Source organism: Wolffia australiana, chromosome 1 (genome assembly GCF_029677425.1).
Source record: "Wolffia australiana isolate 7733 chromosome 1, ASM2967742v1".
NCBI classification, from domain to species: domain Eukaryota; kingdom Viridiplantae; phylum Streptophyta; class Magnoliopsida; order Alismatales; family Araceae; genus Wolffia; species Wolffia australiana.
The window spans coordinates 11,204,105-11,276,193 of record NC_135835.1 but is presented as its reverse complement, the minus strand read 5'-3'; the positions used below and the strand labels follow the sequence as shown (position 1 = coordinate 11,276,193).

At 40.9% G+C, this 72,089-nt stretch overlaps 2 protein-coding genes across 5 annotated transcripts; one reads left to right on the top strand and one right to left on the bottom strand.

Annotated features, from left to right (window-relative positions):
* Window positions 1-27,050: 27,050 nt before the first annotated feature.
* On the bottom strand, window positions 27,051-30,889 carry BAG4 (BCL-2-associated athanogene 4). Of its 4 annotated transcripts, none has more exons than XM_078579371.1 (5): window positions 30,690-30,884; window positions 30,333-30,589; window positions 30,092-30,238; window positions 28,789-29,018; window positions 27,051-27,188 (listed from the first exon to the last, which is right to left on the bottom strand). In XM_078579371.1, exons 1-4 carry the CDS (start codon window positions 30,790-30,792, stop codon window positions 28,815-28,817), a joined length of 711 nt encoding a protein of 236 aa, XP_078435497.1. In that variant the 5' UTR covers window positions 30,793-30,884; the 3' UTR covers window positions 27,051-27,188; window positions 28,789-28,814. The 4 variants fall into 4 exon arrangements, with proteins under 4 accessions (XP_078435497.1, XP_078435504.1, XP_078435488.1 ...); XM_078579378.1 differs by lacking the exon at window positions 27,051-27,188 and adding an exon at window positions 28,648-28,712; XM_078579385.1 differs by lacking the exon at window positions 27,051-27,188 and adding an exon at window positions 29,701-29,773 and having other exon boundaries at window positions 28,745-29,018; window positions 30,690-30,889.
* Window positions 30,890-59,055: 28,166 nt separating this feature from the next.
* Window positions 59,056-60,844, top strand: ZIP6 (ZIP metal ion transporter family). The gene is made up of 2 exons (XM_078591512.1): window positions 59,056-59,749; window positions 60,385-60,844. Exons 1-2 carry the CDS (start codon window positions 59,063-59,065, stop codon window positions 60,697-60,699), a joined length of 1,002 nt encoding a protein of 333 aa, XP_078447638.1. The 5' UTR covers window positions 59,056-59,062; the 3' UTR covers window positions 60,700-60,844.
* The last annotated feature ends 11,245 nt before the right edge of the window (window positions 60,845-72,089 follow it).

Genomic DNA, 72,089 nt, shown 5'->3' with positions numbered 1-72,089 from the left:
AAACACCTTAGGGGCATCTGGTATTTTGCACAAATTTTCAAGATTTTACCTCATTAAAAAATACTTAAAAACTTAAACATTATACATATAAATCGTATTATGCTATTATATATCATACTCTCCTGCTATGTATTAATACACATCATTAATTCCAGAACTCTCTTACTAGTTCTTGTTGACGTGGGTCTCTCTCTCTCTCTCTCTCTCTCTCTCTCTCTCTCTCTCTCTTATATAAGACGTGGTCACATCGTGGAATAAATTAATTTGTGCCCTAGCCGTCGTTCTCTCCTCTCGTTCTCCCTGTTTCTCTCTCCTCGAGATCATCCTCTTCCTCTCAACTTGGTATCAGAGCAAGTTGAAGGTAGATCTCATCCAAGGGGAAGGTAGGCGGCTACCTTGGGCATCACCTGGCGTAGGCGCCCTCTCCTCCAACATCACCTGGCGGCGTTCTCTCTCTCCGGCATCACCTGACGGCGGCATTCTCTCTGACGGCGGCGTTCTCTCTGTCCGGCACTCTCTCCGGCGTTCTCTCTGTCCGGCGAGCCTCCCTTGTCTCCGTCCAGCGAGCGGCGGCGACGGTCATCTCTGGCGGCGAACCCTCGGTCGTCCTCCGCGCTGTCGTCATTTCCAGCGGTCGTCATTTCCTCCACATCTGAAGGGGCTTCACTCTCATGGCCGATTCGTCCTCTTCGATCTCCTCCGCACCTACTGTCGCGGCAGCTACGAGCACAACACACCCACCCCCTTCAAGCAGCAAGCACTCAATCGTTACTGCTCTCACGCGTAAGGCGTACACGTTCGATGGGACGAACTATGGTTCGTGGTCCACGGCGTTCCTCGAGTTCCTGAATGCACATGGACTTCGACATCACTTGACGGATCCTCCTCCGAAGGAGACTGATCCGAATTATGTAGGGTGGAGCTCGCTGGAGTCGGCCGTGTGCACCTGGCTCTGTCAAAGTGTCACAAACAACATCATGGAGCCGATCAGCCATACACGTCCTGCTCGCGCTTTATGGCAGAAACTAGCAACAATGTACGCCAACAAGAGCAATGTGAGTAAGACAGTGCGTCTATATGAGGCCTTGTTTGCGTGCAAGCAGGGCACCAGGACTCTCCAGGCTTATTATGGAGCGATCGAGGCTATATTTACTAACCTGGAGACTCATCAGCCCACCTCGACAGATCCCCTGACACTGGCCCGCTACAAAGACGAGCTTAGGGCAGGAGCCTTCCTCAGTGGGCTTCGCTCGGAGCTCGCCGACATGATACGAGGGCAGGTACTCGGGGGAACCTGAGTCATGCCCATCAAGGAGATCTTTGCTGCTGCACTTCGGGTCCAGGACAGTCTGCCGCAAGTACCCAGTGCCTCATCCACAGAGGTATCTGCCCTTGTTGTCTCGGGTGGGCCCCCAAAGCCCTCCGAGAAGCCGTCCTCATCCGGGAAGACCCGGAACTTCTTTCCTCCCTACAAGTACTGCGGGAAAAATTCTCATCCTACCGAGAAGTGTTGGAAGGAGTTCGGGAAACCAGCGTGGGCCCTAGCTGCATCGGGAGGGAAGCCACCATAGGGTACATCTGGATCCCCACTGACCGCACCATCATCGGGCGACACTGCATCGACAGCGGTCTCCTCTCCTGGCAGTTTTCAGCTCTCGGTTTCTCCAACAGAGCTGGCATATCTTCAGGCTGCTCGGGCTTCCTCCCTGCATGCTCCGCCATCGTCCTCGGCCAGTCTCGCCTCCCTAGCGAGCAGCCTGGCATCCTATGCCGGTGGACGTGGCTCCTCTCCAAGTATGCCCTCTATTCCTGCTCATCTAAATATTTCTTGGGTTATTGACTCCGGGGCATCTGCCCACATGACCGGTACCCCATCCCTCCTTACATCCTACCATCCCGACCCCTCCATCCCTGACGTACGTATTGCCGATGGTCGCGCTTGTCCTGTCCGTGGTTCTGGCCTTTACCATGCGTCTACTTCCTTACCTCTCCATAATGTTCTCTATGTTCCGGGGTTCCCTACCAACCTTCTGTCTATCAGTGCGATCACCAAGACGCTCAACTGTGGAGTCTTCTTTTATCCTTATCACTGCGTCTTCCAGGATCTCAGCTCGGGCCGGAGGATTGGACTAGGGCGTGAGAACGGGCGTGGCCTCTACGAGCTTGTGGTGGACGGTCCATCTTCAGGGATTCGTGCACTCTTCGCCTTATCTGCATCCTCTAGTACTCATGACACCTCTTTTTTGTGGCACTGCCGCTTGGGGCATCCAAGTGTTGGAAAACTTAGAGAAAGTTTACCCTGGTTGAATTTGTCAGATTTTACATGTGAGTCTTGTCAACTAGGGAAGCATCATCGCTCCTCGTATCCTCCGCGCATAGGACCCCCATCTCTACGACCATTTGATCTAGTTCATTGCGATGTATGGGGCCCGGCTCAGCACGTCTCACCTACTGGAGGGAAGTACTACATTGTCTTCGTGGACGACTATACGCGAGTAAGTTGGACCTATATCCTTAAGAGTCGTAAAGAAGTTCTTCCCCGAGTACAGCATTTTCTCGTAGAGATAGCTACCCAGTATGACACAAAGGTGAAGGTTCTGCGCACGGACAACGCACTTGAGTTTACTCAGAAAGTCGTTGAAGAACTGTGCACTGCCCATGGCATCATCCACCAAACGACGTGCCCCTACACATCCCAGCAGAATGGCGTAGCTGAACGGAAGCATCGCCACCTATTGGACATGGTTGGTACACTGCTGTTGGCGATGAAGGTTCCCAGTATCTATGGTCAGATGCGGTCTTGACGGCTACGTTCCTTGTGAACCGCCTACCGTCCGCTGCACTTGGAGGAGCAATTCCGGTTCAGAGACTCACCCCAGCGACTGACTTGTTCTCACTGCCCCCTCGGGTCTTCGGCTGTACAGCGTTCGTCCATGATCATACCCCCGGACTGTCCAAGCTAGCTCCTCGTGCCCAGAAAGGAGTCTTCGTGGGTTATGCCCAAACTCAGAAGGGATATCTGATCTACTTTCCTGATCGCCATCAGTACATCACTTCCGCTGATGTGTCGTTTCATGAGGCTACTCCGTATTTCTCCTCCAACGACCCACCATTACCCGATATTCCCTCTGACCCATCACCCTCTAATACTTCCCCTGATCCACCCGTTCTTCTCACTTCATCGACCTCTGAGTCTATCCCTACTGATATGTCTGTTTCCCCTGCTCCACCTGTACCTGATCCCCCGCTCTCTACTGACCGTTCTGTCCCTCTATCATGCACCCTTCCTGCTTCACCTACATCCTCTCCATCTTTGCCCGCCTCGGATCTTGATCTCCCCATTGCTCTCCGCAAAGGGTCTCGACAGTGCACGAAGCATCCGATTGCCCATCATGTCTCTTCCGCCCGTCTCTCTCCTTCCTATCATGCCTTTGCCCTCTCGGTCTTGTCTGAGTCGATACCCAAGACATATTTAGATGCGTTGCAGGTACCAGAGTGGAAGGGGGCGATGGATGTTGAGTATGCTGCCTTCCTCCAGCGGGAGACATGGACGCTGGTTCCTCGTCCATCGGAGGCCAACGTTGTCTCGTGCAAATGGGTGTACTCCCTCAAGTACAATCCTGATGGCTCCATTGCTCGCTACAAAGCACGACTGGTGGCACGTGGCTTCTCTCAAGCCTACGGCCTTGACTACACCGACACCTTCTCTCCCGTGGCACGCCTGAGCTCCATCTGTGTCCTCTTCTCCATTGCTCTCGATCAGGCCTGGCCCCTCCATCATCAGGATGTGTCGAATGCCTTTCTCTATGGAGACCTCGCCGAGACCGTGTATATGGAGAAACCTCCTGGGTATGTTGCTCAGGGGGAGTCCTCTCAGGTATGTCTCCTCAAGAAGGCAATTTATGGGTTGAAGCAGAGTCCGCGCGCATGGTTCCATAAGTTCTCCCAGCTGCTGTTCGCCTACGGTTTTGTCTCCACGGTCTCCGATCCTACAGTGATGCGCAAATGCACTCCTCGTGGGTGTGTTGTGCTCGCTGTGTATGTAGACGACATTATCCTCACTGGCAGTGATGAGGCTGAGGTGGCTGCGACCAAGGCCTATCTCTCCCAGCGCTTTGTGACGCGTGACCTTTCTCCACCCAGGTACTTTCTTGGCCTCGAAATTGCCTATCGCCAGGGTCAGATGGCTATCTGCCAAAGGAAGTACACACTCGACCTTCTAGACGAGACGGGGATGGTGGGATGCAAACCAGTGGCCTCGCCTATGGAGATGAATGTAGACTGGTGGGACAAGTCTACTGCATTGCTGGAGGATGCTGGCTTATATCGTCGTCTCATGGGGAAGTTGATATTCCTCACGGTGACTCGTCCCGACATCGCCTATGCAGTCAGTGTGTTGAGTCAGTTCATGCAGGCTCCGCGCGCTATCCACTTGGACGGAGTGTATCGAGTTCTGGCGTATCTAAAGAGGGCCCCGGGGAAAGGGCTACTGTATAGGCGCCAAGGGCATCTTCGAGTTGAAGCCTACTCTGACTCAGGCTATGCTGGTGATAAGGAGGACCGGAAGTCTCATGGTGGCTATGCCACCTACGTTGGAGGGAATCTTCTGACTTGGCGATCTCAGAAGCAGACGATAGTTTCTCGCTCCAGTGCGGAAGCCGAGTATCGAGCCATGGCAGATACCACAGCAGAGATGTTGTGGCTACGATCACTTCTCACGGAACGCGGTTTTCCACACAAGGAGCCCATGAATATGTACTGCGACAACGTGGCACCAACGTTTATCGCCAGCAACGATACCTTCCACAGGAGGACGAAGCATATTGAGATTGATTGCCACTTCATCCGCCAGTCCGTGCTAAATGGCACTATCTGCACTCCATATGTCCCTTCTGCTCATCAGCTGGCGGACATCTTCACGAAGGCTCTACCAGGACCTGCGTATGAGACTATGGGCTCCAAGCTGGGCATGTTTGATCTCCACGCTCCAGCTTGAGGGGGAGTGTTGACGTGGGTCTCTCTCTCTCTCTCTCTCTCTCTCTCTCTCTCTCTCTCTCTCTCTCTCTCTCTCTCTCTCTTATATAAGACGTGGTCACATCGTGGAATAAATTAATTTGTGCCCTAGCCGTCGTTCTCTCCTCTCGTTCTCCCTGTTTCTCTCTCCTCGAGATCGTCCTCTTCCTCTCAACTGTTCTCTTTTTCTCTCCTATTCCTTTTCCCCTTTAACCCAAGTTTTTCTTCTAAAATAAAACAAAATTTTAAACTCTATATCTATCTAGTTAACTTGACTATCTTAATATTCTAACTATCTGTGTACTTAATATTCTAACTAGCTAACTCCCTATACTTCTAATGATCTTTCTTATTCTTAAAATCCAACATATATATATATATATATCATATATATGTTTTCCTCTAATCCAATCATAACTTAACTTAGAATACCCTCTGTCCCTTATCATTAATATTAATTCCTTCTTTATTCTTCTTCTTCTTACCTTTTATTAAAATGAATATTCCTACAACTTAACTCCTTAGATCTTATTAAAAAAATATATATTATTTACTATCTAACTAAATTTCAATATCCATTATTAATATATATATATCCCATCTAATATACAACTTACTATTAATTAAATAAATAACCCTCCTATCTCCAATTAATAGTATTTAACTCTTCATCTATCTTAATAATTGTTATTCCTCTTCACTACCTACATCACTCTTAGTTATAGTATCATTAACTCATTTCAAACATCCTACTTCTTCATTGTCCCTAATATCTCTAAAAAGATACAATATCTTATACTATCTCTCTCTTTCTCTAGTTCTCTCTCACGCAATTAACTATTCCTTGCTATTACATATTATCTTAATTCTATCATCCCACAGATACTACCTCCCAACTAATAATTTCTAATCTTCTACTATTCCATTATCTTCACTACTGTGATTACATCTATAATTCAACTATAAATAATTTCTTTAACTACCAATATTATCATGCTAAATTCTCCACCACTCTTAACTATTAAATTTTCCTCAAAAGGCCAGTCCCTGTGGAAATGACCTCGCTCCTACTGAACATCTGAGCGATTTTTTTATTTAGAAAAAATATCCGATTTAGGCAACTTAAAGGTACAATGATTAAATATGTAATTTGCCTTCATCAGTATTCTTGGAGTCGGAACAACTACAACCTATGGCAAACCAAACTAACTAGGAGAAAACATATCCCAGTCCTAAGGATGAGGACAGGGTCATGGTCTAGGATGTGGATGTCAGCCCCAAAGGCAACAAGGTAGAATTGTTCCAAGGTGCTAGACGTACTCATGCACAGGTCATTGGGCTGATGTTTTCTATACCGAATTTGGTCCAATACCGCAAGAGCAATTGACAACAAAATTCCTCATTTGATCCACGAACATCTCAGCCTTAAGCATTCTGTTTGGCTGCTACTATCTCTGGCCCCATTGGCTTGGATACCCATCATTTTTATATTTTGAAAACAGTGATTTCACATTTTGGTATTTATTTAAATGATCTGCTTAGGCAGCATGTCATTGTAGCATGATGTGTTTCTAAAGCCAAATAACTCCCATTTTCTCCCATTGACAATGTATTTTTCAAATATCTAGAAATGATCCACTTGGACCTTGGGGACCAACACCCGCCTTTTCACATCTTGGTTTTTTATATTATGTATCACTTGGATTTACCCCTCAAAACAGAGAGCAATCTTCTTTCCACATTTGTATAATTTCAGCAACTACTCTGCACAGTTCAATTTCAAAATCAAAGCTATCCAATATGACTAGGGTGGAGAATATATGTCTCTTTATCAAAAACTTATCTCACAATGTATCAAACATCTTGTCTCGTGTCCTTATACTTCTCAATATAATGGTATTGTTTTGTTGTGTAGGGTGGGCTCTCATCATGTTTCACCAATATGCCATGCCCCAAAAGTTCTGGGATGAGGAAATCACAACAACAATAAACCTCATAAGGACTCCCTACTCCCACCCTACACAACAAAACTTCAGTCAAGGTACTACACTCAAATCCTCCAAACTACAACTTTGTAAGGTAGTTCAGTTATATTATCTCACTCTTAGCTCCATAAAAAAACGCGCTTAGTTGGATGTCGGAACATTATGTTATTTTGGGTTATAATGCCCACCACCATGAATACAGGTGCTAGTATATATCCTCTCATCGTATTGTCATCTCTCCCTGCGTTGACTTATGAACCTAACATAAGGCATGAATACCTAAACATTTGAAAATTATTTTTGCATTATTTATTTTATCTTAACTTCATTTTGGCATAAACTCTCACTTCATGCATAGCTTTCCCATCGGGTTAAAACAACACCTTTTAATTTATGACTTCTACATAATTTACATCCCCGTCTTATTCAAATTGTGGTTTAAAAGCCTCCTTTGTGATGTACTCAATTCTGTTTTCAGCTGGTGTTATACATTTTTCAAGGCTGGAGTAGAATAAAAAAATTATTATTTTTTAAGGGCTAAGAGCCAACAGCAGCATACCAAAGCATTGGCATCATTCATGCCAGTAGCAAGCTAGAAACCGTAGAGAACTCAAGCCTACCCTCAACAAGTGTGCATCGCTGCCCATGCAGCCGCACAAGGAGACCTCTTGAAGGCCTCCATAAGAGCCCATAGAAGGTCCATACACAGACAACTAGCACACTTGCCCAAGGAGATGGTATTTTAATTCAAAGGCTATAGTAAAAAAACATATTTATAGCATCCTTTAATTCCGAGTCCTTTGATATGGAATTGCAAACAATATTTTTCTTTAGTTTTGCATTGGCCAAGTTAACAACAGGAGAGACAAATCATGACTGAATGGACCTCGATCTTAAGAAAACAACAAAATAGCCATGACTAGGCTTTGAGTCAACCCAGCCAGAAGCCCAAATCAAACAGGTTGATTAAAGTGAAAGGATATGGTCTCAGCTATCCAATCTTTGAAAAGAAGATCAGAAAATCTGACTTATACCTAATGTTTTTATTCTCTTAGGTTGATGCTTGGTCGCGATTGCTGATGCAGGCGATGGGGACATATGAAAGCCAAATTAGAATGTGAAACATTGACGCGGTGGTTGACGGAGTGCACGTCAAGACTAATGAGGTGGCACAATGATACATAGTAAGAAGATGGGTCCATGGCTGTGACTGAATGGAAGTTATTGGACCCACTAAAGAGAGATTGGACAATTCAGGGTAAACCAGTCCTTATCCTCCCGTAGTTGTCGTTCTCATTTGTCGGCCAGGGGAGGCTGGTGGTGGGGCGGACCAATGGCCAATCAAACAACTTGGGAGATTTGTTGGATCGAGGGCAGGTGATAACACCCTAAATTATGGGCTTAATTCAAGTAACTGGCACAATTTTATATATTTCAAGAGTTTAAAATAGGGTTGTTATCATATATTTACATGTTAATTAAAATTCCAAGTAAATTCTGATTTTACCCTAATTTTCTGTTAATTTATGAATTTTATGGAATTTATTTAAGCTCGGAATAACTCTATTTAAATCAAAAAGGTAGGTTTAAAATTAATTTTAATTTTAATTAATGTGGGGATGAATTACTGAATTTTCTAGATTTTTCTGGAATTTTATTGAACTTTTTTGGAATTTATTCAAGGAAGAAATGAATTTTTAATAGAAAAAGGATATAATTATAAGGAAACTAGGAGTTTAAAGTAAATTATAAAGTCAGAGGGGCTATTGTATAATTTTGGTAGCAAATATGCCCTTAGAATTTTCTAGAGTTTTGGTCGTGCATTACAGGCGTAAAAATCCAATAAGAATATTTGCATGGTCCTATATAATTAATCTGGATTTTCTTTGGTTTTACTTAGGGAAATATGGAGGAAATAGAATCGGAGGGGCATATCTCCAATTATTTTTAGGTGGCGTCCGTTTGCGCGTACGAATTAAAGTAGGGACTTTTGCGCAAAATGTGAAGAAATTGAGTTACCAATTCCACGTGGTGAAATCTCGACCGTCGAAAAGGAATCCGACAGCTTTAATGTGGTCAGCAGAAGTACATCTTTTCGGTTGTAAGTGCACCGCCTGTGCGGCATAGGCGCACGCACGGGAGATGATGTGGCACCACCAAATTGGTTGTCGCAGGTAAAGGCACACATGTAAGTGCAAATCGATACGTATATTTTTTTATTTTCTCTCAATTTCAGGACTAGGGTACATGGCACACTGAGAGACGAGGTGCCAAAATATCTCTAGTTTTGCCAGTCAATCATGAAGCAACACGTGATTGCGCTCTGATTGGTCAACGTTCCTTTATTAATAACTCTTAATCCTGAAGTCAGATTAAGCTCAAAATTAATGGGCTTGCTCATCTCAACTTCCTCTTTCCATCTGTATGGTTGGATCATTCAGATCAAGCCTACATTGATGGACAAAAAATAATTAATTATTAGGGATAAAATCTTAATTTTTACCATTTAACCTTAGTATAAAAACAGAAATTAGAGTGAGGAGGTCATTCTGGAAGTGGCTCTTTCACAGCTGCAAGACAGAGGAGAACCAGCGTGTATCAACTGCATTTGGTATTTTTTCACTTCATTGTATTTGTATTTGAATTTTAGTGTAATTGGGGTTATTGGTTAGTGAAATTTTTGTTTATTCTTCTTGATCTTGGTTTGAAATTCTAAATCGCTTGGCTTGAGCGGCATGTACAAGCCCTTACTAGGATTAAGAGGAGTGAAAATATTGAATTGATCTAATAATTCCACTTCCAAATTAAGAACAAATTTTTTTAAAAAAAAGGGGGTTTAATTTCTAGGAAAGATTGAATTATAGCTATGAGATAGTAATGAGTTAGTTTAGATTCCAGTCTCACCAAAACAAACTAAAACCAAAATTTTCTCTTAATCCCTCTACTTGACTCCTTTTATCCTTTTTATTGGATCAAAGAAGTCAATTTAGAGATCCTTATTCTATATTTCCCATCTCTTCTACCCTCCCTTTTAAATTCTTCGTCTAATTTGGGTGATTTAATCTTCATTGAAGATGAATTAGTGATTTACTATGAGCATATTGAGATCAGGAGGTCTAGAGCCTCCAATGGAGAATTTGGTGGTTGACCTTCTCGGGGCAGGAATCTAACAAGGCACCCAGGAAAATGGGAACTCGATGGGTTGATGTGCTATGAGGAGGATCTGGAGTAACTAAGAGAGAAAAAAGAGCGATGAGCACCTTCCCTTCCATGATGATAACCGAACCTACTTAGTGGATGGGCTCTTCACTGCTCAAATTCTCCGAAATATTGCATTGAGAACTTCTTTGATTTACCCAACTTTATGTGATTAAGCCTTCCACGATCTCCATTGTGTAGCACCCCTTTCCAAGCCTCACTGATGATTCTAATATCCCAGCTAATTTCATGCGTATGTGCACCCACTACACAGCACTCCATGAAGCATTGATGTACGGCCAGCTCATTTATCCAGCGCATACACATTCATATTGCCATATAGCATTGGAAGTAGTTGCCAAGGAAAATCATGCATCACACCATGAAAATCATTCCCAACTTATGTGGAGGACGTGTTCCTTCTTGTATGTTCCTCAACACTTCAAAAAAAAAGGAGAGAGAAAATGATCTTTCAGAATGTTAAAAAGAAATATTTTTTTATAAAAAAGGAGAGATGAAACAAAAGAAATTTCAGAAGCATATCCCTTTCCACACCTTTTAGATCATTCATCTTCACCAATTCATGTCACCGTCTACAACATCTATTATCTCAGAAGGATTAAGCCGTGCACGCATATTACCTGGGATAATAGCTTTCATCATTGGAAACTTTTTTTGTTTATAGACTATACACTCTTTGCACCCAAATTTCAGCCTCTTCTAAAACTGTTTGATGTCAGACGTTGTTGATGGCATCGTCCGTCGGGTAAAATTCACTAAAGTGAATATAACTACGCGGATGCAAATGACCTAGGTGGAGTGTACATGCAGGGCCGACGAGTGGGAATTTGTCCAATTCCGAGCTCTGGAGCGGGTGACCAAAGGATGATGATGGTGACCTTCTGACCCTCGTTAGAGTGACGACGATGACTACGGTGCCGAACGGAATAATTCCGTAGGGGCTCGCACGTAATGGACGGGCTCGACCCCTACCTAGGAAGACGCTCAACTCGTAGTTTTCTCAATATTCTCTCACCTATTCTAGCTCGAACACGGTGGAGTGCAATCGAAAATGTACTAAAAGATGTAATATAACTGATAAGCAAGGAGAACGACGTACCTCTTCGGTGGTAGTGTCCGCGTCATCGGTGACTTCATCGGCACGAACTGGTACGAGCGAGTGCGGTGGAGTGCCAGCGACAGGCACGTGATAGCTCAACAGATGACCGCGGTGCAACACTGGAGTGGAGTGTAGGAGGCCGATAGCAAGGAGCGAGAGGAAAGCAGCGGTGATGCAACACGAGCAAACAACTGAACCGACAGTGCATCCGTCTTGGCGGACTGTATGGCCGGAGTAGATTGGTTGGTGTTTGTCGGCCCGAGTGCAACCGTCGCGTATAATTCAGCCAATAGCAGCAGCAGTACCAGATGCCACGAGAACAACGGCGCGAAGATAGCAATTGTAGCCACCAGCTATGGGTCGTGGTAGGCGACAATCAGTGAGAGCAGATGCATTTATGTCGAGTGCGCTTGGCGGCCAGGGGCGTGGGTGAAGAGCAAACAATGTGGATAGAAGTGGTGCAGAGATCGAGGCAGCGATAGAAGGTGAAGTGTGGCGAAAACAGCACGGCGTGGTGGTAGTGATCGAGCGCAATGTTGGCGGTCGCACTGACCAAACAGTGGTGATATTCTCGTTGGGGCCATGGCAGCACTACGGGTTGGGAAGCAACCAGTTGCACCCTGGACGGGTCAGGCGTCAGGCAAGCTGCGCGACAACACACTTGCACAAGCAGACACCCTGGAGAGCAGTCGGGATCTGCGGCACGCGTGTGCCCGTCTGCTGTCGCGCAAACGGTGTGTCGGCTAGTCATGCGGTGGGGACAGTGGGTGGGGACGGTTAACCGCAACATGGCAAGCCTGAGCGGCAGAAGTTTGGCGTCGCAGTGCTTCGTACGCTGTTGGACGTTCCGGTGGAGGACAGAGAGGGGTCAGTAGCATCACTTGCGTGGACGACAGGTTGTGCCAGTCAATCGTGGAACGCCTAGCATTACACGAGATTACAGGGACGTTGCATGAATGTGCGACGACCCCCCAAGCAACACGACTGGTTGACCGCAAACGTGGACGCATTGGCAGAAAAGTTTTGCTACCGTTGGTGCAAGAAGAGTTGGAAGTGGTCGAGTGAAGCGTTCGATGGAATTTCGATCGGTGTGGCTGTGGCGTCCTTATTTTCCTTCCCCTCTTCCCGCTTCTCTCTTTATTCTCTTTCCTTCTTCCTCCCTCTCCTCTTCTTCTTCCTCTCTTCTTCCTTCTCTCCTTCCCACGGTAAGATCCGAAAACGAGCAGTAACTGCAACAAAATACTTTCAGATTTGAAATGAACATGGGGCTCGTCGCTCAGCATGGCCTTATATAGGGCCATGATGGGCCCCTTACAAGGAGTCCATTAGGGAGGCCCATTAGGTAGCCCCCCCTTTTACAACAAAGATAAACTAGAGACATTAAACGATGCAAAAACGACACGGACGGATATGAAAATGCAAGGATACGGATGCGTCACGACAAGTAGAGTGCACTCGTCATGATGAACACAAAACATAAATCAAAATGACTGAAAACAGATAGTTAAAAAATGGTGATACGGACGCGAACGTGCTCTACCTGGATTATTTAAACCAGGGCGTCTTCACAGACACTTTGACGTTCCGGTCTGTCTGGACACAGACCGGCGATGATGCTGATGACGGCGAAGATAGCTCCGATGACGATTCATCGATGTCATCTTTCTTTTAGCCGCCTATTAGGATGATAACATACATAGGAAACACTATTGACGATGCACTCTTAGAGGAAGGTGAGTTGGGGGGAAGTCTATATACACTAGGTAGCCTCTAGTCTGTGTGAATGAACATACATTATGGAGAGGGGGTGAGGATTTAACTCCACTTGTTGAGAGAGTGAGAATCATTTTGTTCTTATAGCATCATACCCACAGATGGGCCCAACCTCAACTCAAATTGAAGCGTACTTTGAGCATTGGCCGTTGATCAGGTCCTAACACACTCTAAGAAGATAAACCTAGCTATGGAGTTAGACTCTCATGACTATAAATGGAACTCCATGTAATAAATTGACATTTCACACCTTGATTTTTGGGATCAAATGATGACATTGTTCTCCACGGGATCCGGTAGAGACTCCAAAACTAATCTCTAGCGCATTGCTAAGGGACTAGCAATGACTTTAGTTGGGAGGTATATGATAAGCTTTAAATAAGCATGATAACTGATATCTAATTATGGGATAATAAGGCCAGTTTTGTGCATGTTAGCAGGAATTTTGAAGATATAAGCAAAACTAGCTAAATTCAATAGATGATCAGCCTCTGCATTAAAGTTGCTGTATTCTGAAGCTTTATGAATGGTTATCGTATTAGATCTGAGAATTTTGCACTCATAAGGGGTTATCGATTGAAAGTGAATGAATAAATTGTTTTTGGAGTTTTCTAGGGTGTATTGGATATGTTTTTTTTCTTTTTGTGTGCACTTCCAGAGCAAAAACGAGCTTATGTCCACCGAGCCAGCTTGGCTTTGACCGAGCTCACTAGTGAATTGGAAGTTACATCAACAGGTGAGTGAGAGGGCATTTTTGGAGTTGCAGAGGGTACCTCGGAAGAAAAAAGAAAAGAAGAAAACGAGACGAACCATAACAGGGGGGGAACCAAGCACTACATTCTTCCTCTATTCTCACCATGAACTCCTCCCCCTTTCTCAATCGATTTTCATGTTGTTGCAACTCACCAAACTCCAAGCAAAATGTATGGAGTTACGAAAAGAGGTTAAGTTTGGGGAGCATCACTAGAGAAGAGGTAACTGTAGTCAATGTAATTAGGTCATATTTCATCCATTTCATATTTATTACTTGCATTTGCATAAATTGTGAACTTCCTTTTGTTATAAGCTAATGATCTCATATAATGAAAAATCAGAACGCACGCATATAATCTAGTTAAATCCAGCTATTGCGGAAGTTTCATTACCTTCTGTATCTGATTGTTAAGTTAATCTCTTATCTTCATGGCTGATGAGTTTTATCAATCAATCTAATCATAAACCCCTCTTTGTGGTTTGACATCCTGCTCACAAACTGTACGAGTAATATGTGAATTAAAGTGATAAGAAAATTATTGCATGTTTGGAAATTAAGCAGCAATTACATGTAGCAACCTAAATGTCAACTTATCAGCTTATCAGCAGGTTTATCGAGGGTTCAGAGCTTTCCTCTTGACCCTTTAAATCTCAATTTAGATGCCAAATGTACCTATCTTTGTTGCAGGAAAAGGGGATGGCAAGGACGCTTGGAGGGAGCCATAGAGCTGGAAGAGGGGTCGTGACATATCTCTACCTGTTTGACCAGCCTTCGGGTAGACCAAGAAGGGCTCAGGACATGACAGAATTACACAAGCACAAAGGAGAAGAGCAGGCAGCGTACACAGAGTCCAGGCAGATGACAAACCGCACTGCCATTGATGCTCTTCAAATCAGGGCGTTTTGTAAGTTCAGAACCCCATGATTGTTCCCAAGTTATTAATATCATCTTTAGCATAGATCACTGTCATTAGTAGTAGAAAAGATTTATGCTGATTTCATACTGTGCTTTCACAGAATCAATTGGACAAACATGTTCTGGGCAGTTATTATTTTCTGTGTTTTTACTATTTCTTCTCAATTTTCTCTTAGAAAAAATACTACAAAATACTTACCAAATATATCTGCTTATATAACCCACATTTCTATTATTCTAAAACAACAAAGAACAATAAATATGTTCTTAAATTCCTACTAATTAATCCTCTTAATACTTCTCTCTGTATCCATATAAGTACTTAATTCTTCTAAAATTGGATCATACCTAATTTATCACCTATATCTCTAAGCTATATAAATCTAATTAATCTACATATAATAACACATCACTATTATACATGTTTCTTTTATCTTAAAAATAATCTATAATTAATTAAAATAAATCACCTTCATATCTTCTACTAAGAATAATATCTTAGTATTCTCTTTAGCTTATTAATCTTATATAAATATTTCACTACCTCTCTATATATATATGTATTTATTATTATACTATACATAAATTTCATTATATCTCTTACATACTAAATCAAATATCCCTAAAAATGCCAGTCTTCACCTTTCACTATTATTTCTCTTACTCAACTTATAATAACCTCTTTAATCACCCTTATTATCATCCCGAATTCTCCATTATCATATCTTAAATATTAAATTCACCTCAAAAGGATAGTCCCTGTGTAGATGGCCTCCCTCCAACTATAACTATTTGAGCGCGTTTTCCATAATTGAAAGTTTTATTTCATTAGGGCAAATTAAATCACAACAGCATAAAAACTACACATATAATTCACTTCCATTCGAGGCATTGCACTCAAAAACCTACAAACTACACATTTATAAGGTAGTTCAGTTGTTTATATTATCCCACTCTTATATCCATTGCAAAAAACAAGCTTAGCACCTGTTGGAACTTCATGTTATGTTGGGCTACAATGCCCACCATCAGGGATATAGGTTTCACTATTTAGCCTCTCATCGTACTTTTATCTCTTGTGATATTGTCTTTGATGAAAATTACTTCCCATTTCCTGTCATTCCTCATATCACCCCAATTTTCCTTACCATATTTGCACCTAGTGTCCTTGGTCCCTTTCCAAGCTTTCAACATGAACTACCTCTTACGGATACCTCCTTTGGTTCCCCGAATATAGTGATGTCCAATTCTCCACTACCTTCCAGTCCAACCATCACACCTCAATCTACAGCGCCTCAACCATAATGTCACCTCTCCAATTTTTGTACTTCAACCACACCTCCCTCTAATGGGTGTCATTAACATCCTCTGTTCCCTTGGAACCCATCTTCATCGACCAATCCCTCTCAACCTCTATGGCGCCATGCTATGGCCAAAGAACACATTGCTCTCATGTCAAACTCCACGTGGAACTTGATTCCAATTCATCTACAGTACAACGTCATTGGATGCAAATGGTTGTTTTGCATGAAACTACATAGTGATGGTCATCTAGAGCATTCAAGGCCCACCTAGTTGTTCAAGGTCTTATTCAAACCCATGTATTGATTACAACGCAACCTTTAGTCCCATTCTAAACAATGATTACTTCATGCATATTGCTTGCTTTTGCATCCACTCATTGAAGGGATATCCAGGAAACTAATATGTCTAACACATTTCTACATTGACCTTCATAAAAACAAGGTTTTTGCATCAGCCACCTTGTTTTGTCTCTTTTCTTCCTCCTCCATACGTTTCTCCTCTTTAACAATCCCTTTATGGTTTCAAATATGCTTTGCATGCCTCATTTTATAAGCTCAGTTTGTTTTTATTATCTCTTGGTTTTTATGATGCTTCTATTGACACCTGTATTTTTAAAAAAACATTTCGAGCTCTTCCTGATATCTGTTATTGTCTATGTTGACAATATTACACTCCTTGGGTGAGATTCTAGGGGGTGCAAGCAATAATCCATGCCCTATGATCCACCTTTGTAATTTACCATCTTGGTCATTCCTGTCATTTTACAGGGCTTGATCTTCAATCGCATCCCTTAGATATCAATCTATCTCAATCATTATGTGCCAAGAATGTCCTCAACACAGTGGGTTTGTAATAAGCTAAAAAGTTGGGGTTTTAATTTGTCATTGGTATATTTGGGATTATATCAAAATTTGGGGTTTTTGAGATAATTCATCATTGATTTTAATTTGTCTGTACTTATTAATGTTAGCTAGTGATGGTTACATATTGTCTCCAAAAAGAACGGTGATTAAGGATTTAATATTCTTAAAATATTTTTTGTTGTGATGGTATAAGAAACGTATAAAACACTGAGTAATGAGAAAATGCGAGGTGAGTATTGATAATTATTGCTCTAATAAAGATGATGATAGTATTTAGAAGATAATACTAATAAAGATTGGAGAAGATCAATTGAATACGAGGATGAAATGACGATAACACAAAGAATGACAAGAGTAAGGTAAAGAGTGAGTCATATAAGGTAAATGAGAAGTAAGTTAATGAAAAGATCGTGACATGAAGGTGATCAGATGTGACTAGAGACTTTACAGATGTGATGTGATGGTGGGATGATGTCAAGAAAGAACAACATAAGGCAAGGATACTAATTGTAGATCCTAATAAATTTTTAGGATCACTGCAATTTGCAAGTGCACGTAAGGTCCCCCTCTTCTTGATTTCCTCTTCCCACACACCCAAGACACCAATCATGGATCTCAGAAATTCACTATCTTTCAAACAGCTTTCATGATTTGGAAGCAAGTTTAAAGATGAATTTGACAACAATCCATGCCTCTGCTCATAGATCAGACGGTATGGACACAAGACAAACCATCCCTCCAAATCTCAGCTCAATAAGAAGTCTAGATCATCACATGTCAAGCTTTGAAGTTGGAGAAATTTTAGTCGTCTATTTTTTTACATCTCCTCATTGGCATTGATGCTTCATCATTTTTCGTTTTCAGAGGAAATGTCCAATCATAAATCATTTAATCGTTGGCGTGACCCCAAACTCCAAGAGCGCCATGTGCATCTATGCTTAAGAAAAAGAGAGAAAAAGAAAAAAAAATTAAATATCATGTTTAATTCTTGTGACGTGGTGGCACTTGGTCACACACCACATCACAAGATTCTTCTTTTTTTAGAAAATTATATGCTGACACGTGTTATTTATGTCAAAAAATGGAGAATATTCCCAATGATTGCTTGATGTGGGACATGTTTCCAAGTCACGTGAAGCTGTCTTTTTTTTAATCAGTTGTGGTAGTACATGTGTATTGCTGCAATTTTATACTTTTCTCTCCCTTCTTTTTTATTATTTTGCTTCTCAATATACAAATCACATTTATTGTCATTTAAATCTCTCATTTATCTCTATTGGTACATGTCGCCCCTGTGAATAAAATTGCCATTATTATACTTTTTTGCAATGATTAGTGCAGCTAATCCTTATGGAACCTTTTGATTGGTCGCCAGTTGGTCGAATTGAATGGCGACATATCATAGGCCGATATTGTAAGGCAAAAATACATCAAAAAATTATGATAAAATAAATATATAATAATAATATCTTTGGTCTTTGAATAGTCATATATCCATGAATATAAACTCAACAAATTCATAAAAAATAAATTCCAAATCAAAAAATTATTTTCCTTAATAATATGATGTCCTAAAAATCATAACCATTAAATCCCCAAAATACAGAATATTTTAATGCGTTTAATGCTTGATACATGGATTTTAAATTATTTTAATGCTTAAAAATATGTAAATATCACAGAAATAATTCATTTATTTGTGCGTTATCAGTTAGGAACACTCTAAACCTGTCAGCACTTTGTGTTGTGTTGACTCCCATCGATGTAGTCATGCAATCTAAACTAGTAAATATGATGCAACTAAATATCAGAAAACTTTTCGGAGTCTTCAATATCTTCCTATTACACAGATTTATATTGCATATGACACCAATAAAATATATCAATATATGCATGATCCTCGGTCCAGTCACTAGGTTGCTCTAAAGTATCATTTGAGTTATATTTTGAGATATATTTAAGGGAACACCAATTGCAATTTAGTTTTGGATCGACATCCTTCTCACAGCTTGAAGTTTTCAGTGACCCTGAGTGGACAGATAATATTGTTAAACGTAGGTCAAACAGCGGTAATCAAATTTTTTGTGGGTCTAATCTGGTAAGTTGAACATTCGGAAATAGAAAATTATGGCCAGGTCGAGCATTGAACTTGAGTATAAAGCTGTAGGAAATGGAACAGCCAAACTTCAATAGATACAATCCTTGCTCAATGAACTACATCTTCCATATATTAAGACTCCTATACTATGGTGTGATAATTTAGGAGATACTTATCTTACAAAGAAATATGTCTTTCATAAATGAACTAAACATATAGAAATATATTTTCACTTTGTTCACAAACGTGTGGGTAGTATTAATAAATACGATAAACATTGTATTTGAGAATTTAAGTATCAAAACTAGATTAATCATATTTTATGAATATTTCATGTAGGAATGGGGGTTCATATTTAAAGTTCATAAATAAATATGGATTAGATGTGCAATTTAAGCATGTTGTAATTTTTTCTTATCAAATATCCCTCAGTTTAATCATTGCTTGTCCCTTAGCAATGTCCATTAGTTTCTCTTCAGGTCATACATTCAACCTTCTCAAAAAGATAGCATGTATAAAATGTGTTTGGTCATATGATATCTGTGATAAAGTTAATGAGATAAATCATCAGAATAGAGTAACGAGTATTCTATAGCTGCTGCTCATTTTGTAGCATATTTCCGAACATTTCATATCTGTAAGATTTTTGCAGACTACATTAAATTATATGGATTGAATAGCACTATACACTCCTTGTTTGATGAGGATAGTTGATCTTGAAAGGATTCGCTTGGAGACTCTAAGAATCAGTAGTAGGTGATTTTCGAGAAAGGAGTCACTGAATTGATCTACATCAGAAATTATTGTTATTATTGAACAATTAGGAAGACTACCCGAAGCCGGTGGCCTACCAACTATCATTAACCGTAAATATTTTGTACAAACAATATACAGTCAGGCCCTAAATAGGCTATCCTCACCCTCCACCCCAAAAAGACATCTACGCCTCCACATCATGAGTGTCGTTCTCCATCGAAGCTGCCCTCCCTTTAAACACTACCTCATTTTGGTGCAGCCATATCGCCCAAAGCACCGCGAGTAAGCCCCCTATTCCAGTCAGCTTCTAAGTCTCCCCTCTAAAACTGAAGCCCAAAAGGCCTCACTTGAGGAGATATCCATCCCCGGTAGTTGCTGCGATGCCCAGACCCCTTGTGTGAACTGACATGTGAAGAACAAGTGGGAGCAGTCTTCCTCTCCCCTATCACACATAGGACAGTCAATGGGAGCCGCGGGGGCCCATCTCCGCCGATAGACCCGTGTGACCAGCCTTCGTCGTCTCAGCCACCAGTTGAAGAGCTGCACTTTAAGGGAGACTTTGTGTGTCATCAACATGTGGCAGGACTTAATGGTTGTCTCATCGTCCCTCACTACTCAGATTTTTGGATATGCATCTTTCATCGAGAAAGACGACCCCCGCCACATCCCGCCATCATGAGAATCAACTGACGGTCTGAGTGGTAGAAGTATCTCTTGCAGCCCCAACAGCTCCTCAAACTGTGGCTCTGATAAAGCTGATGTCAGCATAGGGACCCAAGCCTCACCCCAACATTCCCCGTGGCCTCTGGGTTCCTTGCTAGAGCAAATATCCTTGGGAACCTCAAATTCATGGAGCCATGATTGGACCAGTTGTCAATCCAAAAATGAAATGATGCCCCATCTCCCAATTTGGGCTGAAAGAACTCACGAATGCAAGGTATGGCTTGGTGCAGACCGCTCCAAAGGGGGACTCTTCCATAACTCTAGCCCAACATCTCTCCCAATCTATCTCGGAGCCATACCTTTCTCTCATGACATTGAAAACCAGCCCCTCCACTGAAGTCGCAATCCTTTCCACCCACTTGGTCAATAGTGCCAAATTCATTGATTCCAGATGAAGGATCCCCAACCCTCCTTGCTTTACTGGTCTGCATAGTATCTCCCACGCATCTAGCGGCACCCTTTCTTTCTTTCTTCCTCTCTATGGCCTCCCGAGAAGAATCGTCTCATCGCCCCCTCCAGTTGGTCCACCCCTCTTGCTGGTATTTATAAGTATCGATAAGTAGAATATCGGGATCGTAGAAAGCACTGACCACCAGACTTCCTCCTTTTGAAAGTACTTTGTTCTACCATCCCTCTAGCCACCTTTCTACTTTCTTGTCCAGCAATTGCCATTCAGCAGCTAGAATACGCCGCCCTGTTAGGGGGAGACCCAAGTAACACATTGGGAGCGAGCCTCGAGGTGCGCCTAAAGCTCTAGCACATTGTGCCTCTTCCTTTGAAGAAAGTGCTAAGCTCACGAAAGCCAACTAAGCTCGATTGAGTTCCGACCCCGAGAAGTCCGCAAATAGATCAAGTAATGCCAATACAATACGAGCTTCTGTTATCAAGCCTTCATTGAAAAATGTGGTGTCATCCGCATACTATAGAAGCGGGATGCCCTCAGGGTAGCTCGCCGTCTAAAAGCCCATTGAGTAGGCCTTGTTCGCAGGCTTTGAGTGTGCAGGTAGCTAGGGGGTCTACCGTGACAAGAAACAACAGTGGTGCTAACTAGCAGCCTTGTCAGACTCCCCTTTGAAGGCGGATCCATCCCCCCTCAGCTCAACCATTGGCCAGTATCGATAATGAATGAGACGTAACACACCATCTCACCCAGGTCACCCATTTATCAGGGAACTCACATTTGCACATAACAGACCATAGGAATCTCCAGTCAAGCGAGTCATATGCTTTAGCAAAGTCGACCTTCCATATGAATCCCTTACTCTTGTTCGCCTTCGATGCAGATACGATCTCCCCCGCCACCACCGCACTGTCCACCAGTTGTCAACCCAGGATAAAAGCTGATTGAAATGTCCAATTAGGTGCCCAATTACCACCCTTAGCCAGTTCGCCAACACTTTGGTGATGATAAGATATATAGAATTTGAAAGTGCAATGGGCCTAAAGTCCCCCTCGTTGATGGGACCATAGCGCTTGGGCAGCAGAAATAAGTATGATCGGTCTAGTCGCTCCATGCCATAGTTACCTCCTCGGAACTCTTCTAGTGTACTCATTGCCTCTAATCCAACCCCCTCCCAGAATTCGTTGAAGAAGAATACTGGGAATCCGTCGGGGCCGGTTGATAACACCCTAATTTCGGTCTTTATTTCATGTTATTAGCATGATTTATGCATTTAAAAGGCTTAAATTTGGGTTGTTATCATATATTTACACAAAAATAATGCTTCCAAGTAATTTCTGATTTTTCCCTAATTTTCTGTTAATTATATGAATTTTTAAGGATTTATTGAAGCTCGAAATAATTATTTTTGGATGAAAATGGCACATTCAAAAGTTTATTTCGACATTTATCAACATGGGAATTAATCAGGGAATTTCCTAGAATTTTCTAGAATTTTTTACGAATTTTTAGGAATTTTCTGGGATTTATTTCAAGAAGAAATGCATTTATTCTATGAAAAAAGGGCATATTTATAAGAGAAAAAAATATATTTATGCAATTTCTAGACTTTTTGGGGCCTTTTTGTAACGTTTAGTTGCAAAAGACCCTGAAAACAGCTCTCGGTCGCCACGGCAGGCGTAAAGATCCTATTTAAAATCATTCAGGGTTTTATTGCAATTTTTAATATATATTTTTAATGTTTTAGGAGAAATCGGAGGAGAGAGAGTGCGCCAGCATATACGCAATTACTTTTGGGCGGCGTCAAAAGAAATTCCAGGCTTTTAAGGACTTTTCTGCAAAAGGAGGAGTCAAAATGCGGCAGCCAATGAGAGAGCGACACGTCATTGCGTGTTTAAAAACGAAACTAATAAATAAATCAATTTTAAATCCAATGGATTAAATTGGTTTAAAATTGATTTATTAATAACTTTTGATGCTGAAGTCCGATTGAGATGATTTTTATGGATTTGTTCGTCTTGATCCTCTTTCTATCTGTACGGTTAGATCATTCAGATCTAGCCTACATTGATAGATAAATATTAAGTACTAAACGGGGTAAAATGGTGATTTTACCCTATAACCTAAGTATAAAAGCTAAATTTTGAGAGAGGAGCTCATTCTGGATGGTGCTCTATCACAGCTGCAAGACAGGGAGGAGCTCTAGCTTGGATCAAGTTATCTGGTACTTTTTTTCCTTTATTGTATTTGAACTTTTATGCATTTTGAATGAATTAGGTTAAGTTGTTTGTTTCTTCATCTCTATTCTGATCTGAACTTCTAAATCGCTTGGCTTGAGCGGCATGTACAAGCCCTGATTAGGATTGAGAGGAGAAATTGAGGGATTTACCTTGGCATTCAATTGCATTCCAAAAGAAAACTCTAAAAAATTTAGTTTTAATTCTTAGGAGATTAAGATTTCCCTTTTTATTTCTGATTTAGCAAATTCTCAAAACCAACCAAAACTTAAATCAAAAATTTCTTCCAACCTCTCTAATTGAATTCTTTGATCCATCCAATTGGATCAATTAATTCAATCTAGAGCCCACATTTCTTCTTTTCATCTCATCTCTTGTACCCCCCTCTCTAAATTCTCACCTAATTAGGGTGACTTGATCCTCATTGAAGATCAAATTCACTCTAATTAGGATCTAAAACACCAAAAATAAAATCAAATTGAAATTCCTACTTGCCTCCCTTGGACGACACTCATACTTATCACTATACATATTAAGTAGAGTTTTATAAATTTTATTGCATAAGCCAAAAATTCACAACGACAAGGGCTAAAAATTTTGCGTAATTTTCACCCCTATTTTTGGCTTATCACCGGTGCACACTCTTCATTTAAACCTTTGATTGATTTCCGCATTTCTTCCACGAGGAATGGCTTCACCAGCTCATCTTGTTGGACTTGTGTCACCTTTGATGCACTTCTACCGCTCCATCTCCATTGGTTCCGAGCCCCTCTCTTAGTAGCTTCTCTGAAATGGTTTGCCAGCGCTTCTCCAATCACTTGTGGCCCGATAAGTTCCCGCTCCCCCACTTTTATCTGGAGTATTTGATTTGAGCGTCGTCTTCCATTTGCTGCTAAATGAAAAAAATCGAGTATTGGTATCCCCTTCCTTTAGCCATAGTTGGCGAGAGCGTTGTCTCCAATCAAGTTTTAGCTTCTTGTCTTCCTCTTCCACTATCTCTCAGCATTTTTTTCTCTCCATGCGCTCAATATCAATTAAACCCCGTATAACCTCTAGGGCATCCATCTGCTGAACTCGTGACAGGGCCTCATCTCTACGGCGATGTCGTTCTTCTTGGATTTTTGTCTTGAATTTTATTAGGAGAAGGTGCAATTCTGACAATTTGATGGCCAATTGCGTCGTGGCTATGCCTTGGCTGGGTTCAGATGACCACCATGACATCACTTTTACCCTTTCTCCTGCAACCACGATCCATCCATCTTGAAGTATGTGGGTCTGTTTTGGCCGACATTATTCTGCCAAATAATTGGGCCGTGATCCCATAACGGTCTAGGGAGTGCACGCACATCAGCCAACAGGTATTCTTCCAATAGCTCCATCGAGCATAGAGACCTGTCTAGATGGGAGAGAGTATTAGGTCCCCTCATGCATCTCCATGTGTAGGTACAATTCATCGGCCCCATTTCTTGTATACCCGCTCCTGATATAAAGGATAAAAACTCCCCCGAACCCTGATCTTGCCCTCTCGTCCCGTCTGACCTATCGCCCGACTCCAATGTCACATTAAAATCCCCTCCAATAAGCATGGGGGTCCCCTAGAAGAGGGAGACCACGGCCTCCAGCTCCTCCCATAGTCTGTGTCAGTGTGCTGCGATAACTTGGTCGTAGACAGATGCCACCACATAATGAAAGTTGTTGCTCCTTCTCTTGATTTTAACTATATCCACATACTGCCCTGTCCAAGACCCCTCTTTAGCATAGGTCACCGTGTTCCATGCCACCAATAAGCCCCCCAATCTGCCAACTACATTGATTGCCACGTAACCCTCTAGGAACCCTGGCCCCACTAAGTTCTACTCTCTAGCATCACACCTCTCCACCATTGTCTCATGTAAGCATACCACATCAGCTCCCAATTGCCACAAATACCCTTCCACCACACCACGTCTCCCTTGATCATGGAGATCGTGTACATTCCAGGAGATGCACCTCATAATTGGGTTGATGATTGCACCCGAACAGCTGCTCCGGTAGGAGCTCCACTCTCTCGACCAAATCACGCACCGTCCACTGCATGTCTGAGTTCCTCTCTATCACAGCGTTCTCTCCTTGGCTCAAGAGAGCTGCATTCTTCGTCCCCTCGTTCACCAACGGACACATAACTGCCTATTTTGATGGTCCTTCCATTCTCAACGGCATTTGACCATTTTTCCCCCACACTAATCATGTCGTCTTGCCCTGCTCATCTGTCAAGGCTAATTTCCCCGACGATATACAATATCTTTAAACCGGCAGAGATCTTCCTTGTGGATATGTCGTGTTCTTTGGGCTGCCCTTATTTTCTTACCCCACGGTCCCTGTCCCTCAATGGCAGTGTCCCCCTGATGAGACACCAGGATGGTCAACTCACCCATTTCCTTCGACTTTTGAGGAGGGTCTGACCCGCCACGCTTTGCTGCATGTACATCTGCAGTCAGGGGTGTTGGAGAAACCAATGTCACAGACTCTCCTTGGGTCTAGCCCCCTTTATCTCCTACTAGTGTCAACATGTCCTCTTTGGTCTGCAATGACGTGTGCATTCATTTTGGAGCACTCCCCACCACCTTGCCCTATCGCGTCTAAGGGGCCCCTAGTTACGAAAGGTGCCGACGGAAGCGATCTAGCTCGGATACTTGCCCTGAAAGTTCCATCACAGCCATGAAATTGGACTGACCCAAATATTGGATCTCCCTCCACCAGTTCAACTACCAGCATCACCACGTTAGGGTCCCTAGAATCCAACCCCGACGAGATGATATGCGTAAGTCGCTTGAAAGACTCGACCATCCTCTCGAGCGTCGATCTTCTCTGATGCACCAACGGGACACCATGTGCCTCTACCACTACCCCCTGTCTCCTCCTTTCAGCCCCGTCCATGGGGAGAACACGGTGCCATCTCACCTCCGTGGTGTCTGTGATGCGTCCACCTGCAGACCACAACATATGTCTTCAAGGATACCCCCTGGAGGAATAGGTTATTATTGCTATCCAACCGATGAAAATCTGCTTGATCTGTCGTTAGGAAGTTCTTCCATTAGTCCCTGTGGACCTCCTCCAGATCAGGAGAGCCGCCGTAAATGTCTCCCACCAAGCACTTGTGAAGCATGCTATTGTAATCCTCCCTCTCTTTAGCAAGTGGCTGGACCAGTTGATAGCCTATAGTTCGGAGTGGCTGCTTTGCCCGAGCATGTGTTCCACCACCTTTTCTCTTCCCTTGATGACAATTTACTTGGCAATGGCCTGCCCTGTTGCATCTACGAAAAATCACAGGCTCTCTACACTCACGTGCATAATGTCCCTATGCTAAGCACCTAAAACATCTGTTAGCCTTGCCGAACAATTGTGGGAGGGGCAGCATGTTCTTAGTGTGTGTCTTCTTAGAGTGCCGGAGTCTCATTGTCACCCAACCTTCCACATCCTCCATCTTGCCGCCTCCGTTGTCAGCCCGTGCTCGCTCCATCATTCCCTCATGTGCTGTCGACACTGGCCGGCTTGAATTGGCAACGCCATGCATGATTTCATCCCCGCGAAGCCCTTCTTTTATGGAACTTGCATGGATACCACGATGAGAATCTTGGACGAAGCCCACGCGGAGGGCGGAGGGGACTGCCATGAGGGGCGGGTGGGGGGGGGGGGACCTCCGTCAACGCCCGCGCGGATCTATATCAAAAAAATAAGCATATTTTGTTTGTTTTTTTTTGGATTGTTTGAATTCATCTTTAGTCAACAAGATGTTTATTTTAAGATAATTAACATGGCATTTAATTAATAAGGATATTAATTAAAAAAGCTCTTTAATAAATTTTCAGATAATTAAAATGATTATTTAAAATTAATAAACTAAGATATACAAAACACGAGGGGAGGGTCACACGAAGGGGGGGGGGATGTGGTCGGGCTCGCACGGTGGAAGGGGGGGGGACAGGTCGTGCTCTGGCTTGCACGGCGGAGAGGACCGCCAAACGGGGGGGGGGGGGGGCAGCATTCCTCCGACAACGCCCACACGGATCTTTAGTCAAAAAATAAGTATACTTTGTTTTTTTAGATTGTTTGAATTCATCTTTACTCAACAAGATGTTTATATAAAATTAATAAGCATATTAATTAACAAAGTTCTTTAATTATCAAAATTTTGAGATAATTAAAACGATAATTTAAAATTAATAAACTAAGAGATACAAATCACGAGCCATTAAATAGAAAGAACAACAGGGTTGTAAGCTTTTGTATAGTAAAAAGGACAAATCACAAATAAATTAAAATATACCATGAAATATAAAATTTGGAATTAAGAATTTTTTGGAAGAAAAAAATTATAAAATTAGGAAATCATGAAATATAAAAGACAAATCACAAATAAATGAATAAAACAGAGCAACTAGGTACAAGTTAATAGATCATTTACATGAAAACTTGAAAACTAAGAAACAAAGAAATACAAATAAAAGTTAAAGGAAATCTCAGATGGTAATAGGTTCCCAGAAAAATACTAGAGGAGAGCCACAGGATAGTAACTTTGCAGAAAATTTTTAGGAACATTATTGAAAGAACTTTAAAAAAATAAAAAAAAAAGCTTTGATTGGAAAATAGGCAACGAAAAAAAACAAAATAAAATCTAGAAACAAGAAAAACTGACCCAAAAGATTTAAACCCTGGGTCAAAAAAATAAGCTATGATTAGGGTGTATTATTACACTGGTACCTTTGAAAGAGCTGTGGCACATGATTTATTGAAAGTTTCTACACTGGACATCACAGACATTATCACAAGAGGAGACTGGTTGAGGCATACACCAATTTAACCTTGTAATACCCGAGGATGTGAGAAGAACTACCACAGAAGGGGAGTAACTTGGATGTATGAGGCACGGTGTTCGTGCCACATGCATGTCACAAAAGCACAACCTCATACTATTATCATGCATATGGGTTGCCTCGTGGTGTTGGAGAAATCTATGAAGCACTATGATATCCAAAGTTCTCACCGACGAAGGTTACATGTTTCATGTTACTTACAAGTTGCATTTATAGTCTTGTATGGGAAGCATTATGAGATATATTGTGGCAGGCTTCACTATACTGTATCTTGTAGCAAGTAATCAGCATGTTGTTTAAAAACCTTTGTCATTGTTTCTCTTTTAAATATTTAGTTTTTTATTTGTTTCTTTCAGGTGTGCATTAGCTGTTCATCATTCAGCACCTGATAGTCATTTCAAATATCAAGGCTGAAGTATATTACATAACTGGGGCTGGGGTAATCTAATCATGTTTTTTCTTTGAAATCTTGTCATGCTTATGAGACCACTAAGTATTGGAATTTCTCATTTACATTAGTCACATTTCTGCATGTGACTTGTACACAATGTTCTAGGCCCAAAACTTGTGTTATTTTACACTAGTTTTCCCTTTTATATGTGTGTTCTCGCTAAAACATCTCGTAAGTGACACATTAGTCTCTGCTGTATTGGATTTTTCAAAATGTAGAATTTAGTTCCACTCAAAATTTTTGGTCCACAAGCAGGAAAACAGAAGACCTGGGTAGATGTCCCATGATATTATTTCTGGATTATATCTAAAAAATAAAAAAAGACCATAAATTTTAAATTGTACCTGGTATAGGTCTGTTTTAGTGGTGTCTAATCAAATTGTACCCAGTCTTGGGTTGTACTGGCTGGGGTTGTAGCTGCTGGAGTTGGCGCCGCCGGGCCACCTGAGTCAGAGTCAAATATTTCCCACTGCGTTGCACCTGAGACAACTTTGCTGCTGCTGTTGCCGAATGGACGGCCGTTCCTCTCCTTCAGGGTATCAAGCGTGTCTACCAAGCTCTGCACCCGCCGCACCTAGCAACATCACAGAAATAAACCAACATTAAATGGAAGATATTGGATTCCTGTTTTAGTTCAATACACAGTTCAGAGCCCTACAACCATCTCAAGGATGATTCAAATCTCAAGATGGATGCACTGACGAATCAAAGTTGGCAAAAATTAGCCTGACAAATAATATTTAAAAGCCTAATTAAAATAGCAAGCTGGATCCCCAACCCTAATTTAAAAGCGTAATTATATTTTAGAAGCCTAATTTGGGGTGTTTTCATTCAGAGGAACCTTGATGTAGGCTCATATTGAGGAAGGGGTTTATTCGAGGAAGATAGAGAAAATGGGAGAGAAAAGAGGATAAAGAACCAGAGGGAAGGTCGATCTAGAAGGGAAGCCACCCGACAATTTGGTCAGGGTATCTTGTTTTAGTACAATCTGCAGTTCAGAGCTCTACCGTCATCTCAAGGCTTATTCAAATATCAAGTTGGATGCACTGACAAATCCACGTTGGCAAAAATTAGCCAGATAAATAAAATTTAAAGGCCTAATAAACATATCAAGCTGGATCCTCAACCCTCTTTTAAATTTTAAATTTGAATTAGCCAACGCAAATTTAAAAGCCTAGTTTGGAGTGAAGGGAAGAAACTGAAACAGAGGAAGGAGTCTGGAAACGATAGAGGAATAGACAGACTTCATTTCTCACTTCTTTGCTGCCCTCTGAGAGGTTTGAAATCGTATACCAAAATGGCCCAAGCAGGCTGAAACGATACAAAATCCTAAAGAGGGTTGAAATCGTATCAGAGAAACAACAGGAATGACAAAATCATAAGTAAATAATTGTTAGCCACATGCAATCGACAAATGAAAGTATGAATCAAGGCATATCCAGGTATCTTACAATAATAAATCACTTTGAGATATAAAAGTAGCATTAAATTACTGCAAACGCCAGAAAAATTAAAAAGCGTGAGATATTTTGTTTTTGTCCAGTATGAAAGAGTATTACGTTCATTTGAAAAATCATACAGAGGAAAATTTCATAGAAATTTGTTTGAAGAAAATTTTCATATAAATGCATATGGATAAAATCAAACCTCGTTGCGTCTCTGAACTTTAGCTTCTCCCTCAGCTTCTATGCAATCCAACTTCAGGAGTTGTCTCATGAGAAGCTCAGGCAATACCAAAAATTCTTGCTCTGAAACTTTGTTTCCACCCTCAATGGCCAAAGCCAGTCGAGAAACCTAAACAAATCAATCAAAGGGATCAAGCAAAGCAAAGTGAAATTCTTCACCCAAAAAAAAAAATCGGCAAAAATTAAAAAACCAACTCATCGACCTTCTCCGCAAGTTTGTCCACCTCAACTCTCACACCAACAACAGCTTCGCAAACGACGGAATCGACCTGATGATACGTCGTTTCCGAGATCTCCTCTTGCTGAACCACAGGACTCGCCATGAGAACGACTCTAGACTGGTCTCTCACACCCGCAGTGTGCAGAAAATCAGCATCCTCCTTCTCTTTTCCTCTGAATAACAACCTCTGTTCGCCGGGCGCCAATCCAAATAGCTCAGCAAGAACTATCTTCAGCTCACCTTAGCAAAATCAAGAAGATCTTCGCTTCAATTTCTCAAAAATTCGACTTATGAGGGAATTATTCGACAGTTCGCTTGCAGGAAGGGTTGACGGAATTACCGAAAGTCGAACGCGGATTAACAGCGACCTCGCGGAAATGAGAACCGCTCGAGATCACGATTTTGATGGTAGTTCCAGATCCATCGATTCCATCTTCCTTCATTACTAGCTGCTTCCCACGGGTCTTCGTCCCAGATTCGACTCCTGTACCATAGACAGAGAAGTACGAAGTCTTTAGACTTCCTGGTCAATGAACTTGTATGTAAGTGCCAATCCCTATGGTTTGATCTATCCAAATAGTGGGCACGGTAAATATTTTTCAAATGATGTTAGTGTTTTCTAAACCTTACCTAAAGTTAGGTCTGGTTCTGGTTTGGACTTGTTTGGTCCCCGTTCCGTCAAGTAGACTAGTCAATGCCAAAGTCAATTAGAAAAGTCAAAATATTATGGACTTCAATAAAGCCCATCGAGGAAAGTAAAAGCTCCTATTAGACGTTGCTTCCTGAATAATATTGGCTCCCGATCATTACACCTAATTAAACATAGCAGTGCTTAGGTATCAGCTCCCAATTAGAACCTATAAGAAGTGTGGAGACACATCATGATAAAAAATGCAAAAAATGAAAAAATATCCCAAAAAAATACTAAAAAATGATGACAGAGTTTAAGTTTGTGTCATTGTCCTCTTTCGAGCCCTCCACTTTGCCATCTTCCTCTTTGTACTCCTTGTCGACTTTATAAGCCCACCATTTAAAAGTACATAGTATGGATATAGATTCTGCATTTAGTCATCCTCTATTAAAAGTGATAATATGTCTTGTTGCTGAAAAGATGCTTCAATGATGCACTTGAGGATCAAATAGAGAGGAACTCCTTTGCAAGCATTATAGGGTGTGGATATCATACCGCTGTTTTGATTCCATTACTACAACCCACATAAATATGACCTTTCTGAGATATAGAGTTTACGCCGGAAAGGTACAAAGTTGAAATAATTTGGAAACATTAGACAATTTACTTTATACCTACTATTCTGTCCGGTTTTGGGTTCCTAGTCTGATTTTATTAGTAGCCATGATTGGGGTTATAGTGCTGGATATGCATAGGACTACAAAGGTGAAAAGACAGGATGTATTCCGACGAAATGCTATTGATTTTAGGAGGGCTACAATGAGGAGGATGACAAACCCAATCAACATCTTGCTCACAAGGTTCTGATTTCTCCACTGGATAATATTTTTATGTAAACTTAATCTTCATCAATGTTACGAAGTAAAGTTGCTCCATCAAAACAAAGAGATAAGCTTTTTTGCCAAAAGAAGAAGCTAGCTATGTTATAGTAAGGGTACGAAGTACGCTACCAGTTAGGAATGTTGACTACAAGCAAGCTGGGGCTGGGCCACACACACACACAAGTGGCCCTTATAGATAATAATACATTCACCTTAGTTTAGTATTGTTTTGGGCATTGAGATATGTTCAGGTATACTGTACTCCTTTGCTGGCCACACGAGAGCCAAAGGTTATAAGCATACTGGATATTAGGATAACAATCACTATGATAACTTTCAATTTATAATGTTAAATTGATGAATATTATATACATATATATGTTTTACTAGCCATATTTGCATGTTATCACACATAAATGGATATAAATAACTTGCATTCTGATTCTATGATTATTTTTAAATTTTTAGTATTTTTTATGGTATTTAACCTCAGTGCATTGAACAAAATTCTTTTGCGGGGCATAAAATACTTGGCTAAAGGTTGGTAAGGGTTTAATAATTTTTATGGAATCTTTTCCATATTTTTTAATATTTTTTTTACCATTATTTAGCCACAATAATATTTTTAGAATTAAAATAATTCATTTTTATGATTTATCTAATATTTTAAATACGATTTTTTATTAAGTTGGTGGTGTCCACGTCATTCGGCCGAAAATTCAGGTGAATGATTGGAAGCGCAAAAAAAAAACAATCATTGGCTCATTATGGCATTACAATGCACAATGCCATAATGAGCGAATCATGAAAGAAAGAAAAGGACGTGGCGCGGGCGGCAAGGGAAGCGTTGTCTTTTTTATTTGACTTTTCTTTGTGCAATAATTGCACGCAGAGAATCAATCTCTATGTGCATTTGTGATGATTCTTCGTATTACACAAGCACATAACTGATTCGCCGCTAGCATTAAATGTACGCGGCAATCGACTCTATGTGCATTAAATCTCATCCGCTCAAATGCAGCATCATTCCATAATGATTGCAGCCTATGGACGCGCGCAACAATGTGTCAGAACGAGATTTGAAGACAGGGGAACAAGGAAAAAGTGTCAGCCAATTTAAAAAAGCTATTTTTTAAATACATGGAAGAGAGATAAAACGATCCAATGGCCAGGATTAAGCATCAGTAAATGATGGCACAGCACCGCTGTGAGCTCACGAAGCGCCGTCGCTCGCCCTGGGCTCCACTGCCGGCCCGGTGGGCCAACCCGCCCATTGGGCCGGCGCTTGGCCAAGCCTAGCCCAGCTTGGACCACGCGCCCGGAGGCGCCGCAACCCGTGCCCCGAGGTGCCGCGGCTTCCCTTGCTGCCCCCGCCCGCACCCCGAGGTGCCGCTTCAGCTGGACGCTCCTGCACGCGTCCCCAGACGCTGCCACGTCATCCCTAAAACCCCAGGTGGACCAGCCATAGTGGATCGCCGGCCCAATTGGCCTCCATGGCTAGCCCACAAGGACCGCGGCCCAGTTCCGCGGCCCAGTTCCGCGGCCCAGACCGCGGTCGCTCGCGGTCCACTCCGTGGCCCAGCCACGGCTGCCCGCGGCCCAGTCGCGGCCGCCTACCAGCCCAGCAATGGCCGCCGCTAGACCAACCTGCCGCCCGCCGCCACCTCCAGTCGTTGCCTGCGCTGCCCGCCGCCTGCCGCCACCTCCGGCCGCCACCCGCCGCCGCCATCTCGGCATCAGACCTGCGGACCTGCCCGCCCTCCGGTTGTTGAGCCTAGCAATGCCTCGACGACTGTCACGTGGGGTGCAGATCACGTGGAGATAGCAACACCCTCGGCTTTGACGAATTGAGGCCTTACGGAGGACCTTTCCGGGACACCCCCAGAGCAGGACGTGTAATTCCTGACGATCGTCCTCGAGTAGGACGAGCAGATCACGCGCCCGCCATAGGACGTCACCGACGTCGTCCTACATCATATTGGTATCAGAGCCAGGCTGTGGTGGCTCACAGCACGCCTCCGACACTACATTTGCATCACTAGCTACATCCGCATCGCATCATTTTTTCGAAAGTCATATAGGATTCCCTAGGGATGGCCGTAGAGACACGATCGAGCCGGAGAGCTCAACACGGAGGTTCTACCTCCCCCCGACGTTCAAAACCGTCGCCCAATGAGAAAGGCAATGTCATTGGCCTCTCGGAACATCGTCCCGCGACACCGGTAGCCAGCCCGGTATAGCCGCCTATCGAAGCCGCGCGGACTGCACCCGCTGACACGGGTGCCCCTGAGTCTTCCGAACCACGCGAACTCACGCATATGTTCCGTGGTCAACAGGAATCTCCCCATGACTCTCCGCGACCCCGCGATGAGTCCCTACCGAGGGCTTTTGATGACCGTAGGCGTAGATACACCCAAAGACAGCCGCTGTACACGACCAAGGAGCTGGACGTGGACGAGGAGAAACCCATCGCCAGCATCGACTCCAGGAGGACCCGCCAGAGGACCAAGGGACGTATATCTGTGCCATGGCCGCTAGGATGGAGCGCATGGAGCGAATGCTCAAACGCCCACGATCTCTGGTACACGACGCCGATCCGGCTCTCGCCGTTCGAGGACAACATTACGACCCACTCGGGGTCGCTCGACATGTGCACCAACGGAGGAGCCCGTACGACGACGATGAAGAGTATGAGGATTTTGACCGCAGGCCCGACGACATCCCACCATATGGATATATCGCTCGAGACCATGCACGATACCCACAGGATGTTCGTGCTTGGGATAGACGACACCCGCGAGACGACCATGCCCGCAGATACGAGGCCGATCGATCGGCCCTTCCAGACCCCTATGTCCGACGACGTAATCACAAACTTAATGCCTGCTCGCCATAACGACTATGTCCGGCCCCACCACCGCCGGTACGAGGAGGCCGATGATGCCCCTCAATACCCGCCCCACGCGATGCCCGATGGCCGCGCACCTCGCGAAGGTCGCCTACACCACTGGGATGACCTTGATCGCGAGTTGACCCCACCTCATCGACGTGTCGACCCACGTCACGAGGACTACTCGGTGCCTGAGCGGCACTTGAACGACAAAGAGCGTCGATGAGAGGAGCACCGCGCCTGCATATAAAGAAGCGTGAGTGCCGACGTCGCTATCTCCGAGGGTTCATGGAACCCCAAGGAGCTCATCAACTGGGAGTCGAGCATGAACTCCTACTTTCGGTGGTACCGCATGGACGACGACCTATGCGTCAAATATGCGGAAACGAGACTTGGCGGACAGGCCAAAATCTTCTGGGAGAATGAGCGCGTCACCGCCGAGCGACGAGGACGACCCATCACATTGTGGGTCGACATGGCCCAAAAGCTATGGGGCAATGCGTTCCTCGACAGTATCAAATGTCACTGTTCCTCTCGTGGCTCGACCTTAGGCAAGGTCGACTCACCGTGACGGATTACATCGAAGCGTTCGAGGAATGTCGAATGTGCTGCCGATTCGTGGAGGAGCCGCGAATCATTATCGAATTGTTCGCCCATGGGCTCAGATCGGCCTTGTACAACGAGGTCCTCAAGTGTGACCTGGCTGAGGTTGACGAGGCGTATCACCTAGTCGAGCATATGGATCCTCCCAGTGACGAGGCAACACCACCCAGTGCGAACACCGTGCCCTAGGCTCCACTAGTTTGACCCATTCCTACTCGGACCACCCCGTCCGTGACCATACGGGCTACCCAGACCACCGGGGGGCAAGGAACCGCCCCCGCCACATCCGTGGGTTCAACCCCACTAGCTCGGGCCATCACAAACGACACCCCGGCCCGCAGCATCACCATCAGCCAAGCACACATGACATGCTTTAAGTGCCAAGGACGTGGGCACTGGGCGAACCAATGCCCATCCTCAGCACTATTGATTGATGCTAGAGACATCGATTCCAACCATGTGAACGACGTGGATTCCACGCACGATGATCACTATCACGGGGAGGAGGACTTCGCCCTCAAGTACGAGGAACCTGGCGGACAGCTTAGGTATATACAGATCACGGTACCCCGCACGACTCCACCCATGACACCACGAACCCTTGGCCGCCCGCTGGCCAACATACTTGTTGACCAGCCCAGCACTAGTAGGGCGCGGCCAACACTCCGGGCCGCCCCCACCTGCTCGGGCAGCTCGAGTAGAGCCACAGCCAGACACTATGGTAGACGTGTCGCTCCTTACCTCGATCTTTTACACTTACGTCAAGATCATTGAAAAAGTGTGTAAATTGATCGTAGATAGTGGGAGTTGCATCAATGCCATATCCGATACGATGTTACCCGACTGGGGCTAACCCCGATTCCTCATCCGACCCCCTACAACTTATCTTGGATAGACGCTTCATCGCTTCCGGTGAAGAGTCAGTGCCATGTACCATTGAAGGTGAGAGCCTATGATGAGAGCATCCTATGCAACGTACTTCCCATGAAAGTGGGAAGCATCATCTTGGGCCGTCCCTGGCTATATGACCATGACATTACCCTAGCCGGGAGGATGAACACATGTTTGTTCCTATACTAGGGACAATGGGTCACATGGCACCCGTACACAACGAAACCGACGAACAAGCCGATCCTGACCAAGCCCGAAGGGCTAATGGTTGTTCGAGGCCTCTTGTTCGTTCGAGACTTGGGCCGCGAGGGCGACGACATGCCCCTGTGCCTCGCCATCACCCTCGACGTCTCCGCTGTCCCACTCGTAGAGCACCGACTGCCCAAGGTTGAAGCCCTTGTATCGAAGTTTAGCGACGTCTTCCCCGAGGAGCTACTGTGCGAACTACCGCCTATGCGTGGCATCCAGCACGTGATTGATCTCGCACCCGACACGTCGTTGCCAAACCTCCCCCACTATTGGATGGAGCCGCAAAGATACGAGGAGCTACTACGACAGGTCCGAGAGCTTCTCGCGAAGGGTCTCATCTAGGAGAGCCTCAGCCCTTGTGCGGTACCCGCGCTCCTAGCTCCGAAGAAGGATGACACGACATACGGAGCTTCATCAGCCTTGCTACGTTCTAACGCCGCTTTGTACAGAACTTCAGTTCTGTCACAGCTCCCATCACTGACTGCCTCAAGGTGGAGCCGTTCACTTGGACGCAAGCTGCCAAACGAGCTTTCCAGCACGTAAAGCTCTTGATGTCCCAGGCACCTGTCCTCCTCCTACCCGACTTCGGGAAGGTGTTAGAGGTTACTTGTGATGCCTCAGGCGTCGGGATCGGTGGTGTCCTCAGCCAAGAGGGTCACCCCGTCAAGTTCTTCAGCGAGACGCTGAACGACGCTAGACTCCACTACTCGACATACGACAAGGAGGTCTATGCAGTCGTCCTGGCACTGAGACATTGGCGTCACTACCTCCTATCCAAGGAGTTTGTGCTCTTTTCGAATCACGAGGCACTCAAATATCTGCACTCCCAACAGAAGCTCAATGATCGTCACGCGAGATGGGTCGAGTATTTGTAGGACTATTCCTTCGTCATCAAGCACAGGAAGGGCAAGGATAACATCGTCGCCGACGCACTTAGCCGACGAGCCCACGTGCTCAACATCATGAGGGTGAAGGTCCTTGGGTTCGACACCATCTGGGAAGGATACGACAACTGCCCCTACTTTGGGCCGATCATCGCTAGAGTTCGACAAGGACTGTCCTGCGACTACCGAGACTACGTCACCACCAACGACTATCTGTTCTACCAGAACAGACTATGCGTGCCCCACACGTCACTACGTGACTTCCTCACATGGGAATGTCACGTCGGAGGTCTTAGCAGTCACTTTGGACGTGACAAGACCATATCCGTCGTAGAATACCAATTCTATTGGCCTTCGCTGAAACGCGACGTTGGCATTGTTGCCTAGTGCCGCATATGTGCATTGACCAAACAGATCAAGAAGAGCGCCGGGTTGTACACCCCGCTACCGACGCCTAAGCGTCTCTAGGATGACATCAGCATGAACATCGTCCGGGAATTACCCTAGACAGCACGACGACACGACTCCATCATGGTCGTCGTCGACCGGTTCTCAAAGATGGTGCACTTTGTGCCCTGCGCGAAGACCTCCGATGCCACGAAGGTCGCACAACTATTCTTCTGAGAAATTGTGCGCCTCCATGGCCTGCCAACTTCGATTGTGTCCGACCGAGACGTACACTTCACGAGCTACTGTTGGAAGACCTTGTGGAGTCTCCTCGACACACGGCTCAAATTTTTGACTGCCTACCATCCGCAGACCGACGGTCAAACAAAGGTCATCAATTAAAGTTTGGGCAACCTACTACGTTCCCTCGCGCTGAGTTTGCATACAACTCCTCAGTGAACCATACCACTGGGTTGAGCCCTTTTGAGATCGTCTATGGCCTAGCCCCTTGTCGCCCACTAGACTTAGCACCGGTTGACCCGCATGTTAGGGTATCCGAGGATGGCATTGCATTCGCCCAGCATATTTTTGCATTGCATCAGCATATCCATGATAGGATCAATAGCCAAAATGCATTGTACAAGCAAGCTGGCGAGTTGTACCGCCAAACCCCGAGTCTTCGATGTGGGGGACCTTGTGATGGTTAAGCTTAGTGCCGGCCCGTTCTCGATCCTCCGAAGGGTGGGTGACAACGCCTACGTCGTCGAGATTCCTCCTACGTGGGGAATAAGCTCCACGTTCAACGTGGCGGGCCTGGCCCTGTACCGAACCCCTTCTCACCCTCTCGACCCAACCTCTCTAGACCCATTCAGCGTGAGAGAGTTTTCCGCGACCACTCCCCCGCTTGTTTCACCCGATTGGCACGATGCAATCAATTGTGTACTACAGGAGATAATTGACTATGCACGGAACGAAGTCTCAAGGAGGTTCTTGATATGGTGGCTGGGACGGACCAGCGCAGACGATGCGTGGGTATCACAGGCAGAGCTCCGCAAGTCTTCGACCAGATCTACTCCAGCTGCTGCCCTTCTTCCCACCCAAGTCGCCGGAGTCGAGTTCTTCTGACCTCGAGAGGATTGATGGTGCAACACCGCCTGAGCCCCCAAAGACGTCTTCGGAGACATCACCGTAGCCATCGACACCATCACCGGTATGCATTCAGCCCACCCGGCAAGCCAAGGCTACAGTACGAACGCCCAGAATCAAGTACTCCGGGTAATGGGCACCTTATCTTTATTATTTCGTTCATCATTTTCGTTCGTGTTTTGGTTCGTAGTTTTGAATTCAGTTACGTCCATGTGTAACGAGGGAAGATCCACCCTATAAGGATCTCCCCTCTACGTCTTTTCTTTTCCCCCTCTTATTTTCCTTTTTGTGTTTAAGGACTTAAGTGTATGGGGTCATCCACGTTCTCCTATAAGAAGGGATCGTGGATGACCAAATGTCGCACCCTTTGTTTTTGAAGAAGTTATTTTAAAGAAGAGAAGGGTCGCCAATCATAGAGAAAGGAGAGGAGAAGAAGGGAGAAGAAAGGAGAAGAGGAAGAGAAGGGTAAGGAGACGCCTGCCGCCGCCGCCACTTCAGGCCGCCGCCGAGTGCCCCCCCTCGCTCTGCGACGCGCCCGTGCACCACACTGCGCCGTGCCTTCCGCGCCGCGCCCACTGTCGCCGCTGCAGACCTCCCTTTGCCTCGTCGTGCCATTCTGCTGCGTTTTGAGCAATCCTATCGCGCCGCAATTACTTGATGCGCTCGCGCGGTCGCTCCATGCCGCACTGTTCACGCCATCGCACGGTGCCGCGCCGCGTTTGTTGCACCGCGCTGCGCCCGTCGTCGCCACTGCGAGACCCGACCGGTCATGTTGAGCCGCCTGGTTGCACCGCACCCGCAGACGCCGTCTTCGGTCATCGACCACGCACCCGCGCCGATCATGCGTGCGTGCACGCCACTGTCGATGACCTCTTGTTATCCACCCGTCATGCTTCATGCCGTCCTCGATGCCACTGCGCGGCGCCCCATCCTTGGGCCGGTACACCACTGCTGCTGTCCTTGGGCCGTAGCCGTTGCTGCTACGCAGACCGCCAGTCGCCGCGCCGACCACTCTGTTCGCGCTTGCACGCCTGCCCTGCTGCCATGCGCACGTCGCGCCGCATGCCAGGTCCCCGAACTCATCGCCGCTGACCACGGCTGCAGTCGCGCTGCTGTTGTCTGTTCCTTCGCGCTCGCCCTCGCCGCGCCGCGCATCTTATCGCGCCGCCCGTGGTCGTGTTGCATTCGGATCATCGGTGGCACCACCTTATCTGCCGACGTCCCGGTGCCCGCCCACGCCTTGGACCATCATTCGCCCGCCACCGTCCCTCGTCACCGACGACGCCGCAACCGACCGCCACACAAACCTTAGACAACCGTCCCTAGATGCCGATGAGGTACGTCGTTGCGTCCCATCTCTTATCTTTTGCAGTGCATTTTTGATTGCTTCCACCGCGCTCAGGTTAAACGTAGGTGAGCATGAAAGGTTGAGGGAAAACCTATTGCATTTTGAGCGTCTTTCCTGTTTGGTACGAGTTGGGTCCGCCCATTCGTGCGAGCACTACCCGGGGGGAATTTTCCCGTTCGGCGCCGTAGCGTCCTCGTCCTTCCTGGACGAGGTTCAAGAGGTCTACCAACTGTCCAAGGGCGACTCCATCGACGTCCCAAGAGTCGGCACCCCATTTGCTTGTCAGCATTCGCACGTACCAGACACCCACAACCGTGCATTTCATCGTAGATCTTCATCGTAGGATATCCGTGTCAGACGACTACCCCCAGGTGACGTCCAACATTATCACTTTCGACACCGAGTCCATCCACCTCGGTGATGGCAGGACCTTGTCCCTGACGTTGTCCTGCATCAGTAAATCTGTAATATCTTGAGATCTAATCGTCTGATGCGCCCAAATTTTGAGTGTAGGTTTGTCATTTCACCCTCTACAATCCACACGGTTGGATCTTTAAATGGAGGTCAAAAAGAAGAGAAAATTCACTTTTAAAAGCTCTCCCCAAGGATTTGGCCAGGAAAGACACAGGTGATGCTTTGGAAGTCGACAGATCTTGATTCATCATTGAAAGTTGTAAGTTTCTAATTTGCTTTTGAACTTCTTCTTGAACGATTCTACAACGCCAAGGCATGGGCGAAATGTACATGCCCTTGAAGTTGATTTGAATGGAAATTAGAATGGCATTTTGATTTTGACTCAATATGTGAATTTTAATCCTTAGTTCTACATTACTTTTCATCAAATTTGGCATCTTAGATCTCTAGATTAGAGTCAAATTCCACCTTTCATTCATTTTCCCCAAAATTTGTCTACTTTCTCTCTCTACGTCAATTCGTCTACTTTCTCTCTCTAGATTTAGAAAGTGAATGTTTGAAAATTCAATTCAACATATAAAAAACCTAAATACAAAATTTCATCCAAAAATTCGTCCATCTTCAAGTCCAAATTCAAAAATCCCTTACTTGATTATTAATTCCCAATTTTAATACATAAAATTGTGTTAGAAAATCATCCTGATTGGAATATTGGTAATCCTAATTAAATTGATATCAGAACCAAAATTATCCTATCTATATTGTCTTGATGGAGAATATTAATATCAGAATTAAGCTTTTGCAAAATTTTGATTAATTACAAAACAAATAAACATGATTAACACCTATTAAATGCAAAATTAATTCATTATTGGAATAATTCAACTGAACTAGGATAAAAATTCTTGCTTAACGCCTCCCTGTGGTTCGACCCCTTGCTTGCTCTATACATAGTATTTAATGATTACGGGTTATTATTAACTTTATTGTATAAGTTAAAAAGCAAAAATACCGACATATTTTATACACCAAATCTAGGCTTATCACACTAACACACAATTGACCATATAGGAAATAGGAATGAAACATTATCCTTATAGGGATTCATATCTTGATAGGTATTGATATATGTGTTGGTATACAGTACTCCCTTGTCGGCAAGATTAGAGCCAAAGGTTATAATCATACTGGATATCCGGATACATAATGGTTTAGAGGGAAGTAAGATTAGAGGGTAGTTCAAGTAAAGCAAAATCACAGGCGCGAGTTTATGTGCTGGCATTTAGGAGCGGAAGCAAGAAATGAAGATGAATCTGCTAAGAAGTCAATTTAGATTAAGATGAATGTTAGGAAGTTAATGAAGATTCAGATGAAGGCGAGGAGCAATCAATTTCCAAGACTTTTTCATTACCCGATCTCATTCTTTTTGGTAATGTGATCCACGCCGACAAACTTCGAGTACTCCTTGTCTTTATGCATGATGATAAGACTTTAGGAGTGTAGTGAAGATGACTAATTGGAGCTATCCGCAATAATCTTGGCGGTAGGCTGTGAAAGAAACTCAAACAGGCCCAAACTCAAACCGCTGGATAACCTCTCTATCATCTAGACAGATAAATAGACAGATAGGCCAACCATCTTTAAATTAAATTAAAAAGAGACTATACTAAAAAGAAGATTGAAACAAGGTCTAACACTTTGGATTAAAAAAGGGTGTAGCAAAGGTGCAAAGATCTGGCACATGCTAGGCTGGCTTGTTGCTACAAAGCCAAAATCATAAGCTAAAGCTTTAGGTTCTACAAGAAAGTTTGGTTGGAATTCTGGATAGTACTCTTCATTGGTCGTGACTAGCTTGATCTGAGTGTTCTGAGTTACAACAATGATTACACGAGCAAAGTAACACGATGATAATAACTTGATACTGAACGCTGCTTTCTTCGAGACCAATTTAGCTAGGTTGGAACTCAGCCCTTTATCCTGTAATAGAAAAGATCACGTAGGTGGGGCAGTGAAGGACTATGAATTAGAAGGGCATGCCTATCTTCTACTTGCAGCTATTGGACTTTAGACTATCAAGTATTAGCTAAAGGTGATGCCAATCACATATAATTCTGCAAGACGTGACTCCAGGAGTGATGAAACATTCTCAAGGCGTGAGTTTATAAGCATTTAGGAGAGATTAAGATGAATCTGAATGGAGCGTAACTGAAAGAAATGAAATAAAGAACCTTTTACCCTCCAGCTTTGAAGCTTCTTGGTGGTGGCACTAACAATAGCCCGGACCTTTTCTTCAAAACCTCTTCATTGTACACAGAACGATGTCTAATCCCAGACTTAAGATACGATGGATCTTGTATTGGGACTGGGGTGCAATATGAAAAAGTGAATGTCAGATTCTGAGACGAGACCTGTGCCTAGTCCAACCTATTTTATTCAAGATACGTAACTACTTTTACAGTTGTCCCTATTGTTTTGTATTTAGTTGGAGCAGGTTCTGAGGTGACGCTAATCACCGTACCCACATTCTTTCATTCTCGTAGGTTCTTAATGTATCCCGACTAAGGTTTGTAAGAGGTTAAATTCTTCCAGGATTGCCACTTTGCTAATGTTTTTAAACGCAAGTGAGCAAAAGCGATGTGCGACTTTAGGAGCTTCGAACCTTGCAATGTATTGCCCCTAACGATAGATCAGATCCACCGGACGAGAAACTTAATTCTGCATGCCTGCTGAGTTGTTAGACTTACCACTAACATAATCCGTGGAATTTCAGTTTACATATTGCGTTGAGGGAAATCTACGAAAGCTAAGCAGATAGATAGACTCCTTTCCAACTGCTAAGGTTCAACATCTGAACTAAGGAAAATGATTGTTTCTTCACCAGCTCCCCTTTTGCTTTTGGGTTTCCAAGAGTCCTCTCATTACCAACTAGTAAACATCATCTGGCTAGGTATTGCTGGTATCAACAACGATGAAAAAAACAACCAAAACATCAACTAACTATGGCTACTTTCCCATACAATGTCCTAGGCGTAGGGGAAATCTGAGCAACAGGGAACGCCAAGACGACGAGACCCATAGCAGTAAGTAGATCGAGATGTTGTTCTGGCCCTTGTCCTCAAAGATGGGTAATATGCTCTCATAAAATGTGTTGCCCCAACTTAATTCTATAGGGCCTAGCTGGTGAGTGATTCCAGTCCGCGGCATAGAACAAGACAGCAAGCGAGTGTACCTTTGTTTGCTTCTTCTCCACCAAGCACTTAAGTTTAAGGATAGCTGAAGGTCAGTGGCTACCTAAGGAAACTCATATTCAATCCGCCCCACAGGCATCTACCTCATCTTGATCACAAGGAGAGGTTCACCATGATGGGTGTCAAGGTACTATCTTTCAGAACCTGAACAGAAAGAATAAAAAGGGACCATCCTTTTTTGACAGGCTTGTAAGATTTAAGGATTTAAGGATTCATACCCCAGAACCCAATATTCCACGTGGCAATCGTTGACCGGCGGTTGCAGGGGAGTCGGTCGTGATGGTCAAGATTTCAGGGACGAGAGAAATTCTCACGGTACAGGGGTCGGTAGGGAGAATAGGAAGAGGGCGAGGGGGAAGGTCAATTGGTTGTTTCCCCTGCCTCCTTCCGGTGGATTCTTCCTTCCTGGCAGCATCAACGAACTCCTCTCCTTCCCCCCCTTTTGTGGATTCTCTCTCAATGTAGGGGGGGAGACCAAGACGAGAACAAAAAAAACTCCAATGTTAATTCCTGGTCTGAAAAATTAGGGCGCCCCCCTCTTCCCTTATAAAGGGGGAAGAGGTCAATGGGCCTCCTTAAGTGGGTCAACAGAAGAAAGGGGTCCATTAAGGGGCCCTTATATAATGGGCCCCCCATTACAAAGGCAAAGGGGAGATTGAAATTATAAAAGAAAAGGGAAGGGGGAAAGGACTAGGGGCCCCTTCCCATGATGACGAAGATGGACATACGTGACGCATCACAAATGCAACGAAAACAAAGCGACGAGAATGGGAAAAGACAAAACACAAGAAAAGAACGATGAAAACAAAAGTGATAATCGAGCAATTTTACCCGACCTTCGACGACGGTGTCGGCCGGCGCGGATGATTTCGTCGGTGATCCTTGATGGCGTGCGCCATCAGCTACTCCTAGTAGAAGTGGTAGAATTATTTCAAGTATTTATCCTGAACAACAATCTATGTTTTTTTGATTTTCTATTCACTCATGATCAGGCCTGGTCAACGCGATCGTGATATTTAACTCATGCCTAGTCGACTCACAATGTTTCTCTTAGAGAAGAAACACCTAAGGAAGAGGAAGAAAAAAAGGGGGGCAGTCAAATTGACTCTCATGGATATCAAATGAGGGTAATTCCCTCTATTTATGCTATCTGAGGATTTTTTTTGAAAAGTCAAAAGTTCTCATTCTTGGGAATAATTAGTAAAAGCCCCTAAACATATATTTCATCAAAAATACTAGCTGTGTGACCCTCTAGGCCCATGTATAAGTCTAACTAATAACTTTAATGGCCTAGAAACCTTTATTGAAATGATCTTATTAATTAACTATCACATATATAATATTTAATAAACAATCAATTGTCTAAGTTTTAGTGTTGGGTTCTGGGGTATGAATATAGGCTTGGAAAACTCTCTTTCATGTAGTGGAATCTTATAATCATTTCAAAATGGATCTTTAAACATGGGAAACATTATGTGCCTTGTTGGAAATGTGTTCCACCTTGGCTTGATCCTGGGAGAGTCCTTTCAAGCCATTCATGTTTCCAGCCTCTAGATGTATCCACATAATCAAGGGACTATTGGATATAATCTTCTTCTCTAACTCTTCTAGAAGACCTTGTTATCTACTTTCCATGGAGACTCTATAATGGGATGCGTGGAGAGTAAAAACTGAAAAGAAATGGGAGGAGCCCATATCTGATTGGTATGGGCTCCTAATATGTGTGCCCCACACTGTATTAATACTTACTTTGAACTTTTCATAAAAGCCTTATTGATATAGTCTATCTTCCAACATCTTTGGATATTATGTGAGTGACCCTCTACATCCATATATCAATCTAGTTAATTGATGGAAATATATGTGGCCACCAAGCTAATCACACATTACATATCTCATTCCATGTTCATTATTAGAATATGTTCATTCTAGTGCATTCGTGACGCTTATTATGAAGTCCATGAATACATGATCAGACGTAGTGAATTATGATGAGATCTTAATATTGAGATTATTAGTCTTTTACCATGCACATGATCAGACGGATACTAAAAAAGGGCATTGAATTATGCACATAGTATAGCACAATCTATTCTCACTCATATAATGAGTATGGCTATTCCTGTAGCCATTAGCGTGGGGATACTAAAGATAGATAACGGGTGCTCTTCAATGGAAAGAGTTTATTGAATTTATTCATATCAATCTTTGTACAGTTTTATACCAAACTGACAACCTGGTTGGTTACGTCATGGTTGTGAAAGTGGTCCTTAGACCTGATACATCAAAGTCATCTTGTGGATAGATAATTCTACTTTGACTAGGACCTACGAGCTCCTAATCATGGGATTATAAATAACCTTAGCTTGGGTGCTGATAACATGATAAATGCATGGATATTTAGATACATTTTAGATGATTTTGGTATTATTAATTCATAATTTATCGGGTTATTATTTGAACTAACCAAATATTTATGCATTAGCTAGAAATTCCAAATTTTCAACATTATGATTATTTTTCACTAACTTCCATGACTTATCTGAAGTCAAGCAGTTTTATTAGCTCCTAATCATGGGATTATAAATAACCTTAGCTTGGGTGCTGATAACATGATAAATGCATGGATATTTAGATACATTTTAGATGATTTTGGTATTATTAATTCATAATTTATCGGGTTATTATTTGAACTAACCAAATATTTATGCATTAGCTAGAAATTCCAATTTTTCAACATTATGATTATTTTTCACTAACTTCCATGACTTATCTGAAGTCAAGCAGTTTTATTACTGATGATTATTTTAAAGTTCCAAATGTATAGAAATTTACAGGAATAAGAAGACACAATTCTTAGGAAATTGGAGAATTTTTGGGAGCTTAGTGGTTCTACAAAGGGGCTTGAAAGGATCAAGTGGACCTTAAAAAGGGAAATGTGAGGAAGATGGGCCACTACCTGAACTGCCCATTGGGATCTCAAGAGCGTTCCAAAAAAAGAAGTTGAAGATTACAAGGGGAAGCTCTCAACCCATGGACAAAAAGAGGCAAAAATGACTAGAAAAGAAAATAGAAAATACTTAAAGGGGTATTTTAATCATTCTTAAAATGAATAAATAGGGTTCACCATTTTTACCACAATTTGGTAAAACCGAACCAAACTGATATTGTCGGTTTGGGAATATTGGGTTTACCGAAGGTTCTTTACCAAGTTCGGTTTCACAAGAAAATCGAACTGAAACTGGACTGAATATTGTATGGAAAAAATATTTTATTGTTCTATGGAAAAAATATGTTGATAATGCGATTAGAACCTGGATGGGTCACCTCTAACTTTAACGCCAATTGCGCAGCTCGTGTTTAGAGAGATATTTCTAACTAAATTATTAACAATCCAAAAACTAATAAACAGGCAAATAATAAAAAATCATGAAAATAAGATATGTAAATCTATGACAATGTAAATACATAAATTCAAATATAAATTTATAAACATTTGCACAAATACAGTTTTACCTTGATTCTTTAAACTTTCAATATGACTTTTTTTCAGAAGCCTGACCGAACATATAGGTTTTACCAAACCAAAACCGAACTCTGACCGAACCAAGACCGTACGGAAGTTTAGGTATAGGTGTAGGTATCGGCCAAAAACCGATACCGAGACCAAAACCGTCATTCTATATGTATCAATACTCTTTACTCTATTTCTCTCATTCTGGATGTGCTCTAGCACATGGCTAGCCAGCAGGAAAGGCATTTTTTAGAATCCCGGTTGTTAAATCTGCTTAATGTAAGTTTGTTGTAGTTTTCATTCACTCTCGTCTGTTGTTTGCATTGAAAAATGTCTGATCCCGAAGAAATATAAGGACCAGAATTGAGAGGAACCATTGAGGGCTCACCAGAATTGCATTAAGGTTTAAGGAACCTAGATTTACATTTTCCCATCATTATCTATCCATTTCCCCTTTAAAATCATCACTTTCTCACTCTAAACATTCATTTGCCTACTTTCTCTCTCTAGAATCGACTCTTTATCTCTTTGGACATTATATCCCTAGTATGTCCCCTAAAAATTTCATAAAAAATCTTCTTCATTTGCACTTGCAAATTCCCTCTCAAACTCCCTCTATACCATTTCTTCATTTTCTATCTCTATCTCCTCATTTTAACCTTTTCTCTCTCTAAACGCATTTATTTCTCTCTCTAAAATCTCTCCCTATCTCTTTCTAGATCCTCCATCATTCCTCACTTTGAATCCCATAAAAACCGTATTTAAATATCAATTTTTATCCTTTCAAAACTCGGATTTCCCCCTCATAGCCTCTGTCGCGCGCTGTTGTGCATTGCCATGCGGCACTTGAGTGCAGGGATACCCCTCTGCCTGTCGGTCCGCGCGTGGGCAGCGCACGCAACTGCAGGGCAAAGGAGCGGCATGTGCAGGACAGCCAAATCGGCTAAGTCCTGACTTAGTGGGCTGATCTTGAGGGGGCTGACCCTCTAAGACTAGCCTAACTGGATCAAGATCAAGCCCCCCAACCCAAAGGCCCAAACAGATCCATTGCGGCTGCCTGCCACCCCTGCCAGCGATTGCCAGAGAAGGTAAATTCTCCATTTTCTGCATTTAAAAGTTATTTAAATCAGAAAAAATCAGGAAACTTTATTTTCTCCATTTAAATTTTCCAAAACAAATCAGGAAAAATCCCGAAAATTCATCTAATTGGTTTCCATTGATTTTAACATCTAACAAATTTGAAAAAAAAATCAAATTTAGATATTTCTATTGGTTTTTGGTATAAATTAAATTCCAGATAATTCTAAAAATATTTATTTTTAATTTCTGGTGTTAGTTAGAGTTAGAAAAATTATTGTAAAATATTTCTAGTTTTTTCTTTGTATTTTTTATTAAATTTAAAACATAGGAAATTATATAAATGAAAGAAAAAATCCAGAAAAATCTCAGAAATTGGATTTCTCACTTTTAAGCTGATTTTCTTCATTCCAAGCTTGAGAAAAATTCTGAAATAAATTTTCACTTCACTATGGATCTACCACATACTTGACCTATATTAATTAATAGAGTATGTAAGTGGAAATTTTCATAAATTCTGTTGGTTAAGTCTGAATTAAAACAACATCATTAAACCGCTAAATTTGGATTTATCAGGTACATCAAGAAGTGCACGAAGATGATTGAGCAATCAAGATGGAGTTGTGCAGCCTTGGTATCAGATGAGGCAACTCAACAAAGATGATGTAATGAAGTCCCTAGTCAAGGTAATGAAATATCTAAGAAGAGAGCTTTGATGATTTCCAAACACATTAGTACTAAGTTCGATGATGAATTAGGGATTGATGATTGACCATACCCTAAATCATCCTAGGTATGTCAAGTAGATGAGGGACTATACATATAGGGTAACCGATGACAGAAAGGTTCCATGAGTGAGTCGATATACATTCCTTTGTATCTTCTCAAGGTGAGGTGTAGCTTGGTACACACGGGCTGGAGAGTCGACCTATCAATTTGGTTAAATATACCTGACATTAATTAGTCTATATGATGTTAAATTTAATTAATTTGTAAGGTCTTTGGGCCACTATAATCATTAACTAGACTTATGCATGGGCCTAGAGGGTCACACACAAATGGTATTTTTGATGTCAAAAGATATAACTCAAAGTTTAGGGATTTTTATGAAAGTGCCCACTTAATTTAAATTGGGGAAGGTCGTGAATGAAAATTTCCTCTTAGCTCCTCTACAATACAACATAAAGATGACAACAAGGTATGAATGGAGTTCATCACAGTGAAGAAGGAGATTTTACCTGCCAACAATTCTGTGAATATGCCTATATGCTAAACACTTGAGCAGCTAGACACATCTCACTCGAGGGTCCAACAAATCATGGATGTGATTTGTGCCCAGGTGATTCAATTTAATTTTTAGTTGATGTCTTTTGGATCCCGATATTCATCTTTTGCTACAAAATGTTATGACTTTTCATCTGAATCAAGGCCCTAGAATCCAATAGTATGGAACTTGAAGAGAACCAATTCATAAAGAAACTCTGAGAACTCATTCATGAGGTGTCCATGTTTAATCCATCCAGTTTATATTAATCCCAAGTATGACATCTCGTTTAAAGATGGTCTAAGTATCTACTGTGAGTGGCAATTTTTTCTACTTTCCTGCACAACTCTTTTTACTTCAACTTTTCATACGTAAATAGTTCACTCACTCTGCATAAAAGGTTAAAAATATATTAAGCTTTGGGTGGTCAATAAGTGAGAAAGGAAGATCCACACTAAAGATGAGGTCCAACAAAAGAGATTTTGCTTCCTTTAAAGATGTGCCAAATTTTTATCAAATCTTTGCAAAATAATCTAATATAGGTTTCACACCAATAGGAGGATTTAAGTGTATGTGTTCCTTAATGTGCCATGCTTTCAAGTAAGAATCAAGGTTTGAATTGAATCAAAACGATCAAATTTTGATCAAATACTTTAATAAAACAGGAGGGAATTGTGTCTGGCTTTCATTCTCTCTTGCTCTCTCTCGCTCTCATTCTCTATTGCTCTCTCTCTCTCTCTTTCTGGCTTTCTTTCTCTCTTTCTCTCTGTCTCTCTCCTTCTCTCTTGCTCTCTCTCTCTCATTGTCTCACTCTCTCTCTCTTCTTCACTCTTTCTCTCTTGCTCTCTCTCTCATTCTCTTATATTTGTGTATTTCTATTTCACTGGATTATGCAGGTAATCCAGCTGCAAGAGGATCAGAAGAAAAATGTCTCAACATTTCTGATTCAGGCGGGGATTGTGAAGAAGGAGAACATAAAGCTTCACAGTTTCTAAGCCCAAACCTCTCTAGGTTATATGCAGCTTGCCTTTTATGTAAGTGTCGGTTCATATGGCATTTTGTGATGATGATCATATTTTGCTTGATTCGGTCTCTGCTTTTCCTAGGTTTCTCCCTGTCGAAGGAACCCATGAATTTTTCATTAGATGGAGTGAAATTCTTTCCCCCTTTATATCTGGTGTTCATAAACAGAATTCCAAAGCTGGAGTATCATTTTCGACGTTCAATTAGAGAGTTGTAATTTTTTGTAATCTTGCTGTAATTTGTAGCCTGAGTTGTTAATTTTCAGTAAGTGATCAATTATTTTTTTTGTGCAATGAGGGAAAATAATTCAAAGATTACATTCCTCACACACTTTCTGTAATTTCTCCGTGTGTTCATACGGGCTGCAAAGATCTGAGCATTAATTGGAAGAAAAAAAAAGAAGATTAGGGGAGTGGATTTTTGAAAGTTAGAAATTGTTTGGAGTTATTAAGCAATATGAATATAAAGTTAGAAACTGATAGTGGTGACTATTGGGACGTAAGATCATTGGAAGATTTAAAGATAGGACAATATATGTTTGTGATTAGTTGCAGTAAATCCAAAATTTCAGTGTCCTCATTCCCTCTGATGGGTGACATCTTTAATCTAAAAATTTTCAGAACACATTAGCAATGTATATAGAAACTGAATTATGAACCACCATCCACAAATAGCATGGTTGTCATCCACATTAAACGGACCCATTCATCTATGTCGATACTACCTTTGAAGAGCGTTGATATTGTGTCACTTGAAATAAAAATCACATATATATGAAATTTAAACCAAATGATGTTTCAAAAGTGGTTAACAAACATATTTTTAAAAAAATACTAATTTTTTACAAAAAATAATTTTCTATAAATATAATGTAAAATTTAAGAAGTAAAATGTATCCATCTGTGTATTTGTCAATTTTTTAATCTATTTTCATATCTATCGATCAACTATTTATCTATTCGATCATCTGTTTATATATGGATCTATCTATCGATCTATATTACTATTTATCCTCCTATCTCTCGATTTCTTCAGGAATGTCTGAATTAGTGTCCATCTATCCATCCATGTATCTATTTATCTATCAATTCATCTTTTATTAGTATCTTTTTATCTATCTATTCATGGTTTATCTATCGATCCATCTCTTTTAAATTTTTATCTATTTATGCATTGTGTTTCAATCAACCAATTTATTCATAAAATGAAAGGCTTATTTTGTTTCTTTCTCAATCTCTACTATCTTTTTGTTTACTCCGTTGTTAATGTGATACAATTTCTCTGCTCATCTAAGCATAAAATATTCTGTTTTATTCAAGTTGCCTCTTTGTCTACTACAGATATCCCCTCTACACAACTATTATGGCTATTATAGCTAATTTCTCTTTGGAAAAAATTACTTGACTTTCTCTCCTTCAGCTCATATCTCGTTTAAATTACAGTCATATTATCATGAAGTGCCTTATGGTGCTTGACAGTTACAGCAAAACAAAGATCTGAGTTTGTAGAAGCAATCTGAGAATTTGATGCTATCATGATTCGACTCAAAGAGGATTTTACTTCAGACATTTTTTAAGTGCCAGGTACTTTTATGCGCCATCATATTAATATGAAAATTTCATTTTGAGCCATTCTGCACACACGACAATGTTCTGCATATAGGTCAAAGTTTAATTTTGAAATCTTAAAGTCGCGACATCATATTTCATGTTCATCAAGTTTTGAATCAAATTCCCATGACTGCTTCATGTATGGTTTATTCTTGAGTTATTTTTCATAAAAAAGTGTTGGTATTTCTTGTTATTTTTTAGAGTAAGTTGGCTATTTTTCCAGGGAAAAATATTTCCAAATTAATTTAAGCCTAGTATGGAGTCTAGTGCAGACAATGTGTTGCCCCATTCCAATGACGGTGTGGAGGCGGTGGGAAAAGAGAGTGAGATTAGGAACTGAAATCAAGGTCAAAGTTAAAATTCAAAGATGCCACCTAGAGAAAAAATCTTCGAGTACTTCATGGCAGTGGACGACTCAAAGTACATATGTGAATTGTGCCATGGTATCAACCCTGAAATTAAATGCTACTTACAATGGCCTATAGATGGGAGCATTTTTTTGGCGACATTTACAAAGGGTTCATCGAAAGGTACATGATGACCTTAGAGGTATAGCAAATTCGCAATGTTTTGTTGCAGAAGTGTTTTCCAATTTGTCATCGACGAAGCAGTACTTCACTAGGGTCACTCTGGAGGCGAAGAAGAAAGAAATTCTACGGCTCATCACCCGTAGTGCATTACCATGGTCATTTGACGATACAGAGCAATTCCAACGAGCATGATGATGTATGGATGATGAGCAATTAAGGAGACAGGTAGGACAGTGTACACCCAACTAAAAGCAGCTATTGCAAATAGATTCAATGACGTACACCGTGTGTCCCTCACGATGGACACCTGGTCTACATCAAACGGTTATTCCCTATTAGGCGTAACCGGCCATTGGATCGATGTAGAATGGAAGCTTCAAGAGCAGATGCTTGGCCTAGGTTATATCTTAGAGAAGCATGATGGGGAGACGATGAGCGGACTCATCGCTGAGGTCATAGAATATTTCATGCTTGAATCGAAGGTGTGATAAATATTCAAATAGAAAGGTGTCATTACTGATAATTTCTTCACCAGTATCTGAATGTTGAGTAACATGTAGGTCTATACTATCACCACTGATAGCTGTGAAGAACACGACAATGATGAACTTTTTGGCAATAAGATTGTATACTACGAATCCAACATTTATTAGTGATCAACATTTGCCATGTGTTGCACATGTCTTGAACCTGATCGTGTAGGCAGGTCTAAAAAGCCTTTGCGCAACATCAAATTAAGTAGAGCTGTTTGTGTTTGACCAAGTCAGAGATCCAATTGATACATCGTACATATGTACCAAGACCTCCCTTGGGGAGGCAGTGACCCGAGTTTGTGAACTAGTAAAGGCTATATCTTGCTCAACCCAAAAGAGGGCAGACTACAAGCAGATATGCAAGCATCTTACAAAGCCAAACATGATAATAAGGTGTTACTAGACTGCCCAACAAGGTGAAACTCGACGCTCATTATGCTGCATGGTGCCATAGATAAGCAAGATGTTCTTGATCACATGTTGTGTGTGCTCATCTAGATGAACGCGAAGAATTACAGCTTAGAGATGGATGAGTGGTTGATGTTGGAAAATTTTTGCTACATATTATCAGTATTTCTCGAGGCAACAAACTTCATAAGTATTTCAAAGGTTATCAGTGCAATGATGGTGCTTGTCGTGATCAAGACTATATAGGATCACCTTAACGATATCATGGACCGATTCAACAGGATGGTATTTTTGTCATGATGTACATGTTACCAAGCTCACAGAGGGAATCCATTAGGGATGCACGTGAGGCCATGAAGTCTAAGTTAGACAATATGAGAGTATCATACGCCACAATGAATGCGCCACAGTAGCAACGCTTCTTGATCCGTCAACAAAGATGGATTTGATCGATCCTCGAAACCTTGAACACTCCATTACGTACTTGCAATCTTGTCTCCATACTTCACCAAGTGTTGATGATCATCCCAATGGAATTGATGTGCACGAGGCTGGAGGTGGTCAGCAGCATACTCGTGCACTTGCGAAGACGGTAAAGGAGGCCAAAGCTAGCATCATATGCAAGCCAAAAGCAGGACCCGCGCAGGAGCTGGATGCCTACCTCAATGAGCCTCTTATTGTAGAAGGTGAAAGCCCTCTGAAATGGTGGATGGTCACTGATGTGTGTGCTTATCCACATCTTGCAAAGTTGGCCATGGAGTACCTCTCCGTTCCAGCAATAAGTACACCATCAGAGCAACTCTTTTCAGTCAGTGCTCAGGTTGTGACGGCCCAAAGAGCGAGCCTAGATGTAGAGAGTATTGAGCTGATGTGTGAATTGCACTATTGGATGCGCCCGACAACCCAACCCGGTGATGAGAATGATGTATCTGAATCTGAAAATACGAACAAGGTAATTAGTCCTTTAATTAGTTTTTAAAATTTTAATTTAAATGTAACTCTACTTACATTCATTATTGCAGCGTCCTTCCATTAGTGAGGCCTGAATATCGAGCATCTTCGAGAAGTTATATACGTCCTGCTCTACAGAGATGTCACTCTGTTATGGTCTGAAAATGATTCTATCTCTACCTCTCTATCTCTGAATTGATTGACAAAAAATGAATCCAAACCCAATCATCTACTCACATGCATTTCTGACCTACTTTCCTTATTGAATGGTGTCCTTCCCTATAAGTTGTCTTCCCTCTCTGTGTCATTTTCAATGTCTTTTGTTGACTACTTTCATAGCAAACAACCCCATCCAAGAAGCCAAACGGAGTATACTTTCACATCCTCTCTTAACTCCTCTCTTCTTTTTTCCCTCTCCCCTGCATGCTTATCTCTCTCCTTTGGCGTGTTCATTTTTTTCCTCTCTTTCTTTCTATTTCCTGCACCCAAATGGATGACTTACCTATCTCTTCTCTTGAATTGTATGTTCTCCTTAATCTGATGAATTTTGATCTTGGATGCCCTCTAGCTTTCTCTTGAACCTGTCCTTTGAGCTTGCATACAGCATCTTGCTCCTCACCCTTGAGCTGTCCAGCGACCTGATAATTCATCCACAATATAAATTAAATCTATTTTTATGCCCCGCACTTTAAATAGAAAATTTCTTGATGGTGCGAATAATAATGATGATGAAGATGATGATATTGACGGATGATGTTGATAATGGTGACCATAGATGATCAACCAAACAATGAAGAAGATGTTGGCCATCTGGCAGCTTTCATTGATGTGTCTACGAAGAGTTAGAAGATGACACTGATGATGATAGGCGATGAAGAAGATCTTGTTCTTGGGGCAGTTTTCATCGGCGTGACTACAAAGAATAAGATGACAATGATGATGATAGACTAGGCAATGAAGAACTTCTCACTATCAGACTAGGCATGAGGGGGGTGTGTAAAGCAGATGAGTAGGAGTGAGGAGCGGCTAAGGGTCTAGAGAACAACCATGGGGGTTGGAGGCAGGAGACACTCAAGCAAGAGAGGGACACAAAAGTGGGGAGATGATGAAGGCAAAAACAGGGTTTAATTTGTCATTATTATGTTCGCTTTGATCAAATAAAACTTGTATATGTAAACTTACTCAAAATTGTATAGAGATGAGCAAGGTCGTCTCCACAAGGATTGGCTGTTAGAGTTGAATTCAACTATTGAACAAGAGAGTTATCAAAGACAGTTGGGTGTTTGTTGTTAGTTCTTTCCAAGATGAGATTTAAGATTGTTGTGAGTTCTTTTTATATGGTATGAGAGATACCTTTTTATGAATTTTATCAGAAAATGATGTATACTAAGAAGTATACACTCCTTGATTTTCTAGTAATCTTCTTTATTTGTTTGATATTCTTGATCGTGTTTAAAGTAGTTACGTTGATTTTCAGAAAAGAATTGGTTTATATATTGCACACAATGTAATCAAAGAAATGACTCAAAGAACCTTTTTTATGTTTTTTAAATTTTTCTCTCGAAACCGAGTTTGATTTCTCCAATTCGAAATTTGGATTGAGGCTAACTCCTCAACCTTTCTTTACACTAAGTAATCTGTTGATTTAGCTGGAAATTAAAATGCCATTCTCACAGGATTTGGTGGAGGACGGAGGTCGCCGACGGCTTCAGACCTCAGTTCCGGCCGCGTCTTCCTTCAGATGAGATTGTTGATCTTTCTTGAGTGTCTTCTTCCTTCAGTCCTCCCTTCAGGTCATGGAACTGTCACTACCTAAGACCGAGAGAACGGGAAAGAAAGAAGGAGAATTTGATTCTCCACCGTGCAACAGACAAAAAATGGTATAGCTCAAGGTTCGGTGATTCAAAGATGTCGTTTCCCGTTGATTAACATCCATTTTATAGGTCAGGAGTGTTCAGATAACCTTCCTGACCAGTATGGGACCATTCCGGCAACAGCTCCGGCGACCGAGCGGCGGAAATCTGACTTCTCGTCACCGGAGTGACATAGCCGGCCACGAAGACGACAATCAAAGGTGAAGAAACTGCGGCGACCCCCCTGGCCGTTAGATCTGCGTCATTCAGAGTTCAATGGCTACGATTAAATCGTAGCCATGGACCCCTTTAACTTCGGTAGACCCTTGCTCCATCGGCAAGCCACGTCAGCCATGAAGCCAATTGGATACATCGGGTTTGTCAATGTCGGTGCTTCTGCTGAGCTGTCATCCTGAAATAAAAGAGGAAAGAGAAAAGACATTGAAAGGCTATCTTGACCGTTCGATCTTCCGAAGGAAGATTGACGGTCAAGATTATAACGCACCTCTTAATAAAGCCCGAACCAACGTGGGCTTTGGGCCTGGTTGGCTCAAAACTCCGTCAAATTGTTTTTGAAGATTATTTAAGATCGTGGCCCGGTGGGCTGCGGTCATTTCTTCAAACCCAATTGACGGCCCAGCCCGATCGCACCTGAGAAGTGGGGTTTCGCAATCCCATATGGATTGTTTTAAAGTAAGCAAGCGGTATATAAATTCCGTGCTTCCCTCTAAGTTGATAAAAACAATCTTCTACTTGCCTTTGGTGCTGATCAGGATCCTTTGGGCTGCCTTGAGGTCAGACTGGCCTGGGCTTGTTCTGCGCGTGCCGCTTGGGGCTGCGGCCTTGATTGCGGCTGCGGGTGGCACCTGCAGTACGCTCGGCTTGGCTTCGCCTTGGCAGCCTTAAAGACCCTTTTTATTATCTATAGTATTTATTTTATTATTTTTTTCCTTGTATAAATTCTTTTATTTTCTATTTATTTAACAGTCACATTTCATGCTATGCTCGTTAACGCAAAAACCTGTTAAAATATGACGTTTCACATAATGACTGAAAGATTGCATAAAGGAGGAATTTTAACACAGAAATGCATACCTCTTTCATCTTTTTGACTTCTCAAAACCCCTAATGAATATTGATTTACATGACTGAATCGTGACTCGTCATGAGACTTAATTATTTTAGTTTTCATTTTTTTACAAAAAAAATATATAATAAATATTATATAAATTATATCCAATCCTGGTCTAGTTTCATTGTCAGACTAAAACTGGCCCAACTAGCCAGCCATTCCTAAAGTGGCAGTCCAGCAGTCCTGGTTCAGTCCAAATAGGCCATTCAGTGGTCCTAAATGTCAAACCCTAATCATGAATACTAGTGATGTAAATGATAGAATGATCTTAAATGTATGGCTTGAGGGTCTGACATACTGCATTGTTTGGAACCATAGCCCTTTAACAAACCCCTCATGCGGTTTGTCAAATTACAAAACTACCCATAACATTGTTTGTAACTCACTCCATTTCAAAAAATATTTGCACCCATTGCCCTATTCATAATGCCTTAATCCTTATCTTTAGAAAATCACTTTAATTCGGATTTTTACATGTGTAATAGCCATTGATGTATGATAATATATTTGTAAGCCCACATATTAGATCCAATATTCATTTCACAGTAACCTAATCTGGTGATTGTCCCATAAAAGAGAAAGAAAATTCCCGACTTAAGACTACAATTTCTTGGGTGAATACCAGCGATGATGACATTCCTGCTCAATCACCTTGCATTTTGGTGTCCCCCGACCAGGACCAATGTGTTGATCTTTCCGTTATTCATGAGGACAAAAAGCGGGCCCGACGAAGTTTTTAAACAATTATTTGTACTTCGTACTTGTCGACAAGCTTCAACCCACTCTTTAACTACTAATAAATATTTCAGGGCTTCGGTGTCGTCATGTCACCTGTAGACTTGTCTTCTGAGACTTTCCCACAAGGGCAGAGAGAGAGAGAGAGAGAGAGAGAGAGAGAGAGAGAGAGAGAGAGAGAGAGAGGGGGGGGGGAGATACTGTCAGTATAACACTGGTGGGTAAGAGAGACGTAGAGCGTGAGAGAACGGAGAGTGATGCCACCGTAGAGAAGAAATGACGTGGCATACGCATGAACAAGATTAATCGGATTCTTCCTCGGCTCACGTTAAAGCCAGGCCACCAGATTCCATTAATGTTCAATGGCCGAAGAAATTCGCTTATCCCATGAACGAAAGTGGCACCATCCGGGAGACATCTTACACCACTCTCTACCCTCTCCACAAAAATCGAAATCAACCCCTATAAATGGCCATTTTTATTTATTTAATCCGCAGCTTCTTCCACCCCAATGGCGGCTTCCGGGTGCGGCCAAGCGGACCTAGAGAGAGAAGCTCTGTGCCGGAACACGTTAACAGCGACCAATCTAAAGTGGATCTCCATCGTCATCATCTTCTTCACAAGCGCCGTTGGGATAGGCTTGCCGGTGGTGCTCGCGCGGATATTCCACCGGAAATCCGGTAACGAGGCGGCTCTTCTCCTGATCAAGTGCTTCGCAGCCGGTGTTATCCTCGCGACCTCGCTCGTCCACGTCCTTCCCGACGCGTTCGAAGCGCTCGGTGACTGCCAGGTGGCGGTCCACCACCCATGGCGAGACTTCCCCTTCGCCGGTTTCGTCTGCCTCGTGGGGGCTCTTCTGGCGTTGCTGGTGGACGTCGTCGCCACTTCTCACGCCGCCGCGCACGCGGGAGACGGGCCTTACGAGCCCATTGGCGTTGATAAGGAGATGGGCTGCAAAGAAAGCGCCTGTGGGGGATTTGAAGGGGAATTGATGGTGGGTGACTCGGAGGAGAGGTTGGTGAAGTTGAAGCAGAGGATGGTTTCTCAAGTTCTTGAGATCGGGATAATCTTTCACTCGGTTATCATCGGGGTGACGATGGGCATGTCGCAGAATCAGTGTACTATCCGTCCGCTCGTGGCTGCTCTCGCCTTTCACCAGATCTTCGAGGGGATGGGCCTCGGCGGCTGCATCGCTCAGGTGAAATTTTAGCCAGCGTTTCTTTTCCAAAAAGTTTGTATTAGGAGTTTTTCCCTGTTTTGGTTCATCGTCTTGTCTCCGTTCTGTTTGGTGTTTGACGTTAAACAGGCAGGAAACCCCTAATATTATCGGAAAGATACGCTTAGAATGTGATATTTCCTTCTTAAAGACTTTTCATAGTCAGGAAACGTGAATACCAATTTTTCGATGCAGTAGTACTGATAATTGTTTCTTCGTTTGGATTTTTAACGACCCTTGCCTAGAAATATCGAAAATACTCTAATCTTGAAAGTACTCTCTTCTCCTGGTTTTTTTATTAGCAATAAAGCCCAGTACAAACTGATGATGCTTCTTCTCTTGGATTTTTTATACGCACAAAAACCCAAAAGCAAAATTATCGAAAAGACTTCGTTTCGATAGTATTCTACTCTTCAATTATTTTTTTACAGGCACTGAACCCTATTACGAAACTATCGAAAAGATCCTAATAACGAGACTACTCTCCTCTTCGTTTATTGGTGCTAAACCGTAGTACAAAATTATTGAAATGGCCCTATTACTGATAATACTATCGTTTTATCTTGGACTTTTTCCTGCTTTGCTTGCGGGTTTTTGAAGTTGAACGATGCATGCAGGCGGGGTTTGGGCTAGCGACGACGAGTTACATGTGCCTGATGTTCTCTGTGACGACACCGTTGGGAATTGTTCTTGGTATGATGATCTTCCACTTGACGGGGTACGATGACAGCAGCCCTGGTGCGTTGATTCTTGAGGGGCTGCTGGGTGCGGTTTCCTCCGGCATCCTTGTTTATATGGCTCTGGTTGATCTCATTGCTCTCGATTTCTTCCACAACAAAGTGATGTCGACCAGCGCCTCTCTGCGCAAGGCGTCCTACGTTGTCCTCGTTCTTGGGTCTCTCTCCATGTCTGTCCTCGCCCTCTGGGCCTGAGAATTTTTTCCTTTTTGTAAGTTCTGTCTAAGAGAGGATGGCCCATATACGCCTTCCCTTAAGGAAGGAAAACTCCCACTAGGTTTTCTCTTTCTCGGCCTATCTGAGTAGAACTTTACAAAGGAAGACGATGATTTATGGTACACAGTAGTTTATGCCGAAGCATAGCAGAATCCAAGATGTTTGGTGGAAGGAGTAAACCTCATTTTGGGATTTATGCTGGGGCCCATGGATGTGGGTAGTGGGGCCCATCCTTCATGATCTTTACCTTTGAAATGGACAAGCATTAAATGTGTCATTAAGAACTCTGACGTATGTCCTTTATTTGATAAAATCATGGAAATATAAAAGTGTGGAAAACATCAAATGCATTTTTCTCCAGAGAATGGAGGACAAAGAAACAAATGGTGGCCCACAAAATATAATCATCTTAAAGAAGTTAAATTTTGCTTCACGAATATGCTTTGAGATAACTTCATATAGGTTCTCATCATGGTCAACCTGGTGGGCGCAATTTTATTTATTTATTAGAAATAGCATCCAATCATACATCAATATTCTAAATTGAATATTTAGTGAGGTGAGCCGTACTTAGAAAGTCATTAGGAACTTTTTTAAAAGTGTGCTTTTATTCAAAATTGAAGATCTGAAAATAAAATATATGTCCATATAATGTCATTTTGAAAACTTATCCAAACACGAAATTAGTGATGTTTGGTCAAATCTCTTAGTGTGCATTTCTACTAAACTCAAAACTGGCATTAGATTGGGAATATCAATCAATAGACCATATAAAAATTTACCCGCCGAAAAAATTATAAGTTAGTGATGTGGGGATTTTATCCACAGTGAATGGATATTAGGAATTTGTCATCCTTAATATTGTGTTTATGATGGTTTTATAATGTGGTAAGTGATATAACAGGATTTGAGCGACAGTGGAGATGGTGGCATTGATGTGGTGAGGATAGGGATGAGGGATCTAACCTAAAAGTGATTATGAAGATGAAACTATTGAAGGCCAGAAAACTTACCCTAGGTCCTTGCACTCCACCACAACAATGGTGATTTGTGACTGCAGGTAACCTCCTCCACTTCTTCACAGTTGCAACTCAATCACCAAGACACCAAAAACACGTTTGATGGATATCTAAAATTGTGTTTCAAAATGACTATAGTTTTAGGAAAAAAGGTTTAAGGGTAATATTTGCACCAATTGGCGCGTCCATTTGTAGATCTTAAGGTATGTATGAAAAGAGGGGAAAAAGAAAAGGATGCCCTCAAATTTTCATCTCAACCAGCCTTCTAAATCCCTACATATCAATATTCGACCTTAGAGCAGTCATGGCCATTTATTTGATGAAATAAGATATGTCTCATGGTCACTGTGTATATCATTACACCTTTATCCATTTGACCATTTTGTAATCTTAAAGGTGTCAATATATTATTTGTTATCATTCGCTGTTATTTTATTTTGTGTGTCATCTACGATTGATGGCTAAGAATATGCCACATACCTGGGAAGGAACATGTTAAATATTAAATATGTCCCTGTAAGAAATAAGAAAAAAGCTAAAAAGTAAAATATTAATCATTTCCAAACAAATTGATTGATTTCCATTTGTTTGAATAAAAACTGTGACACACGCCAGGTAAGAAAAATGAGGAAGAAAACCCATTAATAGTTCCAAGAAAAGAAATTATATTCTGCTAAGGAAAATAATATCTCCATGACTATAGTGTCATAAAGTTCTAGAAATTATTTAATTTAAGAATATGATTTGGGGGAAATCCAAAAAATATATATAAATCTAAAAAATAAGAATACCCCTCTAAGAATAAATTTAATCATTTTGTGCTTGGTAACACACATATGTAATCATTTTATTGAAAATAAATGTACAAAATTCATGGTATTAACCTATTAGTTAGATTGTTATCAGAATATTGCCAATAAAATTCACATGAATACACTGTTGTAGATGCAAAATTTCACAAAATGGAAGATTTAAAACCCAAAACTCTCATCAATAATCCCAAATTATACATAAATACATTTTCAACATTGATCTAGATTTATATTTAATTCAAATCAAATCCATATACCCATAATATCTTAGAAATTCATTTTGTTGTATAGTGCTGAAACAAGGTGAATCCATAGGTAAACTGTCTCTGGTTTAACTATTTGTGCAGTTTTAGGGAAAGGAGTATGCATGAATGGAGAAGAAAATCAAGCAAAAATAATATGAAAATAGGTAGCTCAATTCCGTTTAGTTTCCAGGAATATTGAAACGTTAGAAAGATAAAAAATAAGGAACATATTAATATGCTAATATAGAAGGCTTTTAATTTAATTATAGCTCAAATTTTATGCTAAGTGAGTAAGAAATAAAAATAAACTAAATACCATAAAAATGGTGAATTAATGTTGAAACTGCAGCTCAACATTCAGCCTACTGAGCCTGAAGCTGACTTCAGCACCATTCACCTCATTGACCAGCTTTTTAATTACATCTCGTAAAGCATACCCGAAAAATATGTTTAGCTTCCTAAGACACTCTGACTCAGTATGAAGTTATAAATCCATTATAACTGATATAAATATAAAAAACTTTAAAATATACATTACAGCTTAAATAAATCATTTATAAACGAAATAAATTCTGATAAATTATTAAAAACTCCAAAAAATCTAGAAATTTTATAAGAGTTCAATGAAAAATCTAAGAATAACTTGGTACTAATTTTAATGCATAATACTTACTATTATCTATATGAGAATAATAGAAAATGAAACCAGCATGTTGATTCATGACTGATTTATGTATACAATAACTTTAATGTAAAAATATGAAAAATGTAATGTATGAACCAATTTTTTTGTCACTAGTCACCTACTGAAAACACCTTGCTATATGAAATGTGGAATTCTTTATGATATGATTTCTAACAAGCCATGTGGATCATTGACTATCTGGTATATACAAAAAATGACAGCATCTAAACTAAGTTTAAAATCATATATCTATCCATGATATTAATATAAGAGAATATTTTTTTGCAATTATAATATTTTAAAACTTAATTAAGTTGATTTTTTCTCAATATGTAGTCCTTAATGGTCAATGATGTCGCCTCCTAAATGACCACTGAGTATGAGCTAGAGTTGTGAAGGCAGATAAATATAGAAAGGTATATTTCTTTTGAAAACATATTTTTCTAAAACATATTTTTCTTAATATATTGGAGGATATGCATTAATATGTTTCATTTTTTTCTCTTAACGCTAGTTTTAGCGATGGTTTTCATGATGGCAAAATCAAGCTACCAAAACCCATTTATTGATTATAAAATGAATTCAATTTTAATTTATTTTATGCGTGAAATTTATTTAAGTATTATTTTATAGTTTTCTCTTAGTTATTACGAAAAAAAATTGTATTTCTAGGAATTTCTACACTCTTAAAACTATTTGATAAAGGAGTTAATTTATTAGGTATAAATGTATATTTTTAAGGGGTTGAAACTATTCTTAAAAATATCTGGAATAGAATCGTTTGAAAATGGACCTTACAGTAGGGTATTTAATTGCAGGCGCAGACTTAGAGAATGTTGTTTCGGCATAGGTGTGAACAACCAGACGGGTAGAAAATCAGGTCCAGACCTAAAAATTGTGTACTAAGACAAGAGGAGACTTTGACACATGCATGTACAAACATAAGGATATTGTATGTTCTAGAATACATCTGATTCAGACTATCTGATTAGAATTTGATGAGGGATTAAATACTATTTAATTTAAATTTTATATATTTATTATTTTCATGGGGATATACTCTGGCCATTTCACTCCTCTATGAAGAGTTATGACGAGTCTTTGTGTTTTTCTCCTTTATTAAAATATGAGAGCCAATCCTGTCGATTCAGGTAATAATGAAAGCATTGGTTGATAATAAATAGAGATATCAAGACTCTTTCTGCAACCCTTTTTCCCTGTGCATGGTTTACTTAAAAAAATTAAAAAAAAAATTTTGCTGAATAAATTATTAAAATATTGAATTAACTTCCATTTAATCATTTTCTTCCTTCTGATTTTTCATAATTTTTGTAAGTTAAGAGACCATAATCTTCCATTTTATAAACTTTATTTTTTAAAAAAATAATTTTTTAATTTTTAGGGATTAATTTTATAAACTTTTGTGGAGAACTTGTTCCACCCTTCAGTTCATCGATGCGTTCCAACTCTTCACACTGGTTTCTATACCAGCCTCTAAATGTGTCCAAGGGATCAACATGTTATTAGATGTTCTTTTCTTCTCCTCCTACTCTTCTTCAAGATGCTATTGATATCATCACCATCAAAATACTAAAGTTGCAGTGAGTGGAGTGAAAGGGTAGGGTTCCCAGCCCAGGTCTGGCTAGCATGGGCAACTAAAATATGTGGCCCCTCTATCTATACTTATTTGAGGCAGTTTTCTTAAAATATTCCATATCTCAAGATATATTCACCAACATCCATCATTGAAGTTGCTACTTTACTTGGTTACTACACATATTGATGCCAATGTAATTATGAATGATGCCCATAATGAACAAGTTGTAATGTGTTTTAGTTCACCCTAGGGATCGAGGTGAAGAAAAAAATTGGCACAATGAACAATTCTCATTTGGAACGCAAAAAACTAGGGAGAACAAAGCATTGAGGAACACTAAGTTCGACAAAAAATTGAAGTTTAAGTCACTTATATTGTAAAACATTGAGTGACAAAAAATTTCAGAAGAAAATTTTAGTCCCTTCCCTAAATTAAACGAAACTTATGGATGATGAATAAGTTTTATGGCCAGTATACAACATGGCTACTAATGTTCGCCCGTCCTGATACCGGTATCGGGACGGATGCTGTATCGGATACTGGAAAGGCAATTTTCCGGTATCCGTTCATTCCGATATCCAGATATCAGAAACCTGTATGGGATATAGGTTGCTATAGTGCCGATACCCGATACCGATATCTGTCTCGATGTCGAGATCCGTCTCTGTCTCAGGGGGAAGGATGACGATATCAGATATCAGGTGTGGATATCAGTTTTCGATATCCAGTAACGATATATTTTATAAAAATATATTTCATTCATCATTGAAGAGCGATTAGGCGAATCTACCTGCGGTAGAGGGTATTTAGAGCTTTTAATTTGTTTATTGGAGCTGTAATATATACAAGTCAAACTTTTTTTTCTTCCATATGGGATAACAGCAGGATTACGTGATTAACAAACTCTGACTACTTTATCTCATATGGAAGATAAAAGAAATTTTGGCCTGTATTTATTAGACGACTTATTAATATCATAAATATATATTATATATAAGCCGATTATAATATAAAGAAAATCTATCAATATAATATTAATTCATTTATATATATACCTTGTCTACTATATGCAGCGCACGATTTAAAATATCTTCCATATGGGATAACAGGATTCAAATTTTAATGTAAACTGCGAATCCTGTTATCCCATATGGAAGAAAATAAAAATATTACGCTGTATATATTAATCGAGGTTAATAACATATCAAAATGTAAGTTGTTAGATTTAAATAAACAAATGAATGAAATTGATAACTTGATTTTTGTTGGTCGATACTAGTACTGATATCCGGATATCAAAAACTGATATCCGGCATCCGGTATCCGTCGCGTCCCTCTACCTACGGTATCCAGTACCGACATCCATCTACCCCTCAGAGACGGATATCTTCCGATATCCGATATCTGGCACCGTCCCATTTTTTCCCGAATATCAGATATCAGTTGTTCAATATCGGATGACGGACGGACATCGGTTGGGCGAACCCTAATGGCTACAGAGCAAAAGTCACTCTCACCAAGTAAGCACTTGCCCAAGCCTCACCTTCAAAGGAAGAAATAATGTTCATGGACTAGTGAGTCTGACAAACAATCCAAAAGGGAACCTAATACTAGGTAATGTTCATGGACTAGTGAGTCTGACAAACAATCCAAAAGGGAACCTAATACTAGGTAATGTTCATGGACTAGTGAGTCTAACAAACAATCCAAAAGGGAACCTAATACTAGGTAATGTTCATGGACTAGTGAGTCTGACAAACAATCCAAAAGGGAACCTAATACTAGGTCACGCGAAAAAAAAAAAAAAAAGGCTGAATGTGGGGAATGAGAAGGTTCTAAATTATTTTATTCCCTCATATGCAAAAGTGTCAGTTGATCCAAACAAGTGTGGGGCTTTGATGTAACACGATGGGTGTCGGGATCGAATGGCTCGTGTTACACCACAGGGAGCGCAAGGGCAGCCATATCATGTAGTGGAGACGACTAATGTGGACGTAATACAAGTGATGATGCAATGATGAAATCACTGAGAAGTATAAATCAGGCGTCGACGGACACCAACGACAACTAGGCTATGGTAGGTGCAACTTGGGATAGATAGATAGATAGATAGATAGATAGATAGATAGATAGATAGATAGATAGATAGATAGATAGATAGATAGATAGATAGATAGATAGATAGATAGATAGATAGATAGATAGATAGATAGATAGATAGATAGATAGATAGATAGATAGATAGATAGATAGATAGATAGATATATAGATATATAGATAGATAGATAGATAGATTAGATAGATTAGATAGATAGATAGATCGATGGAATGATGCAATGCTGATGAGATATGAAGGCAGACAGAGAGATTGAGGAATATGTATAGGTAAATGGATTGTAAATCTTTAGGTGTGGCTGGTGATGGTGAGATAATGTGGTAAGTGATATGAGAGGGTTTGAAAGGCAGCGTAGATGGTAGCACATATGTGGTGAAGATGTGAGTGATGGTTCTAACCTAGTGCTGATGATGAAGATGAAACAAACAAAGGTGAGAAAGCTTACCCTAGGTCCTTATGTTCCACCAGGACAACAATTATTTGTGGCGAGAGTAAGCTTCTCAACTTTTCTAAGGTTAATCTATCACAGAGACTCCAAGAACATGTTTTCTATATATTTAAAATTTTATTTTAAAATGCCTGTGATTCTAGGAATGAGTTTTAAACATAACTTTGTACCAATCATTGCTTCAATTTGCAGATCTGATGGCATGTATGGAGAGATGGGAGAAAGAAAAATCTATCCCAAAATTTTCAGCTTAACCAACCTTTTAGATCCCTTGATACCAAGTTTTGATATTGGAGCAGTCGTTGCCATTGATTTGATGAACTAATCTGTCTCCTGGTCAGTGTTAATGTTGCTTTGCCTTTATCCATTTGACAGTTCAATGATCTTAAGTTATATATATATGTATATATATACATATATTACTTATTATCATGGGCTGTTGTTTTATGGGTCATCTATACTTGTTGACATTCACATCATATCGATCAAGATTGATAAATTCTTAATAAATACACATAAATGTAATGAATAAATCCATGTTATTTTATATCATTAATGGAAAACATCCATGGTCATCCACTTTGAGATATAACATTTCTATTTTTATCATGAAGATATTTAATAAAAAATAATTTTAATGTGATTATTACATGGTATATCATTTAGTCATGTAATACATGGTATGATTGTTAAGTCAAAAAGTTAAATGATTTAAATGGTTTAGTGAAAATAACTCAAGTTATTTGAAATGTTGACAAAATACAAGTACATCTGATTAGATATATTCTCTGATCAAAAAAAAATACAATTTATGGTTCCTTATATGATCCAAGTATTGCGTTTCACGACATTGGATATTATCATTTCCATAATTTTTTTAAGAGAAACTCATTATATCATGTAGCTTTAATATATTAAGATGCAAAACAGTATTAGTTATTGTCTTCAAGCATATTATTTCCCTATTAATCAAGCAAACTTCCTAACTATGTAAATTATTTATGAAGTCTCAAGAGGCATGATAAGTTATTTCTAAATTTATATTCTTGATCCGCTCATATACTGGTATTATTTTTTGTGACATATAATGACTCATAGTCATACAATACCATCTCATTGTAGTTTAACATTGGACATGTCTAAATTATATGTGGAAATAGTTAACCTTAGTGAATTTCTAGGATTATAAATAGTATAATATGATATATTATGAATTTTATATTGGCTATGAAAATGAAATAAATTTTTCTATCACTAGAAAATGATATTTTAAAATCCATATCAGAGATAGTTTTTTGAAATCTTTATCATCAAGCTGTATTTATAGTCAGAATTGTTTCTAAAACTTCCTGGGGCCAGTCATTTTACAATAACTCAAAAGGGAACAAGTTTTAACCATACGAATCTAAAATAATAAATATAAATTTTAATCCATAGAAAATCCATTTATTTAATTAATCCATGTCACATTTTGAAGCTGAAATTGAGAGGAACTTTAATAATTATTTTTTAATTTTTATTTTTTGTGAATTTTGGAACTCATATGATAACGTTTTTGCACCTTCACATCAACCATTGACATTGTGGCTTTATGTAATTTTATTTATTTATTATGGATACTTTTACTCACACATATCACATACAGACTGTTTAGTTAGACCATCATAACAATAAAGATTGTGGTGTGAATCAAGACTGTGACTAACTAACCGCATGGATTAGTGAGCTGAGGTCCACCAAACCACTTTGAAAATAAATTTAAAATTTATGCCAATATCAGACCAAACCTTTTGAGCATGAATTGATGGAAAAAAATCTCAAATGTAGAACTTAATGATAAAAATGGGTGCATAGTCATCCTTGTTTGTATTTTTTGTTTATTCACTTCTAAAAGGATTTTTAATTAATAATTCACTACATTATATATGATTGATTCTGGACCAATTTACTCACTTCTAAACAGGATTTTAATTAAGAATTCACTACATTACATATGATTGATTATGGACCAATATGAATTAACAAGAGATAAATAAAACAAATATATATCTCCTTTTCTAAAAAAACGTGAATAAACAGATTTGTTAGCCCATAATAAGGGGAAATTGTATATTATTGAAAATTGTATCGCTTATGTCACAATTTAGCCAATATACCTTGTAGAAATCATGAGTAGTTTGACCAGATAATTAGATGTTATATCACCTCAACACTTGTTTTGCTCCAAGCAAATTGAACTGTCAAAGCCACTTCCAATATGTAAAGGGGAACCATGTGTACTGCTGAGGTTTCTAAAACGAATGCTAAGGTAGCTTTTAGGACTGCCGAGGCCTCTTTGATGTGACCTACAACCAATCATACTTCGAAGTTTCTTTTATGCGCATCAAAATAAGTCATTATTCACTATAATTCTTGTGTAATGATTATAATGAAGACCTGGAATACTTGTTCAATGATGACCTTTTCACCATTAACGAGGAGACCATAAAACATAGATAATAACTTCTCTTTAGGGAAATATTTTTATAAAATTTTTCTGTCTGAATCTCTTAATGATATGCCTGTGCAAGTTGTCCTTAGACTTACAACACCAAAGCTACCTTGTGGTTGGATGGTTGTTTTTTTACTATGAACTATGAGTCTATAAGATGTAATTTACCAAGATATTTATGAAGGTGACTGTATGGTAAATATGGAGTTACTTACCCATGGTTTAAGAGGAGATAGCCTCAAGGAATACTACCCAATAAAATTCCAGGCCAATGTAGAGTAAATATCGGAGAATGTGCTCTCCAATGATTCGTGTCATTGTTAACTATACCCTGAGTCATTTGAGAGTCTCATGAAGATGAAGGTATAAACAGACATGGTAAATGATGGCCATCGACATTCAATGAGAATCAAAATACTCCTTTGTATATTATGTAGCACAAGATGTAGCTTAGCACCCCACAAGCTGGTTACTCAAGTTGCCAGTTGGGTTGAATTAATCTGAATATGTAGGCTTGGTTAATTTTAGCAAATGCCTAATTGTGAGTTTTGAAGAATGTTCAAAATGGATTCTACCATGCTGGCCATCAATCAATGGGTTTACATTAGTTCAAACATGTTTATGGATGATATGACTTATGTATATGAAGAAATCAACTTCATATGGTTCAAACTATTCAAAATCATACATGAATTGGATGACTATCCTTATGTTTATCAAGACATGTGATGCTTGACGGAAAACTTTATTAACGGGCCAACTCATCAAACTATGCCTCTATATTTTATGACATGTTGATAACCAGTTCCTATGTCATTGGTCAAATATTTATATGATACAAACACCATTAGTCTAATGAAACATGATGACCAACGTGGACTTTACCTAACTCAGATATTGATATATATAAATTAATGAATTATTTTATAGTATCTTCAATATATATATATATATATTGATAATTAAGTATTTATAATACTCTTAAGAATATATTTTCACATATCTAACATAATTTGAAAAAAAAATTTTATTTTAAATTCATAGTGAAAATTAAACTTTTGTTTTAACTTTTATGGCTTATGAAGTGAATGAAAATGTTGTAACCATGCCAAATCATAACTGAAGCAGTTATTCTGTCTCATTTTTTCTCTCCCATATGAAACAAATTTTCTTGGTGACATCCTGAAAATTTATACTTGGTTCTTCCACTTTTGAAGCCCATATAAGTAGATTTAGCCCTAATATCAGATTACCTGTTTTCTATCTTTCTCTCTCTTGGTGAAATATTGCAATAAAATGAACAAGCATAAGATCTGGCTTTTGTAGAAATTTATAGACTTTTTTTCCAGAATTTCTTTACCATCAATGTTTTAAAAAAAATTATCCCAGACACATAGGATTTAAAATCATGTTTTTGGTGCATGTTTGAAGAATAATATTGTGCCATAGAGTTTTTATTATCAATGATGTTGGTCTGACAATCATCCTTTTGTAGATTTTACTTATTTATTATTCAAGTTTTTATGAAAATAACAGTTATCCCTAACATCCATAATAATCCAGGCTCTAGAATCGTACTATTTCATGCGTGATTGATGTAATTGCAAGGGGAACAAAAATGTGACACAATTTTTGCACTATCAGCAACTTTGTCCTAAAGCTCATCCTCTGGAATTTTCATTAATTTTTTTGAAGTTTTATTAAAATTAATATTTATCTATAACATCCATAAATGTCCATTGGCTCTAGAATCATACCATTTGATGCATGATTGAAAATTTTAGAAGGGAACAAAGGGGTGCATTGAGAAATCATGGAGGAAAGAAAACAACCAACTTCCAGGATTATTTATGACAGATTATCTCAAAGAATCATCAAAAAATAAACTTCTGCTTATTCTTCAGGTTCTCTTGATTCTATGGAAAATTTATCCTTGGTGTAGTATTTTGAAATTTA

What these genes read in the sequence shown, in the direction of transcription:
- ZIP6 (XM_078591512.1), top strand. Translation starts at nt 59,063, where the DNA reads ATGGCGGCTTCCGGGTGCGGCCAAGCGGACCTAGAGAGAGAAGCTCTG. An exon ending in TCGGCGGCTGCATCGCTCAG is followed by an intron (nt 59,750 to 60,384) that starts GTGAAATTTTAG and finishes CGATGCATGCAG; the next exon opens with GCGGGGTTTGGGCTAGCGAC.
- BAG4 (XM_078579371.1), bottom strand. Translation starts at nt 30,792, where the DNA reads ATGAAGGAAGATGGAATCGATGGATCTGGAACTACCATCAAAATCGTG. An exon ending in TGGACAAACTTGCGGAGAAG is followed by an intron (nt 30,239 to 30,332) that starts GTCGATGAGTTG and finishes TGATTTGTTTAG; the next exon opens with GTTTCTCGACTGGCTTTGGC. An exon ending in AAGTTCAGAGACGCAACGAG is followed by an intron (nt 29,019 to 30,091) that starts GTTTGATTTTAT and finishes TGATGTTGCTAG; the next exon opens with GTGCGGCGGGTGCAGAGCTT.